The following is a 67,500-nucleotide window of genomic DNA, read 5'->3' on the forward strand; positions in this document are numbered from 1 at the left end:
TTATTTCCTCTAACCCAAATTGTTTCCTTTAACGTCTAATTATTGCCTCTCGCGTCAAATTATTTCCTCTAACGCCAAATAATTTCCTTTAACTAATGCCATATTCCTCTAACCCAAACTGTTTAACGCCAAATTCTTTCCTCTTGACAACAAATTATTTTCTTTAACTTACGCCTTATTTCCTCTAACGCCAAATTGTCCCTCCACCGCCAAATAATTTCCTCCAATGCCAAAATGTTTCCTCTAACTAACGCCTTATTTCCTCTAATCACAAATTATTTCCTTTAACTAAAGCGACATTATTTCCTCTAACACCAAATAATTTCCTTTAACTAATGTCAAATACCTCTAACCCAAACTGTTTCCTTTAACGCCAAATTCTTTCCTCTTGACACCAAATTATTTTCTTTAACTTACGCCTTATTTCCTCTAACTCCAAATGATTCCCTCTAACGCCAAATTGTCCCTCCACCGCCAAATAATTTCCTCCAATGCCAAAATGTTTCCTCTAACTAACACCTTATTTCCTCTAATCACAAATTATTTCCTTTAACTAAAGCGACATTATTTCCTCTAACACCAAATAATTTCCTTTAAGGTCATACAATTTCCTTTAACGTCAAATAATTTCCTTTAATGCCAAATAATTTTCTTCAGCTAAGGCCAAATTATTTCCTCAAACCAATGCCACATTATTCCCACTAACTAACACCAGATTATTTCCTCTAAGTAATTTCCTAAGGCTAAATTATTTCCTTTAACTAACGCCAAATAATTTCCTCTGAGGCCAGATTATTTCCTTTAAACGCCATTTCTTAAATTTCATTTAACGCCAACTAATTTCCATTAACTCAGACAAACCCAGCCCAGCCAGTGTGTTAAATCAAGATTTCTTCATTACATCTCTCAAACCTTTACAGTGATTAGCATTCCCCCAAGACGTGGTCCAACTGCTCGCTTGGGGTATTTTCTTGTCTCTCCAATGACCTTGACCTTTGACCTACAGTATAACCTTCACATTTGAACGTGAACGAGACCTGATCAATACCTACAAACCTACAGTATTTAAAACAATCTCGGTCAAGGCTTCAACCATTCACTACGCTTATGTAATTTTGGGTTCACTATTCCCAGACGATTTTATGCAGCCTAAGTTAGATAGAGCTTTCAATTCAGCCATTCACTAAAGTACTTCCCAGCTCGAATAAAATCCTCAGGCTGAAGGGGCTGACCACTTCAAATCCACGACAGTAGGTATATCCCCATAAATTCTTATAAACAGAAAGCTCCAGTTAACCACATGCTTGGGGTATATAGTTTCTTTTTGCTCCAGCGACCTTGACTTTTATCCCATGACCTTTATATATTCGAACACGATCAAAACACATCTCACAATTATCAGCCTACAATAAAATAAGCTTTCTTGACCATGGCTGTCAAATTATGCAACTAATGGCTGTATGCTTAAACCTCAGATCTCAAAGTGGAATGTACACTCCCAATTTTTTAAACATAATGTCTGAAGTACCTCACGAAGATGGAACATTTTTGGTCTCCTCATATGGTTGCTGACTGTGTTCTGTAGTATGGCATGCAGGCTGACCCTACGTACTAACCACAGGCGTTACAGATAATGACCCTCAGCGTTTGCACTCCACACTGCACTATTTAAACGAACAGACCGACAGAAAGGCGTGACATTCTAGCAGACACAAAGGATTAAAACATATATAACCTCCTCCACCTTCAGTCGTACAGGTACTTAACTATGGGAAGTATTTTCTGGGCTTATGACGATTGCTACAGGACCTTTTTCTCACCAATACATTTCTACTTTAGTGCGTCCTCTCCAGCACCAATAAAAATAGTTATATGCCGTACCTTAATAAATAATATAGTATAATAAGTATGGTAAATAACGAAGAAGTGTTAGGGAGCCTCCTCAACCCACGAGAATAACCGTCTTGTCCAAATCTTGCGAAGCTCACCTCTCAGATTTACTGGTAAACTGACAGCGTATTTTGAATTCAGGTAACATGTGATATTCCGTATGAATATAAAATATGTTATAATGCAGTGTCAAAACATATTTACTGCCAGGAAAAGACCCTCTCCCCCACCTCTCTGACACACACACACACACACACACACACCGAACCCCCTTATTGGCACATTTAAAACAAGGTACTTATTCACATACAAAACAACTAATCTACTTACCCACAGATTCGACAACCTCAAATCACAACATTCGAAACAACACACTTGCTTCTTCCCCACCCTAGCCAGTCCACCTTCACATCCCACACTCACTCCACACTATCTACACCTGTTAAAATCCCACACTCCCCTCACACTATCTACACCTGTTATAATCCCACACTTGTCCTCTCTCCCACATAACCTCCTCCCCCATTCATCAGCAATTCAGTGTCAATATCTATTCCCTTTCCTACCCCTCAACCCCCACAAACATCATCATCATCAGCATCTACACCTTTCACACTCCACGCCTCTTTCTTCTCCCTCATATTCCCCCCTCTACTCCAACAATCATCATCATTAATGTTATTCACGTATAGTCCCTTCCTATCCTACACTCCTCACACCAATGATCATCATCATCATCTAGGTAAATTGCTTACCCATTCTCTCTCCCTCATAATAAATAATTCTCCACCACTTTCAACTACCACCATCCTTATCCACACCACATGAAGGGCCCACTTGTCAATATTATCACCTTTCCCTATCCTGCACCAACTGAAATCCCACAACTGTTATCATCATCATACTCCAACCAAACTTGTTCAAATACCACAGCTAACATCATTACCACGAGTGTCATAATTTCCCCTTCACATCTGTTCAAAGCCCACGAGCGTCTCACCACCACCATCATCATTCACAACCGTCGAAACCCCACATTCTTCCTCACTACCTCCTACACCCACCATATATTCTACACGTTCAAATTCTCCCTCTCTCTTTCAGCAACTGTAATTCTTCACCTTAATCTGGCCTAGATATTCTTTCTTTTGCAGCTCAGTTCACGTAAGTCGGTGACAGAAAAGACAATATTAATTCAAGATGGAGAGAGGACAATTTTAGGCCAAGTTAGAAAATAACGGGTATAGTCACATACTGAAACTGCATCTCTCTCTCTCTCTCTCTCCCTCTCATCACAGGGCCACTACACCTGCCTGGCCAAATTCATGGACCTTGGACCAATAGCTGATGTGGTGATGGACATAAACGGGGGCAGTGCTTACTTCGAGGCAACCCTGGACAGAACCACCTGTCACTTCCATGCCGATAAGCTCGAAGTTACACATATTGGGTAGGTGATATCACAGATGTTATATAAGGCGTCTATGTCTGATGTTGTGTGCGTGTGTGTGGGGGGTGGGGGTGGACGTGGGGTACCTCCAGTTTATTCTTCCAGACAAAACAGAAAAGTTATTGACAACAATCGCACATTTTACATAACCTTCAATGTGATGTATTTAGAACTGCTGTCAACTACAGTGCAATTTTCCATATCAGTATCTTAACTATCAAGATCAGACTCCTGACTACATTCGCAAGACTTAACAATGTTTTTGACGATTCAAAATAGTGTACTGTGCTGAGATCTACTGACAAGAACTGAAATTTTTTCCACTTACAGGTTTTTAATGAACAAAGGACACTATAATCTTTTCTTACATTATCTTTTCCTTCCTTTGATCATCTTCAGCTAAAAAATAAAAATAATAATCTCGTTAGGTCCTGACATAGTAGTATCGAGACTGTCCAGACGAAGAAATTCGAGTTTTCTCCAAGTAGTCGCATCTCTGTGGATGATATTTTAATTTGTTTTTCCTTCCTCTGTTCACCTGCTAAAAAAAGATCTCCTTAGGTCCTTACACAGAATCGAGACTGTATACATGAGGGACTTCGCACTACTGACCAGAACTGTGTATTTGCTCTTGGCGATCACATCTCTGTGGACGATATTTATTTGCTTTTCCTTCCTCTGTTCATCTTCTGCTACAAAAGATAACAGGGACTTCGCATTACTGATCACAACTGTGCATTTTCTCTTGGCAGTCACATCTCCGTGGATATCTCCGGGCTAGGAGTCCTCGATTGGATTTTCGAGATCGTGGTTAACCTTGTCGTTGCCGTCGTCAAAGGTTTCATTGAGGACACGGTCTCAACCATCATCTACGACTTCACCAACCAGGTCCTCAGCAATATGGATCTGGGAGCCCTTGGACCGATTGTTGGCTGTGTTAATGAGGGCCCTGTGGTCAAACAACCTAGAGCTGCCTAAGGAACTGAGCTTGCATAAATCTGGCTCTTGTTTTCCGATCAGGCTGTTAGATGTGGAAGTTTTAAATAATGTTGCCTAAATCAGTTGTACTCTGACCAGGCTGTTGGTATCTTAGACTGGGGATATTACACTGATTTCTGGCTATTATACAGTGTGAATTACCAAATTAGTCTGTTTTAAGAATTTTCTGCAATCAAATTAGGCTGTTTTAAGAATTTGTTGCAATCAAGTTAGGGCTGTTTTAAGAATCTGTTGCAGTCAAATTAGGCTCTGTTTGGAATGTTACTCAAATTCTGTTATTTTTTACTATTTTATTCAGATTACTAATGAATTATATATAATAAAAACTGTTGTAGCTCTTTTGTATTGAAATAAGGCTGCCATACCCATTTATGGTTGACATGGTGAGGGTGGTATGTTCAACTGAGGATATTTCATGTATTATACTAAGGCTAAGAAATGAAGCTGGTATAGGTCATGTATGAAAAAATTTAGCTTCGCAATTCCCTTATATAACTTTTTAAAATAATATATATATATATGCCGAGTTCAGCATATGTCAACGTAAGAGAAATAATAGAATTTCAGCCCCAGCCTGTGTTTTCCGCCCAATCCACTTATCGCTTTAGTTAGCCATTATCAAGTTATCATTCTTTTTTTGATTACTTAGGAAAATAAATAAATAAATGTATATCATCAAGTTTCATAACAGACAGAGAGAGAGAGAGAGAGAGAGAGAGAGAGAGAGAGAAATTAGTCTTCCTGACAACACTGATTACAGAATATAAAAAAATCCCCCCCCCCCAAAAAAAAAAAAAAAAAAAAAATCTCTCTGAAATATTGAGAACTAATCACCTGTGCATGATACGTCTGAACCTAAACCCCTTCACTACGAGGTCTCCCTATGCTGACTAAACCCACTAACGATAGCCATCCACCCATCCCTTCAACCATCCATCCATCATCCAAACCAGTACTCCATTACCCCATTAGAGCATAGAGGCCAGGGTCATAGATATCCGTCCCTGTACTATTTTCATACTTCTTTCTTATCCAGAAAAGTCTATGTTAGATCTGTTTTTTCAGTATCAGGTTAGGTTAGTTTGTTAATCAGGCAGCTTGGATTAAGTTAGAAAAGAAAATCATCCCACGAGAATCAAACTTATGTACTGGTAGTGCAAAAAATGGTAAAGAGAACGGAAATCTGCGCCCGAGGCTAGGGTACTCTGTGGTCTGATATATAAGACGGCAGTGACCTGTTTCCCTTTCCTTAGCGGCATTAAGATTCAATGAGCAATAAACCTCAACTTTTTTTTAAAACTTGCCCGGAATTAGACCCACAATTACATCCAGTTGGAACGCCTTAACTCATCAGAACACCAGACACCTAAAAACTGTATGAGGGTGACGGTGTTAATGCTATGACGTGAACACTTCTGATCCAATGACGTATACCTTCTTTTAATCAAGTCCCCACTACATGATACTATTCAAGGGGATATGTCTCGGAGTGATGCAAAGAATGCTATATATATATCTAGTCTCCCCAGTTTAAAGAGCACTTAATAAATCTCAGGTAGCAAGAAAGATGTTATCGAATTGACCCCAAAATGACCCATGTCGTGTGGAGACAATGGAGAATGAACGACTGGCTAGGAGAGTCTACGTGTGACAGGTGGAGGGGGAAGGGGAGACTGAAGATGATATGAAGTGTGTGGATGCGGGTGGTGTGTCGAGTCAGCTTTATGACGGAGGACAGGGTGACACTGAGGCGATCTGTTTATGGACAACCTCTCCGGTATTAAGTCTGCTAAATAGTTATCCTCCTCCATGATGGTGAGCGTACCATGCGTCCTTGTGTGGGTGAGAATTGACCATCTGTACCCCCCGATACAGTATGCCGTAATATCGGTGACGCAGTACAGTACACGAAGGTTCCCACTAATATCAGTCGCTAACCAATGTTCACCACCACCTTTGGCTCTCCTCTCCTTTCACTGATCCACCTGGTGAACAAGCCTACACCTTTTCTATCCTTAATGACCTACAGCAGCTTGTACAGCTTTGGACAGAGCTCCAACATACTTGACCTCTTCCTTACAACTAATCCTTCTGCTTACACTGTTAATCTTTTCTCTCCGTTGGGCTCCTCCGATCACAACCTCATCACCTTAACCTGTCCTATCGCTCCGGTACGGCCTGCGGACCCTCCAAAAAAACGTCGTCTCTGGCACTTTGGAGCCGTGGATTGGCAGGCCCTCAGGCAGTACTTCTTTGATTTTCCATGGAATGATTATTGCTTCCATGGCCGGGAGCCATCTGGGTGTGCCTTGCGCATTACGGAGGTTATTCTCTCGGGCATGGAAGCATACATTCCTTTCTCATATCCTTTGACTAATGCACGAAAGCCTTGGTTTAATCATGCTTGTTCTAAGGCTGTCCGCAACAAGGAGAGGGCCTATAAAAGGTACCGGAGCCAACCCACCCCTGAATCACATCTTTTATACATTTCTGCCCGGAATCGTGCTAAGTCTGTTCTTTGCTCTGCTAAAAATAATTTCATCTTTACAAAATGCTCTCAACTCTCTAACTTGAACTCTTCCCGCTCCTTCTGGCACCTTGCCAAAAACCTTTCTAACAACTTTACCTTATCATCCTTCCCTCCTCTTTTGTACTCTGATGGCTCTGTAGCTATTTCTTCTACTGATAAAGCAGATCTCTTAGCTAGGACTTTCTCCTCCAACTCCACCTTAGACGATTCCGGTGCTGTTCCTCCCTCAGTTTCCTCCTCTGACTTCCTCATGGCAAACATTAAAATTTCTTCAGCTGATGTATTTTCTGCCATTGCTGGCCTCAGTACTAATAAGGCATATGGGCCTGATGGAGTCCCTCCTGTTGTTCTCAAGAACTGTGCTTCTGTGCTTACTCCCTGCCTAGGCAAACTCTTTCGCCTTTGTCTGTCAACTTGTACCTTTCCTTCTTGCTGGAAGTTTGCTCTCATTCAGCCAGTCCCGAAGAAGGGTGACCATTCCCAACCCTCTAACTATCGTCCAATTGCTTTAACATCCTGTATCTCAAAAGTTTTCGAGTCAATTCTTAATAGAAAAATTTTAAAGCATCTTTCCTATCACAACCTTCTTTCTGATTGTCAGTATGGGTTCCGTCAGGGACGCTCCACAGGTGATCTTCTCACCTACCTTTCAGACTCCTGGTTGTCCTCCTTTCGGGACTTTGGCGAAAGCTTTGCCATTGCACTTGACATCTCAAAGGCTTTCGATCGAGTCTGCCATAAATCTTTAATTTCCAAACTGCCCTCTTACGGTTTCTATCCTTCTATCTGTGCCTTCATCTCTAGCTTCCTTTCTGGTCGTTCTATAGCCGCTGTTGTAGACGGCTATCGTTCTTCTCCTAGATCTATTAACAGTGGTGTTCCTCAGGGCTCTGTCCTATCACCAACTCTCTTCCTTTTATTCATCAATGACCTTCTATGCTGTACATCTAACCCTATCCACTCATATGCTGATGACTCCACTCTTCACCTTTCCTTTCGATTCCCACAACGTCCATCTCAGCAGTTACTTCGACAGGCAAGGGATGAGGCTATGGCACACCTAATGCCTGACTTGGCTCGTATCTCTGACTGGGGTAAAAATAATCTGGTTGTTTTTAATGCATCAAAGACTCAGTTTTTGCACCTATCAACCCGACAAAATCTTCCACAGGTATACCCACTTATGTTTAATAATACTCAACTTAATCCTGCATCATCGTTGAACATGCTTGGGGTTTCATTTGCTCGGGACTTGTCTAGGAGAGATCACATTACATCTCTTGTAAAATCTGCTTCCAAGCAACTGGGTGTGCTAAGCCGACTCCATTCCTTCTTTACCCCTGCACTATTGTTGTCTCTATACAGGGGTTTTATCCGCCCCTGTGTGGAGTACAACTCTCATGTGTGGGGAGGCTCCCCACATACAGCTCTTCTCAATAGGGTGGAGTCAAAGGCTTTTCGTCTCATTAACTCTCCCCCTCTTACTGACTCCCTTCAACCTCTGTCTCTTCGCCACACTGTTGCATCTTTATCTCTTTTCTATCGCTACTTCAATGGTCACTGTTCCTCTGAACTGTCTGCATGCATTCCTCCACTTCTACGACGGGTGCATAGCACCTGTCTAGCAGCAAACTCTCACCCCTTTTCTGTCCAATTCTCTAATGCAAGAGTCAACCGATACTCCCAGTCCTTCATTTATGCAACAGGTCAACTCTGGAACTGTCTCCCTCTGTCTGTATTTCCTGCTTCCTATGATCTCCAGTCTTTCAAACGCAGTGTGTCCAGGCATCTCGAAATGAATGGATCTTGAATTTGGCTCTCTCTTGTATTTGTTTTTCTCTCGGAGGGAACAGTATTGCGGGCTCATTGCCTTTGGTTCCTTCTTCCTAAAAAAAAAAAAAAAAAAAAAAAAAAAAAAAACACACAACCACACATATACATTACACATGTTTGTCTATCTATCTATCTATAGCCCGACGCCCTAATCCCGCAAAGGGTGGCCGCAGACAAAACGCCTCCAAGTCACTGTCACCCACCATTTGACTCCCCTCCCCCCACTCCCTCATATACCTCTCAACTCCATCCCTCCACCTCATCCTCGGTCTACCCCTCCCTCTCCCTCCCTCCACCTCACCTACATACACCCTCTTAGTCAGTCTTTCATTCTCCATTCTCTCCACATGTCCAAACCACCTCAGTGTATTTCTCCTAATCTTTTCAACCACATCCACCCCACAACGTTCCTTCACTTCTTCATTCGTCAACCTGTCCCTCCACATGCTCCTCTCAAGTAACTCATTTCCACTGCTCTCACTCTTGACTTGTTCCCCTCTTGCAAGGTCCACGCCTCGCTTCCATACGTCAGGGTAGGGATCACAATACCATCATGCAGTGACTTCTTAACTTCCATACTCACCTCCCTATTTCTCATCACTGCTTTCAGTGTACCAACAACCTTTCTTCCCTGCTGTACCCTTTCACGTACTTCATCTCCCAAAGTTCCATCCTTACTCATCACACTACCCAACTACTTGAATGCACTCACATTCTCCATATCCTCACCATCCAACCTCACTGCACACTCTGCGACTTCATTCCTCTCAAACACCATAACTTTACTTTTGTTTACATTAACTTTCAGTTTCCTCCTCCTACACACTGTCCCAAATTCATTCACCAAACCTTGCAACTCCCATTCATCTTCACTCAACAATACTGTATCATCAGCAAACAGCAACACCGGAAGCTTCCAAATCTCACCCTCATTCATTAGGGCCACCCCTACATCCACTGCCCTACCTTGTGTACCTCCTTTACAACCCCATCCATATATATATATTAAACAGCCATGGAGACATTACACACCCCTGTTTCAGTCCCACATTGAGATCAAAGAACTCACTCAGCTCACCATCCAGCGATGGGAAGCAAGATTTCACCAGGCACTCTGTTGACAGTCTGCCTTACTTCTGTGTTCTGTTCTTGCTGGATCTTACCTATTTAATTTATTAGGGAATACTAAGTGGTGGTGGTAGTGGCGCAAGCTTCCACTTTAGTGTTAGCCTTTTCCTGTTTCTCTATAACCTCATTCATAACAGAGGAAAACTGGATGATGATACGATGGTGATATACGAAAACTGATGATGGTGATGATGACAGACGAAAACTGATGATTGTTACAGCCTCCTCTACGTTTGTGTTTTCCACTGCCAATTGTTAATCCAAAGTACATCAGCTATAAAGTATGGAAACTTAGTTAAGATGACGATGATGATAGCCTCACTTTTGCGATTTTCCTTTTTCCTAATTCATCACATTTACAATACTGGTAAACCGCTTTATCTTCACTTTGTGTTTTTTCCCCTATTTCTGTAGTCCTGTCTCCCTCATTTACGTGGGAAATGATTATAATGATGATGAAGGATGATTGGCTGATTGACTGATGATGAATAATTATTGACGAACGATAAATGACTGACGGTAATTATTATTACTCTTATTATTTTCATCGTAGTGATGATAATGATGTAACTGTAAATAATACAGATGATGATAAGTGTGTGTTTATGTTTTGAGCAAGCGTTTTCAAGTGTGTGAATGTGTGAGTGTACAAGAGATAAACATCGCACCACTTGAGAACAACAACTGATTAGTGAGTGTTACTAGGATAGGTTCGTTTAATTCAGGCCAGAATTGTCGAATTTTGCTGTACTGTTCAGTTTGGGTGGCAGAAATGTTTTGTTAATTTTGTAAGGGCTACCTCAACAACACCCGTCATTACTGATTCATATACAACTACACATAAATCATTACAGAAACATTACCGGACCCTCTTCAATAACATCACACCTTCAGGCATTTCTCTACCTGCCACTTCACGAAGAGGGCTATACAACACCGCAATCAGAACACCATACTATAAGCACCCCCTCCCAGCATTCACCCATCAGAGATATCCTTAAAAAGAGGTGCTCCAGTTCACCTATCTAAGCTTAGGTCAAGGATATCACACAACCCTCCTCTGATACAAGCTTAGACTTGGGTAAGATGGAATCACAGATGACATGTGACTCTTGTAAAATAGGTACACACAACATAACGCACATAAATGAAGCAATGCACAACACACGCCATATTAAGATCCACATACAACAAGAAGGGTGTGGGGGAACCTATGGGTAGGCAACAACATGACACACGAGAATATTTGGGAGTAATATGCCAAATAAATCACTCATGAAGAATTGCTACGAACACTCATTAGTCAGAGGGAATAGTCATATCACCAACTGCAGAAACCTGAGTGGTAGTAATACGGACATTCCAAAATACCATCATTGTATTGAGAGAGAGAGAGGGGGGGGGGGGAGGTAATCACTGACAAGCTTAACACTAAAATATAAACGCACATTCGGGGAAAAAAATCCTCAAGCTTTAGCAAGGACAATAAACAAAATTACTTGGTAGTTGCTGGGATAGAACAGCCTACCATACTATAGTTCTTTCACCTTAACTTGGCCCAGATTTTCGTCCTACTGTACCTGATTTTAAGTACCTCAGTGACAGAAGACAATACTGCAACTGAACACGATCTTCTCTGCATCGCACTTATTCGCGTCTTGCAACATGTTATGGTGTTAATCTCTTGTTACAATTCGACAGTCAGGATGGAGATGGCAGGTTTTGGTCAATCGTATCGTATATACAGACTCCGGCATGCTTGCATACGTCAGCCTTGGTCGACATATGGTTGCGCTCTACGCTCCTCGATCTGTCAGCCTCCCTATTCAGTCTCTTATCCCTGACGCCACAATCTGTGATCCTGTCCCAGGTCTTTTCGGTCAACTTAGAGCAGTACAGAGTTGTCTCCACCATGACAGAGCTAATACTAGTACCACCAATCCTTTCATGGCCTGGACAACCGTGATATTTTATTCCAGCTCTCCCCAGATGATCATAGGAAGCTGTGAATGAATTAGGCCACTGAACACTTTGTGGTGATAGTAGCTAGTTTTAGTTGTAGCCGAAGGTTCATCCAAATTGTGAACCCAGTGAAATGAAAGCATAAGTTGTTCTCCAGCAGTCCACCTTCCTTCTTTTGAGAGGGAGGAAGGGAACTGAAGGACATCTGTAACCGGGTAATGGATTAACGTATTTATCAATGCCACGACGTGAAGGCGTCTCTCTCCAGCACAGTGTCAAACCTTACACTGAAAATGAAACGAGTTACCCATGAAATTATTCGTACTTTCTCATTCGTCTCACCAGAAAACGAAATTGTGTAGTGCAGACTAAAATACAGTTAGTAAAACTGGCATATCATAATTACTGTTATCAGTGTGAACAAGTATCGATACTTTACCGTGTCCTTTGTAATATTTCACGCCACAAATGCCAATATCAGTCCTTATTTACTCTACCGCCTCGTTTCGTTTACAAAGAATCCAAAACGATTGGTCACCTACATGGCGGCTCTCCAAGCTGCTCGATCTCTGGCAGTTATAATTATTTACTCCACAACTGTCACTATATATGACATGATGTAATACACCTATCCATCCTTGGCCTTCAGTGACAACATTCCCCAGAGTGTTTGGACTTGTGAATGGAAAATGTCATGCCTGTTTGGTAGTCAGAATTCCAGAGGCCTGAGTGTGGAAAGAATGAGCGTGTAGTTCATTTCACATTTAGCGTATAATGTTAATTTTCAGTTTCTTTAACCCGCTGTGTGCCGGCTATTTTTAGCCCTGTGGGTCACCCGGGTTGATGGGGGGGGGGGGGGGGATGGCCGGCACTGGGGTGACCCACAGGGCTAAAAATAGCCGGAACACAACGGGTTAAAGAAACTGAAATCTAACATTATACTCTAAATGTTAATTCATGTTTCTCTCATTTCAGGCACTGATGTGACATCTTCAAGAACCATGGATGCATTAGTTACCTTGAAGAGACCTGCCCCAGTTTACTTTAATCTATGCATACTTTGTCAAGAAAGAAAACAAGATGATTTGTGTTATAACACAAGAGCGACACAAGCTACATGTGAAACACAAGGACACAGTTGACAGACTCAGAGGTCCTTAATCAGCAGTCCAGTAGTCAGTCAGTTTGGCACAAATCATGTTATTCTACGTACACTACCAAAAGTAAACTGAGTAGACCTCACTGTGAAAACCTCTTTGATTGAAAGCAGTAGCCCCTCTTCTAGTTCTGACCTTCCATCAACACCAGCAACAGAAACGCAACCTCGAGTTCCCTCTTCATATCGCCATACTTCCACAAAACCCATCAACTGGGAATTGTGTATGTTCTGCCAAGAGAAAAAACTCAAGCGAAAGATAATTTCAGACACAAAAGTATGGAGATACTGGATGCTGCAAAGTTTGACCAAAAAACGCGAGTTCATGTTGAATCTGTTAGTGACCCTGTAGCAGCAGAAGGAAGGTATCACCTCTCCTGCTATATGCAGTTCTTGAGAAGCACAACCCAAACCAAACAGAAGTCACAGTACATTGATATTGCAATGGTTTGGCTATGCAATGAACTGAAGTATTCTGCTGACCATGGCCATATCTTGGAGCCAGACGTATGAAGCCGGTACTGCACCACCGCCATAGAATCAAACCTCTAGATTCCACCATCATTCATAAGTCGACTGGGTACCTTCAAAGATAAGCTGTGAGTTATGAGCTATTTGAATTCCATGATCAAGCACCAAAGGAGTGACACACAGTATTGGTTCCCCTCAAATTTAGCCAAATACCAATTTCAGAGATAGCCCAAGCACAGGAAGACAAAGCTAAATTCACCATTTCCACCTACAAGCCAGAGAAAGAAAATAAATTTCTGTCTATGGTCCATGTTGCATTGAAGCTAAGAGATGACATACTTTCACAACCAGCTTATGATGGAGTTAATATCAGTATGCAGGAGGCAACCAACTGCATACCAGATAGTCTGTACATGTTCCTCAACTTAATGATAGGTGGCCAACGTCTACTAAAGCAAGATAATATGGAGGATATGGATGACGTAAATGATGAGTCTACAAGACACCGCCATATCCTTAGTACTGGACAGGATCTAATTTTCACAGTTAGTGGTGACAAGCACCTGGCACCAAAACATATTGAACTGGGTAGTACTCTGCACCAAGCAACTCGCTCAAGAGATTTAGTGCAGGCATTTCACAACGCTGGACATGTTATCAACTACAGAGATGTACTGCAGCTGGACAAGGCCTTAGCTGAGAGTACACTTCAAGGAATGGACGAAAGTGGATCACTGCTACCTCCTAATCTAGGCAAAGACCGCTTTGTTATCTTTTCTGCTGATAATATTAATATAAATGAAGGCACACTTAACAGCAAAACCACTTTCCATGCCACACAATTAGCTGCCGGGCAGAGAAGAGCACCTGCTTGTATCTTCTAGACAGAATAAAAAAAAAGTGAGTTTTACGCCAGGTACCCCTTTTTTGGATAAGGGCTAAGGCGTTGCCCCTGGGTAGAGGACTTTGGTTTGGAGCATGTAGCATTTTATGACCGGATGCCCTTCCTGATGTCTACCAATGACCCTTGGGTGGATTCGATCCTCCGACCCTACGGTCAGAGCGGAGCGCTCTAACCCACTGAGCCACGGCTGCTACTCTCAAAAAATGAAACAATTAAAATCCTGATGCCATGAATGACATAATACCTGTACCTGCAAAATCAATGGGAATAAATCGATCTTTAACCATAGCCGCAATCAATCACCCACAATATTGAAAGCACAGGCTGCAGACATTGCGTTTATGATGACAAGACAAGCAGATGATCCGAAGCCTTCCTGGACAGAAATCAAAAGCATAGTATTGTTGATCCTGAGATGACCACTGTTGGATATCTGCCCATTATTAAAGCTCCAGCTCATGATACTGATACTCTCAATATTGTCATTCAAAGACAACTGTACATTATACAAGCTCTGAACCAGAAATATGTTGTTCTAACAGTTGTAGAAGCCTTACTTCCTAAGCTGATGGAGTTAAGGTGGTCAGTACCAGAATACAAGGACATACTTATGCCTCGTCTTGGTGGACTCCATACAGCCATGAACTTTCTGAGTTATTGGACAGCACATGTAAGATTCTGGCCTGACAGATGTGTGGATCGAAACTGGCATACTTGGAGGTAATGCACCAGTCGAGCAGGGCAGTACTCCCGAGGTGGATGGAAAGCTGATGACAGGGAGTGCTGGAGCTCCCGTTTCATCAGCCCTCAGGACTAGTTCCTGACCATCCCCCTTTGCTGAACTTTTTCAGTGTCTCAGTTTTTTTTTTTTTTTTTTTTTTTTTAATGCGAGGAAGAAGGAACCAAAGGCCATGGCCCGCAGTAACAGTTCCTTCCAAGAGAAAAACAAAATACAATAGAGAGCCAAATTCAAGATCCGATCATTTTGAGATGCCTGGACACACTGCGTTTGAAAGACTGGAGATCATAGGCAGCAGGAAATACAGACAGAGGGAGACAGTTCCAGAGCTGACCTGTTGCATAAATGAAAGACTGGGAGTAACGGTTAACTCTTGCATTAGAGAGTTGGACAGAAAAGGGATGAGAGTTTGCTGCCAGACGGGTGCTACGCGCCCGTCGTAGAGGTGGAGGAATGCAAGCAGACAGTTCAGAGGAGCAGTGACCATTAAAGTAGCGATAGAAAAGAGATAAAGATGCAACAGTGCGGCGAAGAGACAGAGGTTGAAGGGAGTCAGTAAGAGGAGGAGAGTTAATGAGACGAAAAGCCTTTGACTCCACCCTATTGAGAAGAGCTGTATGTGGGGAGCCTCCCCACACATGAGAGTTGTACTCCACACAGGGACGGATAAAACCTCTGTATAGAGTCAACAATTGTGCAGGGGTAAAGAAAGAGCGGAGTCGGCTTAGCACACCCAATCTCTTGGAAGCAGATTTTACAAGAGATGTAATATGATCTTTCCAAGATAAGTCCTGAGTAAATGAAACCCCAAGCATGTTCAAGGATGATGCAGGATTCAGCTGAATATTATTAAACATTAATGGGTATACCTGTGGAAGATTTTGTCGGGTTGATAGGTGTAAGAACTGAGTCTTAGATGCATTAAAGACAACCAAATTATTTTTACCCCAGTCAGCGATACGAGCCAAGTCAGACATTAGGTGTGCCATAGCCTCATCCCTTGTTTCTTGAAGTAACTGTTGAGATGGGCGTTGCGGAAACCGAATGGAAAGGTGAAGGGTGGAGTCATCAGCGTATGAGTGGATAGGGTTAGATGTACAGCTTAGAAGATCATTGATGAATAAAAGGAAGAGAGTTGGTGATAGGACAGAGCCCTGAGGAACACCACTGTTGATAGATCTAGGAGAAGAACGATGGCCGTCTACAACAGCGGCTATAGAACGACCAGAAAGGAAGCTAGCGATGAAGGCACAGATAGAAGGATAGAAACCGTAGGAGGGCAGTTTGGAAATTAAAGATTTATGCCAGACTCGATCGAAAGCCTTTGAGATGTCAAGTGCAATGGCAAAGCTTTCGCCAAAGTCCCGAAAGGAGGATGACCAGGAGTCTGAAAGGTAGGTGAGAAGATCGCCAGTGGAGCGTCCCTGACGGAACCCATACTGACGATCGGAAAGAGGTTGTGATAGGAAAGATGCCTTAAAATTTTTCTATTAAGAATTGACTCGAAAACTTTTGAAATACAGGACGTTAAAGCAATTGGACGATAGTTGGAGGGTTGGGAGTGGTCACCCTTCTTTGGGACTGGCTGAATGAGAGCAAACTTCCAGCAAGAAGGAAAGGTACAAGTTGACAGACAAAGGCGAAAGAGTTTGCCTAGGCAGGGTGTAAGCACAGAAGCACAGTTCTTGAGAACAACAGGAGGGACCCCATCAGGCCCATATGCCTTGTTAGTACTGAGGCCAGTGATGGCAGAAAATACATCAACTGAAGAAATTTTAATGTCAGCCATGAGGAAGTCAGAGGGGAGAAGTGATGGAGGAACAGCACCGGAATCGTCTAAGGTGGAATTGGAGGAGAAAGTCTGTGCGAAGAGATCTGCTTTATCAGTAGAAGAAATAGCTACAGAACCATCAGAGTAGAAAAGAGGAGGGAAGGATGATGAGGTAAAGTTGTTAGAAAGATTTTTGGCAAGGTGCCAGAAGGAGCGGGAAGAATTCGAGTTGAAGAGTTGAGAGCATTTAGTATGGATGAAATTATTTTTAGTAGAGCGAAGAACAGACTTAGCACGATTCCGGGCAGAAACGTAAAGATGATGTGATTCAGGGGTGGGTTGGCTCCGGTACCTTTTGTAGGCCCTCTCCTTGTTGCGGACAGCATTAGAACAAGCGTGATTAAACCAAGGCTTTCTTGCGTTAGTCAAAGGATATGAGAAAGGAATGTATGCTTCCATGCCCGAGAGAATAACCTCCGTAATGCGCGAGGCACACTCAGATGGCTCCCGGCCATGGAAGCAATAATCATTCCAGGGAAAATCAAAGAAGTACTGCCTGAGGGCCTCCCAGTTCGCGGCTCCAAAATGCCACAGACGACGTTTCCCTGGAGGGTCCACAGGCCGTACTGGAGTGATAGGACAGGTTAAGGTAATAAGGTTGTGATCGGAGGAGCCCAACGGAGAGAAAAGATTAACAGAGTAAGCAGAAGGATTAGTTGTGAGGAAGAGGTCAAGTATGTTGGAGCTCTCTCCAAGGCGGTCAGGGATTCGGGTAGGGTGCTGTACAAGCTGCTCTAGGTCATTAAGGATAGAAAAGATGTAGGCTTGTTCACCAGGTGGATCCGTGAAAGGAGAGGAGAGCCAAAGGTGGTGGTGAACATTGAAATCTCCAAGAATGGAGATTTCAGAGAAAGGAGAAATGGACAGAATGTGTTCCATCGTAGAAGTAAGATAGTCGAAGAATTTTTGATAGTCAGTAGAATTAGGGGATAAGTAAACAGCACAGATATATTTAGTCAGAGAATGACAGGAAAGCCGAAGCCAGAGTGTGGAGAATTCAGAAGAATCAAGTTCAGGAACACGAGAGCAAGATAAGTCGTTGCGTATGTATACACAACAGCCACCTTTGGCTTTGAAATGAGTATAGAGAAAGTAGGAGGATACAGAAAAGGGTTTGCTGTCGGTTGCCTCAGACAGCTGAGTCTCCGTCAGAAAAAGAAGGTGAGGTTTAGAGGAGGAGAGGTGGTGCTCAACAGAGCGAAAGTTAGATGAAAGGCCGCGAATGTTGCAGAAATGAAGAAGAAGAGAGTCAGACAGTGGTTCCAGGCACCTTGAGTCATCACCGGGAGAGGGGCAGATGGCGGGGGCATTTATGGTCCCCCCCCCTGGGGACTCCGAGGCTTGATTGATAGACGCCATTTTTGTTGATTTTTGAAAAGGAAGTGTAGTGTGTACTTTGCATGTAGTTTGGTGAAGATAGAGAAATTTGTACTGGAGAGCATGCTGGCCTACTCTCTGTGTAACTGAGACACTGAAAAAGTTCAGCAAAGGGGGATGGTCAGGAACTAGTCCTGAGGGCTGATGAAACGGGAGCTCCAGCACTGCCTGTCATCAGCTTTCCATCCACCTCGGGAGTACTGCCCTGCTCGACTGGTGCTACAGAGAGTAGGCCAGCATGCTCTCCAGTACAAATTTCTCTAACTATCTTCACCAAACTACATGCACAGTACACACTACACTTCCTTTTCAAAAATCAACAAAAATGGCGTCTATCAATCAAGCCTCGGAGTCCCCAGGGGGGGGGGACCATAAATGCCCCCACCATCTGCCCCTCTCCCGGTGACGACTCGAGGTGCCTGGAACCACTGTCTGACTCTCTTCTTCTTCATTTCTGCAACATTCACGGCCTTTCATCTAACTTTCGCTCTGTTGAGCACCACCTCTCCTCTAAACCTCACCTTCTTTTTCTGACTGAGACTCAGCTGTCTGAGGCAACCGACAGCAAACCCTTTTCTGTATCCTCCTACTTTCTCTATACTCATTTCAAAGCCAAAGGTGGCTGTTGTGTATACATACGCAACGACTTATCTTGCTCTCGTGTTCCTGAACTTGATTCTTCTGAATTCTCCACACTCTGGCTTCGGCTTTCCTGTCATTCTCTGACTAAATATATCTGTGCTGTTTACTTATCCCCTAATTCTACTGACTATCAAAAATTCTTCGACTATCTTACTTCTACGATGGAACACATTCTGTCCATTTCTCCTTTCTCTGAAATCTCCATTCTTGGAGATTTCAATGTTCACCACCACCTTTGGCTCTCCTCTCCTTTCACGGATCCACCTGGTGAACAAGCCTACATCTTTTCTATCCTTAATGACCTAGAGCAGCTTGTACAGCACCCTACCCGAATCCCTGACCGCCTTGGAGAGAGCTCCAACATACTTGACCTCTTCCTCACAACTAATCCTTCTGCTTACTCTGTTAATCTTTTCTCTCCGTTGGGCTCCTCCGATCACAACCTTATTACCTTAACCTGTCCTATCACTCCAGTACGGCCTGTGGACCCTCCAGGGAAACGTCGTCTGTGGCATTTTGGAGCCGCGAACTGGGAGGCCCTCAGGCAGTACTTCTTTGATTTTCCCTGGAATGATTATTGCTTCCATGGCCGGGAGCCATCTGAGTGTGCCTCGCGCATTACGGAGGTTATTCTCTCGGGCATGGAAGCATACATTCCTTTCTCATATCCTTTGACTAACGCAAGAAAGCCTTGGTTTAATCACGCTTGTTCTAATGCTGTCCGCAACAAGGAGAGGGCCTACAAAAGGTACCGGAGCCAACCCACCCCTGAATCACATCATCTTTACGTTTCTGCCCGGAATCGTGCTAAGTCTGTTCTTCGCTCTACTAAAAATAATTTCATCCATACTAAATGCTCTCAACTCTCCAACTCGAATTCTTCCCGCTCCTTCTGGCACCTTGCCAAAAATCTTTCTAACAACTTTACCTCATCATCCTTCCCTCCTCTTTTCTACTCTGATGGTTCTGTAGCTATTTCTTCTACTGATAAAGCAGATCTCTTCGCACAGACTTTCTCCTCCAATTCCACCTTAGACGATTCCGGTGCTGTTCCTCCATCACTTCTCCCCTCTGACTTCCTCATGGCTGACATTAAAATTTCTTCAGTTGATGTATTTTCTGCCATCACTGGCCTCAGTACTAACAAGGCATATGGGCCTGATGGGGTCCCTCCTGTTGTTCTCAAGAACTGTGCTTCTGTGCTTACACCCTGCCTAGGCAAACTCTTTCGCCTTTGTCTGTCAACTTGTACCTTTCCTTCTTGCTGGAAGTTTGCTCTCATTCAGCCAGTCCCAAAGAAGGGTGACCACTCCCAACCCTCCAACTATCGTCCAATTGCTTTAACGTCCTGTATTTCAAAAGTTTTCGAGTCAATTCTTAATAGAAAAATTTTAAGGCATCTTTCCTATCACAACCTCTTTCCGATCGTCAGTATGGGTTCCGTCAGGGACGCTCCACTGGCGATCTTCTCACCTACCTTTCAGACTCCTGGTCATCCTCCTTTCGGGACTTTGGCGAAAGCTTTGCCATTGCACTTGACATCTCAAAGGCTTTCGATCGAGTCTGGCATAAATCTTTAATTTCCAAACTGCCCTCCTATGGTTTCTATCCTTCTATCTGTGCCTTCATCGCTAGCTTCCTTTCTGGTCGTTCTATAGCCGCTGTTGTAGATGGCCTTCGTTCTTCTCCTAGATCTATCAACAGTGGTGTTCCTCAGAGCTCTGTCCTATCCCCAACTCTCTTCCTTTTATTCATCAATGATCTTCTAAGCTGTACATCTAACCCTATCCACTCATACGCTGATGACTCCACCCTTCACCTTTCCATTCGGTTCCCGCAACGCCCATCTCATCAGTTACTTCAAGAAACAAGGGATGAGGCTATGGCACACCTAATGTCTGACTTGGCTCGTATCGCTGACTGGGGTAAAAATAATTTGGTTGTCTTTAATGCATCTAAGACTCAGTTCTTACACCTATCAACCCGACAAAATCTTCCACAGGTATACCCATTAATGTTTAATAATATTCAGCTTAATCCTGCATCATCCTTGAACATGCTTGGGGTTTCATTTACTCAGGACTTATCTTGGAAAGATCATATTACATCTCTTGTAAAATCTGCTTCCAAGAGATTGGGTGTGCTAAGCCGACTCCGCTCTTTCTTTACCCCTGCACAATTGTTGACTCTATACAGAGGTTTTATCCGCCCCTGTGTGGAGTACAACTCTCATGTGTGGGGAGGCTCCCCACATACAGCTCTTCTCAATAGGGTGGAGTCAAAGGCTTTTCGTCTCATTAACTCTCCTCCTCTTACTGACTCCCTTCAACCTCTGTCTCTTCGCCACACTGTTGCATCTTTATCTTTCTATCGCTACTTTAATGGTCACTGCTCCTCTGAACTGTCTGCTTGCATTCCTCCACCTCTACGATGGGCGCGTAGCACCCGTCTGGCAGCAAACTCTCATCCCTTTTCTGTCCAACTCTCTAATGCAAGAGTTAACCGTTACTCCCAGTCTTTCATTTATGCAACAGGTCAGCTCTGGAACTGTCTCCCTCTGTCTGTATTTCCTGCTGCCTATGATCTCCAGTCTTTCAAACGCAGTGTGTCCAGGCATCTCAAAATGATCGGATCTTGAATTTGGCTCTCTATTGTATTTTGTTTTTCTCTTGGAAGGAACTGTTACTGCGGGCCATGGCCTTTGGTTCCTTCTTCCTCGCATTTAAAAAAAAAAAAAAAAAAAAAAAAAAAAAAACATGTAATGGCAGGCAAAACATATATACGTACTGTGCGGGTTCATAAGCTTACATTCCAGGCCTTGTGGCAGCTACTTCTTCCACAACTCTACAGCTACTTAGATGAACATGATAGAGTTAAAAGAGAAAATACAGAGCACTATGCAAGCCCAGAACTATGACTTTATGACTTTGAAGAACTGATAAACACCACATCTGCAGAAAAGTTCCAACAGCACTTGGACGCCTTTGTTAAGCAGTTACAGGATGATGATCCAAATGTACAGTTTTGGTGGCAATATACTGCATGGATTAAGTGAGTATCCTTCTGCAGTTCATTAGAGCACAGCATGATGGTATGTGGGACCTGCACACGTATGCCTTCAAGAGAATGCTACCTTTCTTCTTCAGATATGATCATATCAACTATGATAGGTGGGAAACTATTTATCTGGCAGAATTGAACTCCCCATCAAAGAAGTCCTTCAAGATTACCAGGATGGAAACTTTGTGGTGAAGGAATCAGATTGGAAGTTCTTCCAAGTGGACCCAGATCACATTCAGGAATGGCTGAATGGCACTGGAAAAGATGAGTGGCGGTATTGTGGGGATCACCAGAAACAATGGGCACTGTCATACAACCTTAGAACTGAAGAGGATGACTATGTTCATAATGAGATCATACCCTCCAGAAACAGATGTGACAACCTTGATGAAGAAAAGTTACTGAGAGCCTTTGAACATTTCAATATTTTCAGCAAGAATACACCTTCAGTTCTGCAGAATGCTACTACGAAGGATTTGGCATCTGTGAATACCCAGAATTCTTCATTAAATGCAGAGAAGTTGGGGCAGCAGCAACTAGATGAGTTTGTTGAGCAGCAGCTTCTTGAACCCCCTGGCTGTGCAGAGCACACTAATTTCAAAGCACCTTTGCATATGAACAAAGCACAGACCTTCTTTTTATATACTGTTGACTCCAAACAAACCACTGCACTATGGGCCAGAACGATCTGAAAAGTGGGTTTATTCTGGCTTTCCATGTATATGGATTAAAGGTCCAATTCTAGGGTTTTTTTCAACGCAGAATACGAATAGGTTATGACAATTAATTTCCTCTATGATAGTAATTTTTACAAGTTTCGCTATATTTGTTGTTGTTATTAGCGAGTACAAGTTGTTTAGGAAATATGCTCTGTGCGTCTGAGGGATAAGGTCTGTGATGAAGAGCATTAGGGTCATGTATAATATATTGCTGGAAAAATTGGCAAAAATTTATTTGAGAAAATTCATCGGAAATAGAACGTGGAGACTCATCAAAACAAATAATGAAAGAACAAATATATTTAATAATAGTTTTATGAATCAAACACTCACTGCTCAATAACTGAAATGGCAATACTGACCAATCAGTAAATCAGAATGCATTTCCATATGTACAAGACACCAAACAAATGCGTCTGAAGTACACACGCACAGCACATCCAGCAATCAAGTTTTCAGGTTGATAGTTCGCCATGTAGTCGCACCTCTCCCGGTCAGTTCCTCTCACAAAAAAAATTGCCCAGATACAGACGCGAAGAGCTCTATATACTGTATGCACAAACTGATACACTGCCGGTATGATTAAAATGGTAAGTCAACAAAAATTACCGTTTCATTGTGTTTTTTCAACCATTAATTGCAACATTGTCAATTTTGGTTGGTTGATATAGATGGCGCTGTACAGAACACCAATCCAATTAAAGCTTGTTTATTCTAACGGACGCAAGTATGCGCAGCAACAGCAAGTGGTAACAGTAATTGAAGCATTAGTCTGAACTATGAGACAAAAATCAGTGCATAGGGAGCTGCAAGTTTTTTCACTTTCTTTATAATTTCATGGTCTCATGCTACCTGTGCAGCTTCCAACATTGTGTAACTAATCATTGTACATCAATGCCAGATTGGTGAAAATGTTCAACGTTTATTCAAAGTGTATTTTCAGATCGCGTCTCTCTTGTAACACTGCGGATCTGTGTATCGTGCTCTGAAATATGGCAAAAGATTATCGAGAAACTAAGAGTTTAACATTCTGTTCTTAACAACACAGATGAGTGCACTATGGTAGTACAATTTTATGCGTAATTTGTGGATACGGGAGCTGACTCATTGTGGATTACTGATTACTTTCGAATACTACAAACATTTTAAAGACTATCCGCAGAGAAACCTCCCAATATACATGAAATCAAATATTAGAATAAATCCCACGTTTCACATTGTTCTAGCCCATAGTTCACTGGCAAACAGGGAACCATTAAAGCTGACTGAAACATTCTACAGCGACTTGTAACAGCTCATAAGGCAGGTCGTCAAGTAAATCTCGAGCTGATTCTGCAGCATGAACTAAGGCCTGTGCCAATTTCATTAGCTTCAACAAACGGAAGTCTGTACACAGGCAATAAATATCTCCTAGGATATGCACTAACTCAAGATATCTCAACCTCAGCACAAATGATGCTCAGCGGTATGGCTTGCTTAGTGATTGATAGCTAACACTTGTGATGGCCCTTGGAAAGTCCCATTGTGTAACCATCTTTGGTGAATATGCAGATGTGTTTCTGAAGTCAGTTTTTGACATCGGTAGAGACTTTAACAGGACTGATGTCACATTCGACAGATACCAATGCAACTCCATTAAGACTGGCACCAGAAAAAAAACAAACACAAGGCACTAGGCCGATACGCAGGGTAATAGAAAATGGATCTGTTTCTCTACCAGATAAGTGGACCAATGTTCTGTCACTTGGAGAAAATAAGGCAAATCTTGCAGACTTTCTTTCTGAGCAGCTGATGAGACATGCTTCATGTGTTCTACCCAAAACAGTAGTAGTGGCTGGAGGATTCACGGAGATTACAGCTGTGAGGTCATCAGATCTAGGCATGGACATATCACTCCTACAAGTCACACATGAGGAAGCAGATGTGCCTTGTGCTTCACTGCACACACAGATGCTAAGACAGTGGTTGTTTCAGCACATTTTGAGAAGATTCAATGCACTCAGCTACGGATGAAGGTAGGAACTTATAAGATGTCAAAATACATCCCCATCCATGAAATCCACCAGAAGCTATCCAATGGTCAACTGAAAACTTTGCTACCAATCCATGCTATATGTGGATGTGACAGTGTTTCACAATTTGCAGGCCATGGCAAGAAATCAGCATGGAAAGTCTTTCAAACACACAACCAGCTCTTAGCAGACCTAAGCACAAGAGATGCTACAGACGATGCATTCAAGCCTGCAAAGAGGTTCATATGCTGCGTGTATAAACTGCCAAATGATACAGACACTTGAAATAAAGCACGTGTTATACTTTTCTGTAAAGGACATTCTCAAGAATCACTGCCACCAACATCTGTGGCAGCAAGGCTCCATATCCGACATGCTCATTACCAGACCATAGTATGGAAGCAAGCATACATCGCTACGCCAGAACTACCCCAAGTAACAGACATGGGTTGGATTATGTCAGCGAGGATTTGGTGACAAGGCTGATGACTTTTCCTCCAATTCCAGGTGTGTGCAACGAAATTGTCACATGCAACTGCGGCAAAGCACGTCTAAGTCACAATTGTAGCTGCAAAAAAGTTAAGCTGACCTGCACAGATGCATGTTTATGTGCATATGGAGAAGAGACATGCAGAAACATCATAGACTGAGGTGGCAACTAAGAAGCACAGACTGAGACATATCAGAGCAAGAATATATATATATATATATATATATATATATATATATATATATATATATATATATATATACACGCACACACACACACACACATATATGGTGGTATATGTGTATTCTTTGGTATCATAAACATACTGACACAGTGTTCAACCTCTACATTGCACATAAGCCATGTTATGGGGCAAATTACAGAAAAAAATGGCGGCCATTTTCTTTCTCATTTTTCAAGGTCAAGACCCAAAAAAAGGGTGGCAGACAATTTTTTCGGATTCAACACCCTCAAATTGACTTAAGAAGCTTGTCTGCCCACTTTTAACACGAAATGCCTACAACATTTTTTTTCTTAATCTGGACCTGTCTACTGAGTTAATAGTACAATACAGTGCGCGTCATCACAGTGCGCGATTCGCATTGTGCGCGAGTGACCAAAAATCATAACCAAAAACTCCTGAATGTGCGAGTTTACCGCACAGAATGCGAGGCAGAGGCAAGGAGTGGCTCAAAAATGCCTTTTTCTATTAGTGCGCGACCACCCCTCACACAGCGCATCACGTGTCATCATGTTGATGCACAGAAATTCCCGGGCATTCTACTGCGCAGCTTGGGGTACAAGGAAGCAGGCGTGCCATAACAGTCCTGGCTCGTGCACTGTACGGATCCGCTCTCTACAGCTAACCTGTCGTGTACAACGTGTGGTGTTTTTTGTGCTGCTCCATCCTTGCCTGTACTTCGCCGCACCATGGCTCCAACCCCAAGAGTTAAGAAACTTCTGACGCACACCACCAAGTTAAAGATCATTAAGATGAAGGAGGAGGGTCAAGGAAACACTGCCATTGGGAGAGCCCTGGGACTGGCTGAATCTACAGTGAGAACTGTGTGGAAGAACCGTGAAGCCATAAAGGCTGTAGTGAAGATGTACGGTGCCTATGACCTAGACGGACGTTCGCGGGTGGGAAATCGTGCTATGATACTAATGGAGCGCTATATTGCCACCTTCATAATGAGGAAGGAAAAGGAAGGTGTTCCACTGAATGAAAGATTTACTTGGAACCAAGCCCAGCTCTTTTACAAGGTAGCATCTCGCAGGTTAAAAGTGGAAAAACCTTTCAGGTCATCGGTTGGATGGCTGGACCGTTTTCTCAAGCACAAGGAACTCCGTTATGTGAAAGTGTCTGGTGCACATGCCTCTACCGACGAGCTGGCCGTGAGAGACTATCCTGCGATATTTAGAGCGATTATTGAAAAGGGACAGTACACAGACAGGCACAGGGAAGAAATAAACAGGAGAAGACAGACGCTCATAACAAGCTACATAGAGTGGGTTCAAGTTGATGAAATTGCGGAACCAGCGACATCGTCTGCTCCTGTTCCTGTTGAGGATGAAGAGGATGCAATGTCAGAAGTGTCAGCATTGGACTTTGAAGGGTTTATGGCCGAAGTGAGTGACTTTGATGCTCCTGGGGAAGGTGCTCGAGGAGTCTGTGGAGGGAAGTATTGCTGCGGTGGGGAGTGCGGCGCTGTAAGTATTGCTGCGCCTCGGAACCCCTGTTATTTAACCCTTACACCGCGGGCATGTTTACCAATGTTCTACGTGTCCCACGGGGTAATTCGGGCTCTGACAGACTCTCAAAAAATATTTGCCAAAAATCAGTTATTAGTCCTAGAATATTAAAATTACATATGCTTATGGCACATACCTTCAGCTTTCTCCTGGAATGTTTGTTGACCCTTCATCAGTTACCGTAGGACTTGTGGAGACCTCTGAAGTTGGGTAACGAAGTCTCCACTTTACACTTCCCGACAACCCGTAATATGATTACCACAGCCAGATATTAACACTATAAACACTACTCTATGATTATCAAGAAGGTTGGGATCCATACTTAAAAAAAAAAAAAAAAAAAAAAAAAAAAAAAAAACACTGTGAAAGCAATGAAAATTGCGAGCGCGTATGACCTTCGCACTTGTGCTAGTTCGCTCTTGGTACTCTGTCATTTATTATTCATAAAACCCTGCACACTTTATATTTCTATTACTATATCACACTTATATATATCTGGAGTTTTTCTCCATAAGTTTCCTTCAGTAGTATTAGTTTACTGTCACTGAAGTCATTCAATTTTTCATTCAGTAAAATACGTAGAGAGCCACGGATTCACTTTCACTGTTATAACATAAAGTACTTGTATTCATATTCTTATATTACTAGTTACTTACATTACTATTTACTTTTTCTATTGTATTTTCAATATTTACCCTTCTATTTCACTTACACTGTGTTAGTCACTGTCACTTTCAGCAAGATAAAACTATAATACACTGTTCAATCATATGTACTGAACATCCACTGCTTTCACTTGCTATTTCCATATTATTTCCACATTACTCTCCTTTCCCACTTGCACTTTTAGAAATGCTTCTGGCTGTGGTAATCAAAGAAGCAGGTAACACAGAGGGGAACCTGGCACTCACTGCACTGCCAAGAGGTGCGTTTGTCCTCAGGTGTGCGTCGGGTGGTATGTGCACACACCTGACACCTGTGGATCGCAGCCTTCCTTTTGCCTGTGGCAGGCATTAGCACCAGTCTGTGCCGATCCATATACGCCCTCTGCTCAAGTCGGTTGGGAAGTGTTACTGGATGGCGCCTTGGAGTTGCTGCTGTCACCCTACCATATCTTTCCAGCAGCTGCTGAACACAAGTCCTGGCGAACAACCTCAGGGAGAAGGACTTGGGTGGCTTGACCTTCATCTTGTACAGGATGAAGGCGTTCAGCATCGTCATATCTATGAGATGCAGAAAAACTTTCCTGTACCACTTAGTATTCTTCCTGAGGCAGTTGATCTCACCAATCATCACGTCGGACTTGTCCACCAGTCGCATGTTGATATTGTAGTCTAACACAGCATCAGGTTTCATCACAGGTTTGCCTATCCTACGGTCGACCTTCCCACTGTCTGTCATTTCCCCCTTATGTACGGTGGTGAGCATGTGCACGACCCTCTTGTCATGCCACCGTATTGCCAGCATCTTCTCAGACTTGCGTAGGTGCACGTCTCCTCGCTGCGAGGTTCCTGCCTCTGTGAATTTAGGGAAGTGGGCACGATTACTTTTGACAGTGCCGTAGGAGCCAATGCCGCGCTCTGAAAGGTATTTGGCAAGTTTCGGTGCTGTATAATATTTGTCTGTATACAGCACATGATTCCCACCAAAATACTTTTCAAGGAGCATTTTCACTACACAGCCTGAGAAGCCAAGGGGGTGTGTTTTATCCAGATCGACAGTGCTGGCTGAATAAATGACGAAGTCAAGGATGTACCCCGTCTTACAGTCGAACAATACAAAGAACTTGATTCCAAAGCGATGGCATTTGCTTGGAATGTACTGTACAAACCGAAGACGTCCTCTGAACAAAACCAAGGATTCGTCAATGACAACCTTCTGAAAGGGGTGGAAGAATGACATAAACTTATCCTTCATTCTGCTCAGAATCTCCCAGATCTTCCAGAGTGGGTCGGTTTGGGAAGGTACATCGTTGTCGGCAAAGTGCAGGTTTCCCATGATGTTCCGGAAGCGATCTCTGGCCATGTACTTATTGAAGGTGGGTGAGGGTAGTAAGGGGTCCATGGACCAGTATTCTTCCAACTCATGCTTCTTTGAGTGTGGCATGAGAAGCATGAGGGCAAAGAACACATACAGCTCCTGCACTCCCAGCATGAACCACTGTTGCATCTTGGCTGCACCTGTACCACTTGCAGCACGTTGTGATTCATACCTGTTGGTCTCATCACATGTGCTGCATGACTTCGTCATCTAGGAAGGCCAAAAGGAAGTCCACAAACTCAGCATTATCGTCAAGAGTGAAGGCAGGCTGTACTCCTGAGGAACTCTCACCAAAAACTAAATGTTCTAGCACAAAATCGGACCCTTTCGTCCACGCGAAGGCGTCCAGGATTCCCTGTCATGGCGGAGTAGGGTGGGTGAGGGTGGTGGGTGGCTGTGAGGCAGATTTACCCCGTTCAAGGTCACTCGCACTAACCCTGAGTTGCCATACAGCACTAGCAGCCCTTACTCTAGTAGCAACTCTACTTTTACTGGTCCGGGATTTACCTCTTCCTCTACGGCCTGCCTTCACTGTTGATGCTGGTGGTGACTCCGAAGACGAAGACTCCGGAGATAATTCAGCAGACGAAGAGGAAGAAATGAGTGAAGTGGGGCTTGGGGAACGGGGAGGTGAATCAACTCGGGACTCATGGCGGGCTGGGTCACGCGGGACCATTGTTCTGGGGCTAACACGTCGCCTTTTCACTCCCTTCCCTTGCTGCGCTAACGGCTCCTTTCCCTTGGAGCTAGGGATAACTTCCGACACTGAAGCACTCGTACTAGCACTTTCTGGCACGATTTCCTCACCCGGCTCATCACATGATTCACCCGAAGGGTCAAAATCACTATCCATCATCACCATAGACAATTCCACTAGTCCACGTTCCACTGCAGTCACTTAGTCCTTTCCTGCTTCCCTCACAACTTTTTCTCGGTGTAGAGGTCACGGGGCCCTTTGCAATGGGCGCAGAAGCGGCAGAAATGGCGGGGCACGAGTGCGACATGTCATGACCACAGCGAGGACAAGGAACTAAATGCCACGGCTTATCTGAGAAGGCAAGGGTTGACAATGACACTGAGGATGACAGCTGCTAACTTACATGCTAATAAATTATTGGTAGAAAATCTCGGCAATACATAAAGAAATAGGTAGTTCCAGGTGAATGTAAATGTCACCTTAGGCTTCTCCCTTCCTTTCTGATATATATTTTTATTACAGATATAGATTACAAGGCATAATTCAAAGGGGAAATTACCGTGGTAATGTAGCGAATGAATGCACGTGAGGTGTTGTCAGGTGATAATTAGCCAATTCCTGGTGTATACCACTATCACTTACCTTATTTTCTTTTGGTATATGTTATTTTGTATAAGTATCAGGCATAGGGCTTATTTCAATGGATGAAATCTGTGGAAAAATCCAGGGGAGATTTGCTTAGCGCAGCGCGGCCTGGGAGGTGAGAGGACAGGGTAATGGAGGGCAGGTTGGGAGGGGAGTCAGGAAGGGGGGAAAATCACTAAAATGTCAGCAATGGATGGGAGTACAGATGAGATTTGGAGTGCTGACTAGTGTTGGACATTGGCAGTACTGATAGATGATACAAGCCACCACTTGAAAGTCCGGGATAATTCAAAATAACACAGAATCACAAAAGTGATGCCCCGCGGTATGATCCATTGCGCCCAAGCGTCACGAAAGTGACGCCCCGCGGTTAAGGTCATCAGGCCTGTTGTCTACTGTTGTTAAGGTGACTACCCATATTTTTGTTATTGTAGCTATAGCTTTATTACAATGTCTGAAAAATATGATCTTTATTATGTCTCTAAGGGTCAAAAAATGTCCAGGTATGAGGGGGTACCACCCATAGGTGACATGTAGAGGTGTGCGGTACGTAGGAGGACTACTGGGCCTTGAAAGCAGGCTTTGAAGCCTATGCCCAGAGTCGGTCACATAAAAAAAAAAAAAAAAAAAAAAAAAAAAAAATGTATTTATTCCCATGAGATTATGTATTCCCAGTGCGCGAGGTCGTGGACCGCCCAATCTCTCGCGCACTGTGCGAGCCTACTGTACTTCTTTTACTCTAACTTGGCCCTAAAACAGCCATCTCTCCACCCTGAATGCGGAGTTGTAACAAAGATTAACACTGAAATACGTTGCTAGTCATGAAGAAGTGCTATGAAAAGGATGTAGGGCTGTAGCATGTCTTTTTCCGGATCTGAACTACGTGAAATATGCTGCAAAGTAAAAAATTCTTGGCCAAATTTAATGTGAAAAAATTATAGTGCACATTCCCAGGCTCATTATGACTATGCTGAATAAAATCATCTGACATTAGCTGGAACAGAAGTCTAGAGATATCCCAATCCTGATACCAACATGCATGACTGTTTACCTTGAATTCTGCCTTTTGGCGGAGGGTTATTTTCCGTAACCTGGCGATGAGTTGGGTTGAGCGCCAGAAGCCAAGGAGTTCCTGCCTGGATACTAGTTGAAGCATACACCTCTTGTCCCTATCCTCCCTAATGCCACCTTGCCATTTGATACTGGTAAGATGGATAAAGATGCATCGCAGAGCAGGAAATGCACATCTTCCTCACCAGGGTAAGTCTGTGGATGAATGCAGATGGATAATATTGGCAAACACATAACCAACAAGCATAATTCTTCTGTCATGTTATACATTTAATAATACAATAAGCTTGTTAAAATGCATAAAAAGGCATACAGAGAAGAAAATGCACATCTTCCTCGACAGGGTATGTATAAGGATAACTACTGATGGAGAGATACTTCACTGAGCTCAAGTTATTAATTCAATTGTCTGACATACCGAGTCTTAGATACAGAGGAAAACCACATCTTCATGGGGGTATTTCTGAGGATGGTTACAGAAATGCAGGCAGTTACAGACTTTCATTAGCCACAAATTTTGACTTATACTGTTTAACATACAATGTGTCGTTGTAGTGGTAGTAGCCCCAGGTTCATCAGCAATGCGAACCCGGTGGACTGCAGGTGGAAATTTCTTCCTCCTGCAACTCACCATCCCCTTTTTACGGGACAAGGAAATAATTGGAGGGCATTCATTTACTGTAGAGCTTCGCCGTCCACTTATATCGGTGCCACCATGTGAAGGCATACCTCTCCATCACCATGCATTGTTGTAATAACGCAGCTGCAGATACATGGCACAGAAGGAAATCTAGATCTTCCTCACCAAGCTATGTCTGGACGGATTTACACAGCCATAGCTAGTCCTTGCTTAAACGTTTCACTCATTTTTTTTTTTTTTCACTTGAAGTTGTTTTAACATTACCAGCCAATATCCTGCCTCTGTCATGTCTGTCTCGTCTTCAACACCATCTGGCACAAATGATGTACACTGCCCCTCAGCCACGCTCTCCCTCAGCCTCATTGCTTGGCCCTTCCCATCTCTTTTCATCTTCTCTTGAGGACATGCATTGATCGTCCAGGACCTCCAGCTGTACTCCAGCCTCATGGTGGACCCATAGTGACGACTCAGACCTGCCTAGGACATGCTTCAGGTGGGTGGCTTTTTTTTTTTTTTTTTCTCTTTAAATTGCTAAGCAATGGGTTTCTGTTTGATCTATGCTCATCCTTTAGTGAGACATTACTGTATATATAAACACAAGGCCTCTGACCCCTCTGTAGTTTCACCAAAACTCTAAAAATGGCAATAATAATGATAAAACTAAAAGGGATTTTAATTCCCGAGCTAGGCAACTAAGGCCATATAGCCCCGCTAGGTTACAGGAGCACACTACCACTCCTGGCATGGCACTCACGGGCGAGACTTGAACTCACGACCCGCCGGACCACGAGCTCGATGCTCTACCTCAGAGCCACCGTACCCCACTCTAAAAATGGCAAGAAATACCCCATTAATAGCAAATACCACTACTATTCCGAGAAATATTTGCCTGGTTGTACTGTGACCCAGGTCCATTGATCATTATCATCAAAAGTGCTGAAATTTCTCATTACCCAGCTGTAGGAGATTCCCCCCCCCCCCAACACAGCTACAACGCAACATGAGAGTTATCTGATGGCGGGGGAGCAGCACCAGCAGCTTAGAAAACACTTCAAAGGGTCTTTTAAAAACTCTTGCTGTGTTGGTATCTGTTTGTGCTTGATGCTCAGCACAAAATTTGTAATACAGACAGATGCAAACTTAGGATTATCTGTCCAAAAAGAAAGCGAACTTTTCAAAGAACTTATTGCTTTATTTACAACTTAATCATGTCTGTCTTCTTCAAAATACTATCCTCCACTGTTCATGCAACATTCCCAACGTTTTTCCAGTTCGGGAATGCGTTTTCAGAGATGGTGCTGTGACGACTATCTTAGTTTCGACATGTAGCCATACACCCACATTTCATCATCTGTTATGAAATTATTCCAGAAGTTTTCACCAACACTCAGACAACTCCTGTCTGACTTTGAAAGGGTTCTCTTTTTGCTTATCTGTAAGCAGACGTGAGACGAATTCTGCGGCAACACGATGCATCTTCAGTGTCTCGGTTAAATCACGTGGGACAAACTTCAGATAGCTACTTCCTTGGACACCTCATGGACAGTCAGGTGACAATACATGTATTCATAGATCACAGCATGCACTTTCTCAACATGACTGTTGCCTCCTGATGTGGAAGACCATCCAGATTTGGAATAATATTTGATGGAGATTCTTCCTAACCTGAACCACTGGAACAACCTGACATTGCGTATGGCTCAAACAATCCTCCCCATACAACTGTTGCAACATCTGAAAAGTCTCCATAGCTAAAAGTTTTTTCCAATTTGAAACAGAATTCCATGCAAACCCATTGCTCAAGATCCTTCATTGTTCAACTTGCAACAAATTGTCAAGTGCACTAAACACACATTCACTCAAGCATGTGTTCCTCAATGACTGTGATGTGGCGTGAAGCAGCTATAGTCGCGGTGCACGACTCTGATGTTGTCATTATCATACCCTGGCAATGTACTTGTCAACAGTGCTTCCGATTTCGTATCATATTATACACAAATCATATTGTTATACATGAATCACACACTTATATTATATACGAAATCGTGTATAATATAACCTTGGTAGGTTGCCAAGGTACGATAATAGCAATGTCAGAGTCGTGCACTGCAACTATAGTGCTGGACTAAAGGTCAAAGTTGCTGCTACACTGCGCTCCCGTTGCAAGCACACTGTCAGTTCATTAGCGCTCTGTTTAAAAAGTTTGTTTCCTTTTTTGACAGACCACGTACATTTATATGCGTATACTAGCAAAATGCCCAGTACTGGCAGGGGAAAAATGACCAGGCCTACAGGTATTTCCTTGGGACTCTGAGGGAGCTACCCCCTGTGGAAGATGATCTTGAGATCCCAAGAGACATATTCCCCATGGACCTACTTACTCCATGGACCTATTTTCGTATTGTCTACCCACCAACCTATTCTGTATGCACCTATTTTCCCACTACCCACCTAACTGCCCTTCTTAGCCACCCACCTTATCCCACATGGACCTATTTTTCCACTAGCAACACCCCTATTTCCCATGGACTTATTTTCCCACAACCAACCTCTCTATTTCCCTGAACCTATTTTCCCACAATCCAACCCATTTCCCCACTACCCATCCCCCCTATTACCCATAGACCACAACTCACCCCATTCCCCATGGACCTATTATCCCACTACCCACCCCCCTATTCCCATAGATCTATTTTCCCACAACACCTCATTCAACATGAACTTATTTCCCCACTACCCACCCCCCTATTCCCCACAGACCTATTTTCCCACAACCCTATTTCCCATGAACCCATTTTCCCATTACCCATCCAACTATTCCCCATTACCCACCCACCTGCCCACCCCACCCATGCACCTATTTTCCCACTACCACCCACCTATTCCCATAGACCTACTTTCCCAGCACCACCTACCTATTCCCCATGGGCCTACTTTTCTACTACCCGCCCACCCACCCTGCCCAACCTCATCCACACAACACTGCTTAGCCTATCCACCGCTACCACCCCACTCAACTTACTGCAAATTAGTCAGTGGTAACTGGCCCCAAAGTTCCTCCATGTTGATGGCTAATTCAAACTTAGTCCATTAGGGGCACCATTTTACCAACTTTAAACCACACAAAAATTTCCGGCAACCCTTCCCCTCTTAACTTCCATTGCAGATAAACATATAGACACTTTAAAAATACAAGATAAATAATACATGTATACAGGTGTGTATGTATACATATATATTGACCTAGGATATAAAGAAAATATACAGACTGACTTTAAACCATGGCATTACACCAATTCTCAAAAGGCTTCAGAACATTTTCATACTCTATACATCGATACCGTTAATATGCTTTTTACATGCTCATTTTGCACTAAAAGAATTTTTTCCTCTTGAGAAGCCCGAATATGGAATGGAGTGTTAGGTATTACGGCTAATATCAGATTACAATAAAAGAAATCTTTGCAGCCAAAGGGGTAATTTTTTGCTACTGCAGGATTATGGGTTTACAGCACATTTCAATAACTGCTTGACTGGTATCTTTAAGTCTGTTACTGACCAGATTAACAGTATTCACCAGAGGCAGTACTTTTCAAAACGTAAGAAATTACCCCAGTGATTCTGATTAGCTCCAAGACCTTCAATGCTACTGCAAATGGAAGGCTATAAACGTCTTTGGTATAAAAAATCAAAATGCATTATTGAGCACTAAACACTACTGGTTGATCAATGCTGCCGTTAAGCATCTTGGGAAAAAAATGAAGGATGGTTCATGGTACATAACTAAGCTGATATCAGAAGGGCTTTAGTGATTTTAATTGTCAGGTACAGTAATTATTTTTATAATCAAGCTTGATAATGCATTTCAAATTATACCTGGTATGAGGGATGTCAAGAAAAAAATTAATGGCATTTCCAAAATTGCTATCCTTTATTTACACCCCAAAAGTAAATATTCTAAAAGATATTATTCCATCGGTGGCAGCAACTATCCAACACAGGCTTTAAACAAAGCACCCACAGGTAAGAGGAAGGCCTGGAACAGGAGCAAAGATGCGGTCAGTGACGGAATAGGTGGTGGGTGCACTGACTTTGTATGTAATGTGATGGACTGGAAGTGTTGTCGGTACTGGCGCAACACCTCGCACAGTAGCAGCAGCACGTGTGGCCGCAGCCTGGGCTGCTCTAAATTTTGCCATGAAGGATGCCCTAGCTGCCTTCACCTCAGGAGTATCTTCCACAGGTTTGGGGGGAACACCTGGATATGTCACGGGAGCAGCTCCAGCCATGCTGTAAAGAGTTGTCTCAATTTTAGGGACACGGGCAGCAGCCTTATTCCACAAAGCCATGAATTCAGCTGTAGCTTTCTGTACATCAGCAGTAGGTCTTACTGGCTGTGGAGCACTATAAACAGTGGCTGAATGGATGGAGGAGGCACGCTCAGCAGCTGCATGCCATGCAGCCATAAATTCAGCTGTAGCTTTCTTAACTTCCTCAGTGTAGCCAACCTGAGTTGGTAGAGAGGCAACAGCATGTTCAACAACACCACCTCGACGAGCTGCAGCATTCCAAGCAGCCATAAACTCAGCTGTGGCCTTCCGTACTGCATCAGTCTCTCCTACTTGTACAGGGGCTTTGTACTGAGTAACAATTTTTGATGCCCTCTGAGCTGCAGCATTCCAGGCAGCCATGAACTCAGCTGTAGCCTTCTGAACCTCTGGGGTTGGCCCAACAGGGGTAGAGGGTGCAGCAGCATAGGAGATTGGAGCTGGGGCAGCAGCAGGAGCAGCATATGTTATAGGTGCAGGTCTGGCACCAGGTCCCATGATAATATTAACATCAGGGGCAGCTTCAGCAGCAGCAGCAGCAGCTCTCCAAACCTTCATGAACTCAGCAGTTGCCTTCTCTTGAGCAATGGTAAACTGAGGAACACCATCAACAATCCTGGGGGTCTCTGTGCTGGGGGCACCAGCAACTCTGTAGATGGTAGGCTGGATGGAAGTTACTCGTGAAGCAGCTTCTCTCCAGGCTGCCAAGAACTCGGATGTAGCACGCTGAACTTCCGCAGTGGGCTGCACCGGTCGTGGGGCACCAGTGTATGGGGTCGCAGTATAGGAGACAGCAGCACGAAGAGTAGAAGCTCGACGGGCAGCAGCTTCCCAGGCAGCCATGAACTCAGCGGTAGCTTTCTGAACATCAGCAGTTGGCTGAACTGGCTGAGGAATAGAGTAGGTAGCATGTTCCACAACACTGGCACGGCGAGCAGCAGCATTCCATGCAGCCATAAACTCAGCTGTAGCCTTCCGCACTGCTTCAGTCTCTCGCACCTGTGTTGGCGCCTGGATTGTGTAGGCACCAGTTGGAGCAGTCTTAACCAGTACATGTTGGATCCTGGAAGCCCTGGCAGCAGCCTTGTTCCAGGCAGCCATGAACTCAGCAGTAGCTTTCTGAACCTCTGGGGTTGGCCCAACAGGGGTAGAGGGTGCAGCAGCATAGGAGATTGGAGCTGGGGCTGGGGCAGGAGCAGCATAAGCAACTGGTGCAGGTCTGGAAGGAGCCCTAGCACTGGCTCCCATGATGATGTTAACATCAGGGGCGGCTTCAGCAGCAGCAGCAGCAGCTCTCCAAATCTTCATGAACGCAGCAGTTGCCTTCTCTTGAGCAATGGTAAACTGAGGAACACCATCAACAATCCTGGGGGTCTCTGTGCTGGGGGCACCAGCAACTTTGTAGATGGTAGGCTGGATAGAAGTTACTCGTGAAGCAGCTTCTCTCCAAGCTGCCAAGAACTCAGATGTAGCACGCTGAACCTCCGCAGTAGGCTGCACCGGTCGTGGGGCACCAGTGTATGGGGTCGCAGTATAGGAGACAGCAGCACGAAGAGTAGAAGCTCGACGGGCAGCAGCTTCCCAGGCAGCCATGAACTCAGCGGTAGCTTTCTGAACATCAGCAGTTGGCTGAACTGGCTGAGGAATAGAGTAGGTAGCATGTTCCACAACACTGGCACGGCGAGCAGCAGCATTCCATGCAGCCATAAACTCAGCTGTAGCCTTCCGTACTGCTTCAGTCTCTCGCACCTGTGTTGGCGCCTGGATTGTGTAGGCACCAGTTGGAGCAGTCTTAACCAGTACATGTTGGATCCTGGAAGCCCTGGCAGCAGCCTTGTTCCAGGCAGCCATGAACTCAGCAGTAGCCTTCTGAACCTCTGGGGTTGGCCCAACAGGGGTAGAGGGTGCAGCAGCGTAGGAGATTGGAGCTGGGGCTGGGGCAGGAGCAGGAGCAGCATAAGCAACTGGTGCAGGTCTGGAAGGAGCCGCACCAGCTCCCATGATGATGTTAACATCAGGGGCGGCTTCAGCAGCAGCAGCAGCAGCTCTCCAAATCTTCATGAACGCAGCAGTTGCCTTCTCTTGAGCAATGGTAAACTGAGGAACACCATCAACAATCCTGGGGGTCTCTGTGCTGGGGGCACCAGCAACTCTGTAGATGGTAGGCTGGATGGAAGTTACTCGTGAAGCAGCTTCTCTCCAGGCTGCCAAGAACTCGGATGTAGCACGCTGAACTTCTGCAGTGGGCTGCACCGGTTGTGGGGCACCAGTGTATGGGGTCGCAGTATAGGAGACAGCAGCACGAAGAGTAGAAGCTCGACGGGCAGCAGCTTCCCAGGCAGCCATGAACTCAGCGGTAGCTTTCTGAACATCAGCAGTTGGCTGAACTGGCTGAGGAATAGAGTAGGTAGCATGTTCCACAACACTGGCACGGCGAGCAGCAGCATTCCATGCAGCCATAAACTCAGCTGTAGCCTTCCGTACTGCTTCAGTCTCTCGTACCTGTGTTGGCGCCTGGATTGTGTAGGCACCAGTTGGAGCAGTCTTAACCAGTACATGTTGGATCCTGGAAGCCCTGGCAGCAGCCTTGTTCCAGGCAGCCATGAACTCAGCAGTAGCCTTCTGAACCTCTGGGGTTGGCCCAACAGGGGTAGAGGGTGCAGCAGCATAGGAGATTGGAGCTGGGGCAGCAGCAGGAGCAGCATATGTTGCAGGTGCAGGTCTGGCACCAGGTCCCATAATAATATTAACATCAGGGGCAGCTTCAGCAGCAGCAGCAGCAGCTCTCCAAACCTTCATGAACTCAGCAGTTGCCTTCTCTTGAGCAATGGTAAACTGAGGAACACCATCAACAATCCTGGGGGCCTCTAAGCTGGGGGCACCAGCAACTTGGTAGATGGTAGGCTGGATGGAAGTTACCCGTGAGGCAGCTTCTCTCCAGGCTGCCAAGAACTCGGATGTAGCACGTTGAACTTCCGCAGTAGGCTGCACCGGTCGTGGGGCACCAGTGTATGGGGTTGCAGTATGGGATACGGCCACTTGAAGAGCAGAAGCTTGACGGGCAGCAGCTTCCCAGGCAGCCATGAACTCAGCGGTAGCTTTCTGAACATCAGCAGTTGGCTGAACTGGTTTAGGAACTGAGTAGGTAGCCTGCTGCACAACACTGGCACGGCGAGCAGCAGCATTCCATGCAGCCATAAACTCAGCTGTGGCCTTCCGTACTTCTTCCGTCTCCCTGACTTGTGTTGGCATCTGGATTGTGTAGGCACCAGTTGGAGCAGTCTTAACCAGTACATGCTGGATCCTGGAAGCCCTGGCAGCAGCCTTGTTCCAGGCAGCCATGAACTCAGCAGTAGCCATCTGAACCTCTGGGGTTGGCCCAACTGGTGCTGCAGAGTAGGTGGCTGTGTAGTGAGTAACTGCTGGTACAGCATGGACGGATGTGTAATGAGTAACTACTGGGGCAGATGTCCAAACAGCCCGCTGGGACCCAGTGGCATCTCCTGATACACTGCTATACTTGTAGCTCACAGAGGCCGAGCTGGAGCTGGAGCCATTGCCATTATCGCAGTCATCATCATCATCTGGGACGGGAGTTGCCAAAGCTGTCACCAGCAGGGCTGCTAACACCTGAAACCAATGCACACAGAAGTTAATTCTAGAAGAAATTAATGTTGAACTACAGTATTCATCCCGTTAGAGATACAGGCCTACGTACGAAATAACTGGGTAACCATGTGCTATGTAAAACATGGGGTTACTGAGCATTTTTTAAGTTTCTAAACTTTAGTACCCTTAACATTCAAGTAGCTATTCCGCTAATACATGAGATGCTGATGCTTCGAAATATTGGGAGCGAGGTTATAATTACTATTTTTAATTTCACTCATAATGATAAAAATTAGGGAAAATATTGCTACAGAGGCTTTGCTGTAAAAAATAATGCAATGGCCCGAGCCAATAGGCTGTGTGATAACCCATGATAAAGGGAAATCTGTATTGCTGTAATCAAGTACCGTAATTTTAAGGAATGTAAAGGATTAACTGCATGAACAACGGCAACATAATACATTAATATCATACAGTCCCATGTGCTGATGCCAAGTAAAGATTCTGGCAGGCAAGCTAAAGCTATGAAACAGTCACCCCCATTTGTTAATGAAGTCACATCTTACCAAGGGCACACACCGTGACCTTGTCATGCTGCAATCGGTATATCCTGGGTAACAACAGGGATGAAAAGTAAAGAAACTTCACCTCATGTGCAGAGGATGTGCTACGTAGTGAAGATATATTTCAATTGCACAGAAATTTAATACGTTTCACCAATTTCTTTGTGATACTATGACAACCACCCTAAGTATTCCGATAATTTTAATCTTTGCTGTGGAAGTTTGTTGTCCTGCAATTAATATAACAAAAGGAAACTGAACATTAACTGATTTTCTTTGCGATAATATGACACCACAGTGTGGTGGTCTATATAGTGCTTCTCCCTCCTCAGAACTCTGCTGACAAATTCTAAGTTGCATGAACAGTTCATTGTGCATTACCAACGTCCATCCTGCATCATTTTCTACCTCCCATACACGTTTTCATACTTTAATGAAGCTCTTTTACATCTACTGACTGCATGGTTGGTTACTGCTTTCATGATGCTGCCAAAATATGTACTCCTCAGACTGAGCCATCCCATCATTACATTAGATATCACTAGTTTGTTTTAAAGAAACAATACACAAACCATGCTTCCTGTATATATTATACAAACCATGCTCTCTCTCTCTATATATAATCCTGTGTTGCCCCATGAGCGTAGGAGCCCGAGGCTAGGCAAGTTGGTCCTGACATTTAAGATGAGTGACCAGCTTCACTCATCCCTGAGCGGCATTATGTGAGCAATAAACTCCAACCATCCCTTGCATATAAACCTGAATAGGCTCAATCCGATTGGAGAGCCTTATTTGCCCACTAAACCACCAGGCGCCATAATTTGGTTAGGTTATATGGTTACCACCCAGCATAGTAAATGGTTTCCTGGCGTACAGGAAACCATTTGGCTTGTCACTCAGTGCAGAGTCATCCGTGGCAGAAGGAGGAGGAAAGAATGAAGAAAGTAAAGACAGGAGAGGAAGGAAGGACGGAAGAGAGGAAAAGGCAGTACTACATCGACTGAGTGGATGGTGAGTGCCCCCACCTACCAGGTGTGCGTGTATTTATATATATATATATATATATATATATATATATATATATATATATATATATATATATATATATATATATATACACACCATGTAGGACCGATTTGATGGCATAATATTTGGTTTCAACCTGATGCAGCTGGGCTACTCCTGCAACTCTAGGTCGTGGTTGCATGTTATTAGGTTGATTTCAAAAAGACCCACCTTGGCTACTATTAAAACTGACTGTCCAATCTGACTACATATGGCTACCAACCGAGCTGAATGAGTCAGGGGTTTTTCAGGTTTGAACAAATGCCGTAGCTGTTTTTTTTTTTTTTTTTTTTTTTTTTTTTTATAAATAAGCCGCTGGATCTTAAGGGAACTAAAACTTTTCTAGACACCCAAATCCTATATCCGTTCCCTGCAGAATCTAGAATCTGATCCACATCCATACGAATATCAGTCCATTCCTTAACCATTTAAACATTTGTCTTCCCCAATCCAATGACATTTTTATACTTTTTCTTGCTGCCTCCAGACGACTTTGTTAACTTTGGTGGCACCGTTTGTAGTGTCAGAGATATAGTCTTCAGTAACCCTTCACAAACGGACGCGTCTCCCTAAACTGAATAAAATAGCCTCAATGTAACAAGTCTCCAGAGAGGTAGTAATACTGACCTTAAACAATACATTTTATTTGTGTGTGTGTGTGTGTGTGTGTGTGTGTGTGTGTGTGTGTGTGTGTGTGAGAGACAGAGAGAGAGAGAGAGAGAGAGAGAGAGAGAGAGAATAATTCTGTCGTATCTTTCACTTTATGATTCACTCGATGGGTTATGAAGGGCCTGGTTGCTTTACTGAATTACGTTATATGAGTAAAATATGCTAAACGATCGTAAACGCAACTGAATTCTATGGTTTCTTAAGATCTTTAGGCAGAAGCAACCCTTTACAGGACTGATTTAGGCATTAGACAGAAGATCTAACAGACAGTAAAACTATGACGACTTCAAAGATGAAACAGAAGCCATTTATTTAAATTTCATACGGAATATATATATATATATATATATATATATATATATATATATATATATATATATAAAGGTAAATTTGATACACAATAAAACCATCCAACTTCCAAACTGAAACCATGTAGGTTGTACGACAATTCATGGGAAGGAATATGACGTTAGAATAAGATTAAACATTTCACATTTTCAGGAGTCTTGTAAAAGCATCCTGTCAGTATAATACCGTAGGTTTATGTATGATACAAAAGCTTTCACATGGTCACGAATTATGGGGGGGGGAAAAAAAAAAAAAAAAAAAAAATGAAATCTGAAAACATGAGCTAAGTAACCCTTCTCAGCAATGACAGAAAACTCTTCAGCCCTCCGTAGAGAAAACGGACATCATTACATTTCCGACACTAGACTTTCTAGTGTTTACGCTGACTTGCAGAAACACATGCACATCAGAACACAATATAGGTACCAATTCATCGATGATTTACACGTTGGTTCTTGAGTTTGCAATAGTCAAAATGGAATATTTGTGAAGTATATATCTCACTTTTTCCCAAGGAAGATGCAACGAATTTCCATACACTTAAGAAGCAAATTTACACTTTCATTGCTCATTTTCTGATTAGCGACGTTTTTTCAATCTCTTTCACTACGTACACTTAAAGAACGAGTTATTTTCTTGGTTCACTGTACTTCTCTTCCAAGACGTTTTGACACGTAGGCTAATTTTGGTGCGTTATCTGCCGGGTATAAACAATTTTGATTAAAGTATTGGCGGCAGTGGGTCCATGAACGCAGAAAGGAATTATGAAAGTATGAGAGAAACTGCTTGTTACGCTAGAGTTAAAAGTCACGTAATATAAACGGCAAAGAAAGGTGAGCGAGTTCTAGAAAAGTATAAACGAGGAATATCGGGTGGAGATTAACGAAAAAAATTATGATTACAGTAAATTTAATTCACGGATGGGGTAGAAAAGAGAGAACGAATATGCAGTGATGCTGAAATGGATGACCACTATTCGATAAGAGATTATATGGAAAGACGGTTGATGAGTTGGAAAAAAAAAAAAAAAAAAAAAAAATGGAGTGGTGGGTGTATTCTACAAGTATTGGGCAGATTGTAGAGCTGCAGAATGAGAGAATGAGACAGTGAGTTCCAGACTGAATATCTACGGTAGTTAGGCGATTAAAAAGGAGTCAAAATCAAAGAAATGTGGAGTGGCGGCAGAGTTTTCTTTAAATTCCAAGTAATAGTGAAGTGACGGCAGAGTTTTCTATACGTTTCAAATAAGAGTGGATTGAAGAGTTTCCTGTAAGTTTCCAGTGATAGTTCAAGCTGTACAGTAAGAGTAGCTCACCAATGTCTTCATGGTGCCGGATCTTTCACTGCCCTGTCGTTGTCTGCGTCTACCGCACCCTTATATACCCGAGCCACACCCGCTTCTATCCCCTAGTCTCCTCCCTCCCCTCCGGACCCGCCACAAACCCCACCCGGCCACACAACTTCCATTGCCTCCCTGTCCCCCCTCCGTCTCCCTCTTTACCCTTCCCCCCCTCCTCCCCAACCTCCTTCATTCCTGCCTTGTCCGATCCAGTTCTCTTTCCTCACCAACTTACCGTCCTTTAGATCGCCCTCTTGGTATCTACCCCATTCTTATCCCCCCCTCACCCCACACCTTCACTACCTTCTCCCTCACCCATTTCCTCCATCACTTAACCTTTCTTTCCATTATCTCATCAACGTCCTTCCCCATCTTATCAACTTCCTCCCTCATCACTCTCACCTTCCTCCCTCACCCAACCTCACTCCTCTCACCTTCTTCCCACACTTCATTAACTCCTTCACCCTCCTCTCTCCTTTATTCATTCCACAACCTCCAACCCTCTCTCACTTTATCACAGTTCCAAATACGCTTCTCTCTGTCACCCTAGAACTCTTACTCATTTCACCACACTATTCCCTTCATCTTCCTCATTCCCTCACCCGACCACCTCTACCGTCACACTATCCCCCTCACCATTCCTCAAATATTCTCCCTCATCCTACAATTCCTCTCACACACCACAATCCCCTCACCTTTCTCACTCCCTCATCCCACCATAACCCACTCACCCTTTCTTCACTACTCCCTAACTTTTCTTCCTCCCTCGCCCTTCCTCTCACCATTAACGTTACCGATTACGGATATGGAACTCGTCCCTCAGCATCTACTCAATCCTTCCTCAGTAGTCAGAATATTCTCAATATCTAGATCGTCTCCACTACTTGGGCAGTCCCTTCAGTACCATCAGCTCTTCCTTAAGTACTCAATTCTTAGCATCTAGTCAGTCCTTCAGTCCCTCTTTCCAGTATCGTCAATCCCCCCTCAGTACCTAGTTAGTCTTTCTTCAGCATCTAGCCGTCAGTCCCTCTTCAGTATCGTCCCTCCTAACTACCAGTCAAGCTTTCCTCAACATCTAGACAGCCCTTCCTCACTTCTAGTCGTCTCCTCAGTACCTTTTACGTTCTTCCGCAGTAACCGGTTAGTCCCTCCTCAGTACCTAAAGCCCCTCAGCATCAAATCATTCTTTAGTATCGCCAGTTCCTTAGTACCTATTCAGTCCCTCAGTAACCAGTCGGTCTCTCTAACCAGACAGTCACTCAGCACCCAGTCATTCCCTTAGTAACTAGTCATTCACCCACTGACTAGTCCGACCACCAGTAACCAGTCTCCCAGTATTCAGTCAGTCTTTTGGTACCTACTGTGCTTCACCTGTCTCTTAAGTCCTTTTACCAGTACCCACAGTCGGTGTTTTCATCTGGGGGAATTGAACCACTCGCCCATGTTAAGCCGGTTATATGATATTCGATGAGCTTTACTGGGCAGGAATGAGCCTCCTTAGTTACCGTACTAATAAAATTTTTCCTTCAATCTGACCACACTTAGCCACCGAGCTAAACGACATGGGGTTCTTCGTCAAATGAGAGTAAAGGCAAACTATGGTCAGTTCTTCATTACATGGCAAGTATTTCTAAGTGTGAAGGATGTGCTCCAAATATAACAACTTCTCGTCAACTGGTGCTGGAAAAAAAAAAAAAAAAAAAAAAAAAAAACTTAAGATAGGAATGGAACTTCGATAGGCATTTTTTTTTTTTTTTCTGTAACTTCATGCTTATTGACCTGAACTGAATCGCGTATTTTTTATTTTATTTGTGCCACCTTCAGACGATTTTGCTCTGGGCATACTTTTCTAAATGGAGGGGGTTGGACATCTGATTAACCACCTTTACCGTTAGATCCCTCATAAGTTGAATGAAATCGTCAGGTAACAGAAAAAAAAAAATGCATTAAATAATCTGACTAAAGGGTTCATAGAAAAAGCTAACCAAGGCTACTTATAATGAGGCCTTATTGAATTAACAAGTCTGTAAACAACTGCTGTACCGTAAATATTGTTGGCAAGTTGTAATATAACCTGATTGTTTCATTTAAAGCTTTTTGTACGAAAATCTCTAGATACACTGAGCTCTCTTCGTCTTTCTTAGATTCTATTTAAATCTCACCCAATAAATAAAGTTGCGGCATGAAACACTAATAACTGCACTACAAAATAATGTATTTGACACTAGTTTTTTGGATTTCAGCTGAAATAAAGTCCTCTGGCGTTAACAAGAATAGAATACCACAGTTGTCCATAATATAAAATTTAGAGGATTCAGCTAAATAAAATCGTGGGACACTGTTAGATAATCAAGACTGTAAAAATTAGAGGGACACCGGGTTTTACGACTAAATTGAATAAAACCGGCTGGAAGACAGAGTTAAGAGTAGGGAAAGTATAAGGACGCCAGATTTTAGGACTCAGCTGAATAAAATCGTCTGGCATTGACAGGAACAGAATACCAGAGTTGCCCAGCCTATCAGAAAATTAAGGGTTTAAAATTAAAAAAGGAACCAATTACGGACCAGTAACAGTGGTACTAAATGTCCTCCTAAAATGTAATGAAAAATTGGTGATATCCTGTTGAAAAGGAAAATTACATCACCGGACTTAAGGGTATAACTCATAGCCTTTCCGCGGTGTTCTTGCAGTTGAATAAAATCAACTGAGGGTAGCAAGAACAAAATTTACATGAATGTCTTGGCTACTAAATTTCGCCAAAATCTGGCGAAAAAATATAAACCCTTCTTTCTCAGTGTATTCAATACCATTAAGGAAGAACGCGGTAATGGATGAAAGGCAATCAACTGCAGCTTTGAGTACCTGCAGACATTTCATCAATTATAAACATGATATATATTCCAGTTACTGAACTCCGAGACTGACGAAATTACTGTGGCTGACGGTAGGGAAGCGCAACAAGCAGGACACACAATGATCAGTGTTGCCTTTTTCAAATTCTCATGTTCCTGCTGAATGTTATACTGCTGTTGTATAATCGAAGACTGCAGTGCGAAACTTGAGAAACTTACTCAAATACTGTAGGAGATAATAAATCCGGGAAACGGACTGAACAGTATCAGTATTATTATTATTTTTTTTTTTTTTCTTTACATTTCCTTATATATTATAAATACTGGGTAAAAGGTTACGGAAGTTCCCACTCACGGTACTGGTACAGTACTTCATGTTTTGTTTATATTACTTGGTTATCAAAGTCCTGTCCATTTAAAACGTTTCCGAAGTGCGAAATTCTTAAGTTATTACAGATTTTTTTTTTTTTTAACACGTAAATTAAATGTTTGCTTTACGGGACCTGACCTGAAAGCGCAATATCTGTGGATCCTTCAATTTTGTTCATGTGTTACCTATATACATCAAAACTACTATGTTCAGAGGTGAATTACCGTATGCCATACGCCTAATCCCGGAGTTTATCCAGGGCGGCCGAGTGCTTTTGACAGACGCTATTGACTGCTCCTCTGTTGTTAGCATAGCCTACGGTAAGTGGTTAGCTTAGGTCACCTGCAGCAGAGAACTGACTGTTTTTTAAGCCGTTAACTTCAAGGATTTCTCTCGGTGGAACAAAATCCTCCGGGGTAAACTGAAATTACCTTGGTAAACGAACTGTACAGAAATGAAGGGAAAAAAATAAACGTGGTTACCAAAATCATGCTCTACTCCACCCACTCACGCTAGTAAAAATTCCCACTAAATATAACTGAAACAACTTATGAGTATTCAAAAACACATTTATTCTGAAAAGTATAACCAGCGTAAATTAAATGACTAGACCTCAGGACGGGACACTCGGCGCACACTCACTTTTCCACTATCACAGAAGGCGAGATGAAATTATGTGGGTCGGCCTGAGACTCGACTACGGGTGTACTGAGTTAAAACTTCTACATTATTTCAAGAGGCTTGACGGTGTGCCTTGATACTGGCTCTGCCCCCAAAGTGTTGACGGTACAGGATCAGCTCAGCCATGCGTCTTTTAGAAACCTTACCACAAGAGAGGAAGAGGGTCCTGTTCCGTGACTGATAACCATTGGACTTAAAGGAGGCGACATGGAGGAAGGTAGAGCGGCCTGGGAGTACTATAGGTGTCAAACATTCGACCCGATTTACTTGGGGTCACTGTAAGAATCTTATTCCCCCACTACACACGACTGGGTAAGCACAACTCGACTGAAATTTTAATGTGGGGATCGTGGCGCCGAAGTCTTGCGGAAAATATCTAATAATGATGCAATTAATTCCATAAGAGAATGATCTGTAATATTATGAACTTTATTTGTGGTTACTATACATTTCCTAGGTTTCTAAACAGTCCTACAGTAGAAGTCGCGGATATTTAATGTGAGAAACTAGTCCATACCGCGGAGGAATACACAGGACGGGAACATGGCGGTAATGCGTCCTCAGCTTGAATTCAGATCCTAAAATGTCACGCACTAATAAAAATCGACTCCATATATTCTTCTATCAAAATGACATACTTACACCATCTTCCTATTGATTTCTAGGAGTGGAGGGAGGGTAAAGATCTAGCATTTCACTAATTAAGGCTGAAACCAACACATGCTCAAATTAACCGTCCAAAATTTGAAGTCTAACCTTGCTGTGGATACTTTGTATCGCTTCTTAAGTCGATTAAATTACTCTCATACATGCTTAGAAATGATGACATGCATCTGAAGTATTTAGCGGCCTTGGTTAACACCTTTAATACGGTGACGCAATTATGAGTATGAACGTCCTACTTACCATCCACGCACGCCAATAAAAATCTTCAATATCCTAATAAATATTGTTAAAGCAGCTTGTAGGTACTAAAAAACACATACCTGGCTCATTTTGGAGGGTAATAACCAACGTAAATTAACAAAACCCAAGCCTTAAGAGGAGATGGTCACCACGCATGCACACACAGCCACAATCACAACTCAACTGAAATTTAAATATGGATGGTGACGCCGGAGAGTCTTGCGGGAAATAATACCTGAGAAAACTGCAGTATTCCACATCGTAACAATTATGAACCTTACTGTGATCAATTATTATACACTTACCACATCCTAGAAGTTGCAGATAAAGAATATTTAATGAGAAATATGGAACTAGTTGATACCGCGGAGGAAGACATAAGACGACAAGATGGCGGTACGGCGTCCTCCGTTTGAATTCAAATCCTAAAATGTCACACACTAATAAAAATCGAATTAATACAACCTGATATCATACCATCATACTTATAACATCTTCCTATTCATCTTTGGGGGTGGATGAGAGTAAAAATGTAGCATTTTACTAATTAGGAGGCTGAAATTAGGCAATAGCCTGTATCGCATCTGAAGTCAAACTACCCTCATAAATTTTAAAAATCACTCAGATCTACAGTATATGATGTATTTTGCAGCCTTGATCAACCACTTTAATGCGGTGACGTAAATTTAAGTCTGAATTTGTTACTTACGATTATATACACGTAAGGAATTTAATCTAACTTGGCCAAGATTTCCGTCCTTTTGCAGCTCATTTCCCGCAGCTCAGTGGTAGCAAAATGCAATACTACGACTCATTTCCACAGTTTCTTCGTGACTAGGATCATATTCTAGTTACAATTCACACATAGAGAGGGCAAGAGCAAATTCAGGCCAAGTCAGAGCAAAAGCATATGAGCGAGGAAAATTGTGTAGGCTTTCTAACCCCCCCAGTTCAAAATGTATATACTAAGCTAAATAAAGTCGACAGGAAAAGAGAATTAAACTAAATATGACGTCACCACTGAAGCCGGAGACGCCTGCACGTGGTGGCACTGATATAACTGGGCGGCTCCACTGCCTAGTTATAAAACTGTCCCTCAACCACTTCCCTATCCCCGCAAAGGATGAAGGTAGACTGTCTGCTGTCCACTGGGTTTACATTTCTGGTAAACCTGGGGCTACTACTACTACTATCTACAAGTATTACTACTGCTTACAACTACTACTACTAATACCGTTGCTACTACTACTACTATTACTATCATTACTACAACTACTACTACACCAACTACTACTTCTAATACTACAACAACAACAACTACTACTTCTACTACAATTACTACTACCACAACTACTACTACTACTACTGCTACTAGACACCTTACTGAAGGGATTAACATTGCAAATTACTGTACTCAGTTTTTCATCTAACGTAACTGGTCCACTCAAAAATATTTACGACCTATTTCCTGTCCGAAAGAGAGAGAGAGAGAGAGAGAGAGAGAGAGAGAGACGCTACAACCCAGATAAATTTCCTATCGTACTTAACCCCTCCTCTTCGATAACGGTTTTCACTTGTTTCCCTTCAGACGATTTTCTTCAGCTGAGAGACTTCTGGAACTGAAGGGGTTTGATGCAGCCTCCATTAACCCCTTCACTATAAAGATCTTCCGTAAGTTCCGTAAAATCACCTTATTGCGACCCTTGTTAAAATAATAGACAGTATAACTTATGTCGGTCTATGTTGGAGAGAGAGGCCTTCCTGCGGTGGCACTGACATACTCGGGTAGCTCAACTGCCTAGCTATTCAAACGTCCCTAAGCTATCGTCTGAAAGGAGAACAGTGAACAGCAACTATAGTCTGCAGTTACGTCCAGCGGGTTCACATTTCAGATGCGCCTGGGGCCACAACAGCTATGCATACCAAATTTAATCGGACTGAAGGACTTCAGGCATTGCTGGCGTAGCAGAAGGCCTGACAGGAGGTGGAAGATGATGGAAGTTTGAAGGCATAACCCAGCAGAGACTGTATCAGTCAAGGAATTAACGAGAAGGTTGGGGGAGGCCTTGTTCTGCAGTGGACTTGTAATGCCTGCTGCTGCTAATGTTTATACACACACACACACACATACACACACACACACACAAATATATATATATATATATATATATATATATATATATAGGATTAGAGAATAATTCTATATTCCCCCTGCTTGCGGCAAAAACAAATTATTACGACTGCAAACTGCTGTAGAGTTACAGGCAGTTCCTGACCCTGGCACCAGTACAGAAATACAGCAAGCCAAGCGTCCTTCCACCACATGCACTCTCACTCCACCCAAATACCCACTCTCACTGCTCCACCCACCCACCCTTGGGCGGTTCATGACGGTCCATATAAGCCTAACCTCACACGCGATACTGTTATTTTTTCCCAGCCTTATGATGGAGGAAAAAGGGTCGCATTTGATGTCTTTGGGGATGTAACACCTCTTCCTTTGGGATTTATTGTACATATTACATCTCAATGTCTTAGCGTCTTTGAAGAGTTCGTAACATCTCTTCCTTACCGATTAATTCTATTTACTACAGCTTAATATATTCGTGTCTTTGAAGAGTTCGTGACACTTCTTCCTTACCGATTTCTTCTACACAGTGCACTTCCATACCATCTTGTATGTAATAGATACACAGCAGATCGATAATAAACCGATATAAATAACAGAAAAGAATATTAAGGTGGAATATGCAGAATAAGTCGCTAAAGAATAGGTGTTGCGAGGCCTTCCATGTCACCAAGAAGGGCTCCACTCTCACTGCTCCACTTACCCCACCCTGAGGCGTTTCATGACTGACCATATGCGTTTATTCCAAAAACGATACTGTTATCATTTCCCCCAAACATTATGAGGAAATATAAAGGACGAAAAAGAAAAAAAAAATTATGTACTAACGGGTTTTCCTGTAAATTTACATCAAGGAAATAAAGGATGGGTCTTTTCACTGAGGGTCACCGCGAGACATGGAGCCAACCATCGCTCCAACTGGATACGCCAATGTTTCCCCGCGATAAAACTATGAGAAACTTAATGCTTTAACCAAATCTAACCTACCCAACTAAACCTAAGTTGTGTTTGACAGCCAGCTTTCAAATTTAAAAACATGCATTAGGAACTAACAGGATGACATCAAACCAACAATATAACATGTTGCACATTTTTCTGTTGAAATGTAAGTGCGCCACGGATTGCCCCTCGGTGAAAACTCACTGGAAATAAGGATGAAAAGGAAAAAGAAAAACTGTGCTAACGTTCATCTACCGAATTTCCATGGAAAAATGAACGAAAGGAAGAGAAAAATTGTGTTAACGTAAGTTTTTCCTGTGAATTTTTATAAAGAAAATACACACAAGGGAGACGAGAAAAATACGCTTATGTTCTTCCCGCGAATCAAGAATGAAGGAGCAAAAGGAAGAGAAAAAAGGAGTTTACGTTCATCCAGTGAATTTATATCACCAAGAAAAGAACGAAAGGAAGTGAAAAATGTGCATAGTAGTAGTGGTGGTGGTGGTAGTAGTATTAATAGTAGTAGTAGTAGAAGTAGTAGTAGTAGTAGCAGCAGTAATAGTAATAATAATAATAATAATAATAATAATAACTCCCAACAACAACAAAAACATACAACAGCTGAACCCAAAGCAGCAAAAATATTGATGGACAAAAGAATATAATACCGTACAATCTTACACCACAAACAAATAAATAAATAAATAAATAAATAAATAAAGAAAAATACAGAATAAAAGGAAGATGAAAAAAGGGACAGAGATTTGATGACAGGTGAAGTAGCAATGCGGCTGGGAGATTATAGGGATGGTGTGTGTGTGTGTGTGTGTGTGTGTGTGTGTGTGTGTGTGTGTGTGTGTGTGTGTGAGAGAGAGAGAGAGAGAGAGAGAGAGTGTGTGTGTGTGTGTGTGTGTGAGAGAGAGAGAGAGAGAGAGAGAGAGAGAGAGAGAGAGAGAGAGAGAGACAGACAGAGAGTGTGTGTGTGTGTGTGTGTGTGTGTGTGTGTGTGTGTGTGTGTGTGAGAGAGAGAGAGAGAGAGAGAGAGAGAGAGAGAGAGAGAGAGAGAGAGAGAGAGAGAGAGAGAGTGTGTGAGTGAGAGAGAGAGTGTGTGTGTGTGTGTGTGTGTGTGTGTGTGTGTGTGTGTGTGTGTTACAAGAAACAACAATGCTACGCCAAAAAGTGACACTAACAACGCGAGCTCAAAGTCACGCGAAAAAGTGACACTGACTCAATGATACGTGAGGATGTTAGTGCAGCAGGCAGGACAATTATAGATGATGTAATTGGCGTGTGTGTTTGGCGTGATTGGCGGTGTGTTTGGCGAGTGTGATTGGCGTATGGCGCGGAAGAAATAATGACGTGGATAAAGATGGCGAGGGTGGATGACCAGTTTGCCTTGAGCTGTAAAAGATGACAGAATTAAAGTTCTAGATGGCACTGTGCTCTTTACCAGTGTGATTGACTCAAGGGCAAAACTATACGCTTTTTACCTTAACTTGGCCCAAAATTACCACCCCTCCATCTCAAAAGGCAGCAGAAAACTATACGCTTTTTACCCTAACTTGGCCCAAAATTGCCACCTCTCCATCTTCAAAAACAATACTATACGCTTTTTACTCTAACTTGGCTCAAAATTACTACCCCTCCATCTTAAAAGGCAGCAGAAAACTATACGCTTTTTACTCTAATTTGGCTCAAAATTACCACCCCTCCATCTCAAAAGGCAGCAGAAAACTATACTCTTTTTACTCTAACTTGGCCAAAAATTGTCACCTCTCTATCTTCAAAAACAAAACTATATGCTTTTTACTCTAACTCGGCTCAAAATTGCCACCTCTCCATCTTCAAAAGCAAGATAACTACAGTATACTCTTTTTACTCTAACTTGGCTCAAAATTGTCACCTCTCCATCTTCAGTGTCCAATAGTAACAGCAGATTAACACTGGGATATGATGCTAGTCAGGAAGAAGTGCAAAGACAAGGGGATTAGGTGTGTGTGTGTGTGTGTGTGTGTGTGTGTGTGTGTGTGTGTGTGTGTGTGTGTGTGTGTGTGTGTGTGTGTGTGTGTGTGTGTGAGAGAGAGAGAGAGAGAGAGAGAGAGAGAGAATTATTGCATTTGTAGCTTTCTGGAAAATTACACTATTATAACCATCAATTTTTAGGAACAGCTCTCTCCCTATTTCCGTCCCTCCCTTACCACCTCCCTCCTTGCTGCCCTTCCACCCTTTCTTAACACCTCTTCTCCCTGTCTCCCTCCCTTTCTCCGTTGTCACCTCTCTCTCTCTCTCTCCAGCTTTATCTCACGCAGCTCAGTGGCAGAATAAGATCATGCTGTGGCTCCAAGTCCTTCCCACAGCACTTCTTCGTGACTTGCATCATATTCCAGTGTCAATCTAATGTTACAACTAAGTATTCAAGATGGAGAGATGGCAATTTTAGACCAAGTTAGAGTAAAAAAGGTACAGTAAAGGCTCTATGTCATTTTATAGCACTTCCTCGTGACTAGCATCATATTCCAGTGTTAATCTAATGTTACAACTCAGTATTCAAGAAGAGATGGCAATTTTAGACCAAGTTAGAGTACCTGGATCATTTTACAGCACTTCTTCGTGACTTGCATCATATTCCAGTGTTAATCTAATGTTACAACTCAGAATTCAAGAAGAGATGGCGATTTTAGGCCAGGTTGGAGTGAAAAGAGTATAGACAATATTTCCAAGCCTCTCTCAAGCCTCTCAACCCCCCCCCCCTAAAAAAAAGAGTAAAAACAAAATCAACATTTCTATAGCCAGACAACCCTGATCCTGATTAACTTAGCATTTCTAGTTTTTCCATTTCTGAGAGAGAGAGAGAGAGAGAGAGAGAATTAACCAGACAACGAAGAGACATATCAAGAACTATAAAACTAGTAGTAGTAGTAGTAGAAGTAGTAGTAGTGGTAGTAGTAGTAGTAGTAGTAGTGGTAGTAGTAGTATAAATAGTAGTAGTATAAATAGTAGTATCAGTAGTAGTAGTAGTAGTAGTAGTAGTGGTGGTGGTGGTGGTGGTAGTGGTAGTAGTAGAGTAGCAAATGTAGCAGTAGCCCAAAGTTCATATAGAATGTAAACCCAGTGGACTGCAGGCTGAGTAAAAACGAAAACCAACCTCTCTACAACCGACCAACCTTGCTCTTGAATTACTATTTCTAGTTTTTCCAATTCTAGGACTGTCTAGGAGTGGCAGTTCTTTGGAGGGGGTTGATGGTGTGTGTGTGTGTGTGTGTGTGTGTGTGTGTGTGTGTGTGTGTGTGTGTGTGTGTGTGTGTGTGTGTGTGTGTGTGTGTGTGTGTGTGTGTGTGTGTGTGTGTGTGTGTGTGTGTGTGTGTGTGTGTGTGAACAGGTGGGCCAAGATCGACGTGGTGGGATTTTGGGGGGACGTTGAATTACTATTACTATTATTATTATTAGTAGTATTAGTATTATTATCATTACTATTATTATACACACACACACACACACACACACACACATATTCTACCCCTCCTCTTTCCCCCCCCTCTCTCTCTCTCACACACACACACACATTCTATCCCTCCTCTTTCCCTCCCTCACACACACACACACACTCACACATTCTATCCCTCCTCTCTCACTCTCTCTCTCTCACACACACACACACACACACACATTCTATCCCTCCTCTCTCTCTCTCTCATACACACACACACACACATACATTCTATCCCTCCTCTCTCTCTCTCTCTCTCTCTCATACACACACACACATTCTATCCCTCCTCTCTCTCTCTCTCTCATACACACACACACACACACACACATACATTCTATCCCTCCTCTCTCTCTCTCTCTCTCTCTCATACTCACACACACACACACACATTCTATCCCTCCTCTCTCTCTCTCTCTCACACACACACACACACACACACACACACACACATTCTATCCCTCCTCTCTCTCTTGCACTCCCTCAGCTGGATCTCTCATGTCAGATCACTTGCTAAAACCGCCTCAAAGAATCTTGGATTATTGTACAGAGTCTGTAACTTCTTCGCTGACGAGCAGTTAGCTATAATTTATAAGAGTCATGTGCGCTCTCAGCTTGAATATTGCTCACCCTTGTGGAATGGTTGTGGAGAGGTTGCATTAACCCGCGCCGTCCCGAGGACGTACTTCAACGTCCTCACGTTTTGTCACAGCTAATCCCGAGGACGTACTTCAACGTCCTGCAATTGCAAGGTTCATAATTTCCACAATTTTCAATTTTCGCGAGTCATTTTTGGTACGTATACACGGGACACCTGCCTCAACAAGATGCCAGGCAGAGACAATGCCTTACCCAGCATGACCTCCTCCCCCCCCCTGCATGCCCTTTTCTCAGCAATTCACCTGTTATCAGTGACCTGGCCAGTATAGCCATGTCATGCCACGGTACGAAATTCAGGGCCAGAGTGATTCCCCAATCAATGACAATGTGGAGGACAAACTTTACATAGCATTAGAGGAAGAAACAGTTAGAAATGATGATCAGGTAATGTGGCAAAAAAAGGTCAGGTATTAGTGAGTGAAACAATGCTTATAATGCTTATATTACTGCTTGAAAACCAATATACTCTTGTTCTACATATAAATTCGTAACAGTAAATAAATAAATACCGTTTATGAGTGGTGTGAAATAGTTATCCTCCCATAGAACTCGTTTTCTTTGGTGCCAGCCTGATAGAAAACCCAGTAAGGTAAGGAGGCTCTCCTACCTGTAATGAGTATTTTAAACCTCAGGTGAGCGATTTCTCTATGAATTTTCGATGTTTCTCACCAAAAGCGAAAGTTTTAGCAAAAAAAAAAAAAAAAAGGTCGAAAATTGCCCGGGATTGGGGGGTACCAGTGGTTGAAAAGTGGCCGGGACGGGGCGGGTTAAGACAACTATACAAAATTCAGAACAAAGCTGTAAGAATCATTAACAACCCTGTCATTACAAATAAACTACCTCCCCTCCAAGTAAGAAGGAATGTTGCTTCCCTTGCATTATTTTACAGATATTTTTTTGGCAAATGCTCGGACGAAATTGCATCCATGGTGCCACCTCTCCATGCCTTCCCTCGTGCTACTCGGGCATCTGGTAGCACTCATGACTGGAATGTCACTCAGCCATATTGCAGAACTTCTGCCTATCAGAATTCTTTCATTCCCCGAACTGCATCTCTCTGGAACTCGCTTCCCCAGAGTTGTTTCCCTCCAAACTTCAACCCACAGTTGTTCAAGTCTAACTGTTACAGATATTTTATGAACAGACGACACCAGTAATCTGGTGCATGGATTATTTTTTTTTATTCATTTGTTTTTCCTTCCTCTGTTCATATATATATATATATATATATATATATATATATATATATATATATATATATCCCTCTTCTCTCCCTACCTCTCTCTCTCTCTCTCTCGCACACACACACACACACACACACACACACATTCTATCCCTCCTCTCTCTCTCTGACCATCCTCCGGGTATTTCCCCCATCGAAACCAAACCAAGAAGGAAAAAAAGATAAAAAAAAACTTGCTCCAATTCAACCTGTTTCGCAAAGGTTGAGGGCGATTTTACCAACAAAGTAATTCAGTTCACTATAATACGGTGAAATCTGGGACTGTTACCGTTTTGTGGCCTTTTGTAACCCCTGCATGATGGGATAACTCGTCTGGCCTATCTATCTATCTATAACTCGTCTGGTCCATCTATCTATTTATCTATCTGTCTATCGTGGTGTTGCTATCTATCAATCCCTTTGTCTTAATTCTATGTCTATTTCATCTCCGTTGCTATTTATCTATCTACCTACCTTTCTTTTCGCCTACCTCTCTTAATTCTTTGTCTCTCTGTCTGTCTCTCTAATTCTTTGTCTGTCTGTCTGTCTCTCTAATTCTTTGTCTGTCTATCTGTCTGTCTCTCTTCTTTATTCTTTATCTGTCTGTCTGTCTGTCTGTCTGTCTCTCTCTCTCTCTCTCCTTAATTCTTTGTCTGTCTCTCTTAATTCTTTGTCTGTCTGTCTGTCTGTCTGTCTGTCTCTCTCTCTCTCTCTCTCCACTTCCACCCTCTACCCCACAAAGAACTTAACCTCTTTCAGAAGTTCTAGAGTTGGAAAAACTAGAAATACTTTGTTTTTCAGGGTCGAGGCTGGCTAGGTGTGTGTGTGTGTGTGTGTGTGTGTGTTACAGACAGACATAAAGATACACAAGCAGATAGTTTGCATGTGAGTTGGTGTACATATGCGTATAATAATAATAATAATAATAATAATAATAACATAGGTAACAATAGTACTACCACTACTAGTAATAATAATAATTGTCATCATCATAATAATAATAATAAATATAAAACAGCAACTATAAAATATAACAGGAGTAACAACACCAATAATAATAATAATAATAACAATAATACTGTAATAATAATAACCATCATCATCATCATCATTATAATAATACTGTAATAATAATAATAACCATCATCATCATCATCATAATTATAATAATACTGTAATAATAATAATAATAAAAATAATAATAATAATAAAAATCATCCTATCGTCATCCACTCTCTCTACATCAAACTACACACCACTAAAAAAAATAATCCTGAACCTCACGAACGGGCTAAATAGTATATGGCCAGAACTAGAGCAATATAAAAAAAAATAATAATAATAACTCCCAGACACCTACTGGAATGCAGCATCATCAACCACGTCTGTCCGTCCCCAACCTGTCAATTATGTGGAAAAACGTAGTGGATGGAGGTGAACAGCCCCCCCCCCTCCATCCCCCTTCTCTCTCTCTCTCTCTCTCAATCTGTCTGTCTATTTCTCCCCTAATCTCGTCACCTTCCCTCTTCCCCTATTCTCCCTATCCTCTCTCTCTTTCTCTTCTTTATTCCCCTCCACGCCTCTCCCATCCCTTTTCTCCCTCCCTCCCTCCCTCCCTCCCTCTCTCTCTCTCTCTCTCTCCCTGTACCCGTCAACCTCTCATCCCCCCTACCTACGCCTCACCATTACCCTTCCCCCACTCTGACTCCATAACACGCCTCGAAACTCTAAACTCCTCATGTCAGCTAATCCAAGCTATAGTAACCCAACCAAAGCTATGTTACGCTATGCTAACCACGCCACAGCAAACCAAAGCTAAGTTAAACAGCCAAGAAAACGAAAAAAACAAGCGAGCCAAACCAAACGTAACCAAACTAAACCAAATCTAACCAAACCAAACCTAAACATATATTAAACCACAGCGAACCAAGCCTAATCTAGACCCAACCAAACTAACCCAAAGCTAACCCAAGCAAACCATATCACACCTAACCAAATATTTCCCACCTAATCTAGCTTTATCTGAACAAATATAAAACTCTTGAAAGCAAAAAAAATCCTTGCTGATGAAAATGAAACCCACCATACCAGATTCCAAGCACCTTCGATCACACTCTTAGTTAGGTCCACTTTATTAGCCTGGCTGACAGAGGCTTGATTACGACTACTCCCCTCCCCCCCATCTCTCTCTCTCTCTCTCTCTCTCTCTCTCTCTCTCTCTCCATAAATTTAGGAGCAAAGACATTCTCTTCAGTACGATTACCTGGTTCTTCGTACCACCAAACGATTTTGCTGTTATTGTTGCTGCTGTACACCGGTGTGTGTGTGTGTGTGTGTGTGTGTGTGTGTGTGTGTGTGTGTGTGTGTGTGTGTGTGAGAGAGAGAGAGAGAGAGAGAGAGAGAGAGAGAGAGAGAGAGAGAGGAGACCCATCAAGCACAATCAAGCAGGTGCGTTGCTGTGGCAGGCAGCGCCTGGCCAGGGTGGGAACAGGGTGCTTGCACATGGCGAGGTGCAGGTAAAATGGAGGAGGCATAGCCCCCAAGAGGATGAGCTGTGTATAGGAGATATGTAGGAGTAGTAGTCTCAGGCCGGACTTTGACTACTTGGTAAATGTGGTTGAGTTCCCCGCCTGGGAGTGTTGTGCAAGGCCAGCTACCGCGTCACTGCCATGGTAGTACCTCCCGGGACGATGGTAACCATCCACCTACTACCTTTTTGGTGGGCTAACGGGTGCTACACCTTGCCCAAGGGTGACCCGGGACTATGCAGGGCAGGGGCGTCCAGCTGCCCTGAGCAGGACACAGGATCCAGCCGCATACCCACCTCTCTAGAAGTACTCTCCTAAGTCCTATACATCTTGTGGTATAATTTACATGTATTCTTGCTCCTGCAGATCACTTCATTCACATCAGGAGACACTTCCAATTGGTGGGGTTAGACACAGCCTTCATTAACCCCTTCACTACGGCACAACCCCGAGCTGCATAAAATCGTCCGGGGGAAGCGAGGAAAGCTAAACTATACCCTTTATACTCTACCCTGGCCTAAAACTGCCACCTTTCCACCTTGCATGGCGAGGTATAACAGACTAACACTACAGTATGGTGCACAGGGACGAAAATCAGGACGCATCTCAGGGAAAGGATTATATACACGCTATTTGATACAGAAAAATTTTACTGTGTACATAAAATCGTCTATAATTTTTTCATAAGTGATTTTATTCAGCTTAGAAAATTTTTATACTGGTAAAACTTTATATATATTTCAACAACACTATGGCCCGTATGATCGTCAGTTACGGAAGCTCCCTAACAACTTTTCCTTGGCGACTTATTTGGCTAATTACACCTTACTGTCCTATTCTGTGTTATATAAATTCTTTTTATATCAACATTCTTTGCATAAGTAACGCACAAAAGGACTTTAACTAGCCATATCCAAAAATAAGTCGCTTAAGAAGAGGTGTTAGGAAGACGATTTATTCCTGATTCTGCTCAGTTGAGTGTAATGCAATCTGGGTCAACATTAAAAAGGGTATAAGCCCCCCCCCCAAAAAAAAAAGGAAAAAAAAAAAAGAATATTGATGGGTAATTTGAAAAAATAAATCGCTAAGGAAGACGTGTTAGGGAGCTTCTGATTCTGCTCCATTCCTAAATTCCTGTTAATTATCCAATCTATGTCGACATTAAAAAGATGTTAGCAAGAGAGAGAGAGAGAGAGAGAGAGAGAGAGAGAGAGAGAGAGTTTGGAAAATAAATCACTAAGGAAAAGGTGATAGGGAAACTCATCTTCAGGCTCCTATGACTCACTATCAGCTGAATAAAAACGTCTGCCTATAACTGGAAGAGGATACTAGAGTTGTTCCGAGCATCAGGGGGTTAATGGTGACGATCTTAACTCCCCTCGGACTCCTATGACCCACTATTAATTTTGTGTGTGTGTGTGTGTGTGTGTGTGTGTGTGTGTGTGTGTGTGTGTGTGTGTGTGTCTGTACGTATTTGTGTATATGTATGTATGTATGTGTGTACCTATGAATGTATGTACGTATTTGGTATGTGTGTGTGTGTGTGTGTGTGTGTTATATATCACACAAAAACACCTACAATCACACTTCCAACCACACTAATGAGGTGTTCGCGTTCCCATCGTCGCCGAAATAACACACTCTAGACGGGTACCGAGTTTTTGCCCGCACACACACACACACACACACACACACACACACACACACACACACACACACACACACACAAAACCACTTGTAAACAGAACAGGCGAAACTTTGAGTGTGATTTTCGCAGGCATATAAATCTTATAGAATGCATAGCCAATATCAACCTAGGTTAGGTCACTTTAGGCAGGGTTTGGTTGGACTGGGTCATTTTTGGCTGGGTTGGGTTCAGTTGGATTAGGTATAGACGGATTAGGTTAGACTGGGTTAGAATAGGTCGGTTTAGATATGTTTAGGTTGAGTTGAATTAGGTTAGGTTAGGCTGGGTTAGGTTGGGTTGGGTTAGGTCATTTTAGGCTTGGCTGGGTTGGGTTAGGTTAGGTATGGTCAGGTTAAGTGAGACTGGGTGAGATTAGGTTGCTTTAGATAGGGTTAGGCTGCGATTGATTAGGTTTGGTGGTCAGGTTGGGTTGGAATAATTTAGGTTTGATATGGGGAGGTTAGGTGAGATTATGTGAGGTTATATATAGTTAGACTGGGTAGGTGACACACACACACACACACACACACACACACACACACACACACACAGATAATACTCTCTAACGGAAGTTGGTGGTGGGGAAATGTGTGTATGTAGCACTAGCCGTGTGTGTGTGTGTGTGTGTGTGTGTGTGTGTGTGTGTGTGTACTTAGGGCAGCCGAAACTACACATTCAAATCGCACCAAAATTGGCACAAAAATCGCAAAAAAATCGCTGATGTGAAAAACCTTGGTGCCATCACGACTGAAAAACTTTAACTATATTTAATGAGCGATCACATTTTGACCAAAAAACGACGCTCCAGGCGCCCGGCATAGGATCTGCGTAGAATTTTATGCCTGTAGCTATAACTAAAATATATTATAGCAGCGCGAGAGCCCTCCGCAGGAGCAAGTGTGAGGGGCCCGAAGGGCCCACGAGCACTTGTTTCTTCCTATAATTTCTTCTATATTTTTTTCCTATAATTTCTACTTTTTTCCCCTACAATTTCTTCTATATTTTTTCCTATAATTTCTTCTATATTTTTTCCTATAATTTCTTCTATATTTTTTTCCTATAATTTCTTCTATATTTTTTCTTATAATTTCTTCTATATTTTTTCCTATAATTTCTTCTATATTTTTTTCCTATAATTTCTTCTATATTATGTCCCTGTAATTCTTTCTTATAATTTTCCCACGTGAATTTCAATGACTATATGCTTTGTATGGCTTGACGTCCTTTGCATAGCGATATAAGATTAATTCCGCTTAGGGAGGCTTTCGTTCGTGGTGATGAGGATGCTTAATGTGATGATGATGATGATGACCGGGGATAATGATGATGAATATAAAAAAACAATGGAGATTTCATATTAATAATTATACCACCAATACTACCATCACCACCATTACTACTACTACTATGACGACGACGACGAGTACTACAAATATTAACCTTCAATTAACATCACCACAAGAATAAAATAATCATAATAATAATGGAACCAACAACAATAATAGTAGTAGTAGTAGTAGCAATAATAATAATAATAATAATAATAATTAGTAATAATAATAATAATAAATAGATCTCAAAAACTCTCTTCATAGCTGCATAAAATCATCCACTGGTAGGAAAATTAATAATAATAATAATGATAATAATAATAATAATCATAATAATAATAATAATAATAATAATAATAATAAATTCGTGTACAAAGAGCGAGACGAATAATAAAAGATTCCCGGGCTGAAGAGGCTAATCATGATACCGGTAAAGATAAGTAAACACAGCCAAATATGTACAGCAAGGCAGGCAATTAGGGGATAAAACACACACACACACACACACACACACACACACACACACACACACACACACACACACACACAAAGGAATTAGGAGATACAAGAAGTGTCTTGCCTGGTTACTTTACACACACACACACACATACTCACACACACCCCAATTAGGATATACAATGAGTGTTTTGCCAGAGTAATTTACACACACACACACATCCATACATTAAGTTCACATGTATAACTGTATATACTGTATGTACGTTCTCTTCCTGCAAACATTCTCTCTCTCTCTCTCTCTCTCTCTCTCTCTCTTTCTCTAATTCATGTAAAGAAACCTGGCCACGTCTGTCAAGTGTCGGGCAGGTAACACGCAGGTAGGTAGGTAATGAATGGTCTAATTACGGGTGGGCAGATTACCGCCTACAGTCAGCTTTTTACATCACATATTTCACGTGTGGAGGGAGGTGAGAGGGGAAATATCTGAAGGAGGGGGAGAGGTGGGGGAGAGGTTTAAAAGGGGTAGTGTATGGAGGGGTAGAGGGGAGGGGACCGAAGGGAAGGAAGGGAAAGAAAAGGGGAGGGATGGGAAGGGAAGGGAAGGTGGGGGGAGAGAAGGTGGAGGGAGAGGGGAGAGAGATGGTGGAGGGAGAGGGGAGAGAGTTGGTGGAGGGAGAGGGGAGAGAGAAGGTGGAGGGAGAGGGGAGAGAGATGGTGGAGGGAGAGGGGTGAGAGAAGGTGGAGGGAGAGCGGAGAGAGAAGGTGGAGGGAGAGGGGAGAGATATGGAGAAAGAGCAAGAGGTGGATAATTTGTGGAGGTGCTGATGTGGAGTGACGGGGCAACAGGTCCACCTTGGGCGTGTGGAGTCATATCTAGTTGGCCCGCAGGTGTGTGTGTGTGTGTGTGTGTGTGTGTGTGTGTGTGTGTGTGTGTGTGTGTGTGTGTGTGTGTGTGTGTGTGTGTGTGTGTGTGTGTGTGTGTGTGTGTGTGTGTGTGTGTGTGTGTGTGTGTGTGTGTGTGTGTGTGTGTGTGTGTGTGTGTGTGTGTGTGTGTGTGTGTGTGTGTGTGTGTGTGTGTGTGTGTGTGTGTGTGTGTGTGTGTGTGTGTGTGTGTGTGTGTGTGTGTGTGTGTGTGTGTGTGTGTGTGTGTGTGTGTGTGTGTGTGTGTGTGTGTGTGTGTGTGTGTGTGTGTGTGTGTGTGTGTGTGTGTGTGTGTGTGTGTGTGTGTGTGTGTGTGTGTGTGTGTGTGTGTGTGTGTGTGTGTGTGTGTGTGTGTGTGTGTGTGTGTGTGTGTGTGTGTGTGTGTGTGTGTGTGTGTGTGTGTGTGTGTGTGTGTGTGTGTGTGTGTGTGTGTGTGTGTGTGTGTGTGTGTGTGTGTGTGTGTGTGTGTGTGTGTGTGTGTGTGTGTGTGTGTGTGTGTGTGTGTGTGTGTGTGTGTGTGTGTGTGTGTGTGTGTGTGTGTGTGTGTGTGTGTGTGTGTGTGTGTGTGTGTGTGTGTGTGTGTGTGTGTGTGTGTGTGTGTGTGTGTGTGTGTGTGTGTGTACGGCTCCCCTGGATTCTACACGATAAGATCCCGTAACGATAAATAAAAACTGGACAACGAACGCCATTTTGGAACTCTGTCACAGGCCAAGAAAATTGTAAATACTTGAGAGAGAGAGAGAGAGAGAGAGAGAGAGAGAGAATCGACGATAAGTGATGATGACAACGATGATGATAATGACCAACAAATAATCGTGTAGAATATACATAGATGGTGAAATTTTAATTAGGATTTCTTTCCGTGAATCAAGCTGTCTGGCTATTGAGGCGAACCATCAGTCAAAAGGGTGTGCAGAATATATCCATTAATGAGTGGTTCACTGTCACTCTTGTCGGTAAGGCTGAGGAAATACCGAGCGATTGCACGCACACTCACGCACGCACCCACCCATCCACCTATACTGGATACATTTAATTCTGTTATATATATATATATATATATATATATATATATATATATATATATATATATATATATATATATATATATATATATATATATATATATATATGTATATATATATATATATATATATATATAAATAAATAAATATATATATATATATATATATATATATATATATATATATATATATATAAAGCACTTCAATTAACAGAAACAGCAATAGGTATAATTGGTACAGGGGAAGGGCGGTGGGTCAAAAGTCAACTGGTAATGGAAGCGTGAGGCAAAAAATGTTGAAGGACCACAAAAACAAGGCTGTGATGGCCAGACGAGGAGGACCAGACGGGAACAGCGGCTACACAGACGTACAGACCTGGTGGGGCAATGGGCCAAGGGTTAACACTGACGTTCCTATGACTCACTCAGCTTTAATCACGTGGCATCATATGAAGCACGGTGCAGCGAATGCAGTTCTCTCCACCATCATAAGGCAATGCTCCACTAATAAAGAGAATCAGACCTTCACTACGAGAGTACTTATGTAAGCAGAATGAAACCGTATGGCAGTGGCAGAAAATAAATAAGACATGGGAAATAATGCAGAAATAATGCAATAGTTTTCATCCGAACGTCTTTTTTCCCTCATACTCTGGCTACCGCTAAAAGTTTCTTTTTCCCCAGAGAAACAACTACTGTACACCAAAACCATGCAGCCCCACTCTACAGGCGGAAACCCTGACACTTATAAACTCAACAGCGATGATGATGATGATAAGGAGGAGGAGGAGGACGGTGGTGGTGATGAAAATGATGATGATGGTGATGATAATGATGATGAACAGGTCGCTACTCTCCAATACCCTAAGAAACACAAACACACACACACACACACACACGAGTCACCCCTAATATGAGGTCATGCTAACACGCTAACCAATCAAGGCCCCCCCCCCGCCCTCTCTCTCTCTCTCTAACACACTAACCAATCTAGCCCCCCCTCCCCGCCTTCTCTCTCTCTCTCTCTCTCTCTCTCTCTCTCTCTCTCTCTCTCTCTCTCTCAGTGACACGAAGCGTAAGAACTGTGGTGGGTAGGCCTATATATACGTAACTATGTATCTATCAGTCGATCTACCTATCATTATCTATCGATCTTTCTATACTTCTATACATCCATCTATCTATCAAGGTAAACCATCTATCTATTTATCTATCCATCTACTTATCACTCTGTCTATCGATCTACTGTCATTCTATTTATCCATTTATCTATCCATGTATTATTCCATCTATTTATCTATCTACCAATGCATCTATCCATCTCCCTTTGTCAGACACGCATTATACTTTTTTACGTATCCTCTCTCTCTATCTCTCTCTCTCTCTCTCTCTCTCCTGTGTATTCCTATCTACACATTGGAAGCAAAATCGTGACGCGGACGTAGAAGTAGCGACGATGAGAAGGCAGTTGGTAAAACCCCCGACAATAAAAATAGGAATAAATGAAAAAATAATAGAAAATAAAAACTGCATCAAGAAGCAGGATAAAATAATAATAATAATAATAATAATAATAATAATAATAATAATAAATAATAATAATAATAATAATAATAATAATAATAAGCTGAATAAAATTGTCTCGTAAGAAAATTTTACATGGAGAGAGAGAGAGAGAGAGCGAAGGACAATAGGAAGGTGGAGCTCTTAATTTACCTAACAGGGGTCGAATCCGGGATGTGAGAAGGATATGTTTAGGCGTTAAGGATGGGGGGGGGGATTAAAGTTTTGTGTGTGTGTGTGTGTGTGTGTGTGAGAGAGAGAGAGAGAGAGAGAGAGAGAGAGGGCGAGATAGACAGAGAAAGAGAATAACTATTACTGTTATTATTATCATTATTATTAGGCTATTACCGGTATTATTATTATTATTCTTGGTACCTATTACCTATCCCCAGAAAGTAGGATGGTGGAATGTAGAAGGGCAACTCAGTACAAAGCTGCTACTGCAATATGATCAACTCTAGTGCCATATATTGCAACGAGAGAGAAAGAGAGAGAGAGAGAGAGAGAGAGAGAATAAAAAAATCTTTCTCCCCAGTACATAAGAATATTAAAGCCACTGTCAGTACTGCGATTCGTGCCTGACCTTCCTAAGACGTGTTATTATTTTTTCTTACGCACGATGAGTTAGAGAGAGAGAGAGAGAGAGAGAGAGAGAGAGAGAGAGAGAGAGTGTGTGTTGGCGAAATAGCGTGAGAAAATTTTGCTGGTGTGTGTGTGTGTGTGTGTGTGTGTGTGTGTGTGTGTGAGAGAGAGAGAGAGAGAGAGAGAGAGAGAGAGAGTTG

At 42.8% G+C, this 67,500-nt stretch overlaps 2 protein-coding genes across 2 annotated transcripts in view; one reads left to right on the forward strand and one right to left on the reverse strand.

The window, feature by feature from the left end:
- Nucleotides 1–9,482, forward strand: part of LOC145410886 (mite allergen Der p 7-like) — an 11,062-nt gene extending 1,580 nt beyond the window's left edge. The window contains exons 4-6 of the mRNA XM_080280957.1: nt 3,189–3,340; nt 4,093–4,277; nt 9,433–9,482. Of these exons, the coding sequence (XP_080137083.1) occupies nt 3,189–3,340; nt 4,093–4,277; nt 9,433–9,482 (387 nt within the window). The remainder of the gene's footprint in view (nt 1–3,188; nt 3,341–4,092; nt 4,278–9,432) is intronic.
- A 26,488-nt stretch (nt 9,483–35,970) lies between these two features.
- Nucleotides 35,971–43,958, reverse strand: LOC145411920 (uncharacterized). Its single transcript, XM_080281891.1, has 2 exons — nt 43,936–43,958; nt 35,971–39,996 (listed from the first exon to the last, which is right to left on the reverse strand). The coding sequence occupies exons 1-2, from the start codon at nt 43,945–43,947 to the stop codon at nt 36,043–36,045; spliced, it is 3,966 nt and encodes a 1,321-aa protein (XP_080138017.1). The 5' UTR covers nt 43,948–43,958; the 3' UTR covers nt 35,971–36,042.
- Between the last annotated feature and the right edge of the window lie 23,542 nt (nt 43,959–67,500).

This window comes from Coenobita brevimanus, chromosome 11 (assembly GCF_032717465.1).
Source record: "Coenobita brevimanus isolate Jiangsu-jjx chromosome 11, ASM3271746v2, whole genome shotgun sequence".
Lineage (NCBI taxonomy): Eukaryota > Metazoa > Arthropoda > Malacostraca > Decapoda > Coenobitidae > Coenobita > Coenobita brevimanus.